The following is a 72,089-nucleotide window of genomic DNA, read 5'->3' as shown; positions in this document are numbered from 1 at the left end:
GTTCCTGTGCTGTTACTACCTTTGCATAGCTCAGTGCTCTTGCACGTTAATGTCTGTAGTAGGGCTGTCAAAATATTACTGATGGCCTTTCAGAGCACTTTAGAACAGCTTCAGGATTTGAAGGCTTAGTTTTAGAACGCATAACCTCAGTTAGGATGGTAGCTGCATAGGCCGACTGACAGGCCAGACAGAAAGTGCTGGAGGAACACAGCAGGTCTGGCAGCATCCATTTCCCATGATACTTGGCAAGCAAGGCAGCAAGCAGAAATTATATGACCCAGTCATGAAAAATCAAGAGAAAAAATAGAGTGACAATAAATTAGCCTGGCATATGAAAGCAAATTGTAAGAACCTTTATAAGAATATAAATTGCAGAAGAGTATTTAAAGTAAGTATTGATACCTTAGAGTTAACAATGTAAGGAATTATTGCAGGACAACGAGGAAATGGTAGAGAAGTTGAATGCATATTTTCTGTTTGTTTCCACAATAGAAGGTACAAATTTAATGCCAGAAAGAAAGGGAAATCAAGGAGATAATAAGAGTGAGGGACCTCAGATAGTTAATAATAGATTTGAAGAAGTATCAGCAAAATTAAAAGTTCTAAAAGCTGATAAACCCCACCGGACCTGATAACGTTAGTCCACGGATTCTTAAAATGGTAATTGCAGAAATAATGGAAACATTGGTTATGGTAGTCCAAAATATTTTAGTTTCAAGAAAGGGCCAAACAGATTGAAAGTTAGCAAATTTAATGCTGAATACAAAAGAATTTTGGAAATCGCATGGGTCAGGCAGCATCTGTGGAGAGAGAGAAAGCTAATGTTTCAAGCCTAACTGATTCTTCTTCAGAGTCCCTGTAGGCCCATCATATTAGCCTTAATCTCCCAACCCCAAACATCCCGCTTCTACCTCCTTCCCAAAATCCACAAACCAGACTGTCCCAGTAGGCCCATTATATCAGCTGCTCTGAAGAAGAATCATCTAGACTTGAAATGTTATCTTGTTGTCTCCCGCAGCTGCTACCTGACCCATTTTGTTTTCCAGTGTTTGTTGTTTTCCATGCAGATTCCAGCATCTGCAGTAATTTGCTCCTCACAGATTTAACATCGCTGTTCAAGAAAGAAAGGAAAGAAGAAACAAGGAAATAGAGGCCAGTTAACATTAATCATCTAGAAAATATGTAAATGTATTATCAAAAGAAATTTTAAGAGTGCCCTTGGAACACAGTATAATCAGACCAAACCAGTATGGTTTTACATTAAAAAAATTTTGACAAATTTTTAGAACTATTTTGAAGATGTAATTAATAGTGTAGTGAAGGACATTTGGTGAATATAGTATACTTGGATTTCCAAAAGGCATTAGATAAGGTGGCACACAAAATATTAATAGGCAAGAGAAGAACACATCAAGTTGAGGGAGTAAATTAACATGGACAGAGTATTGATTTATGGGCAAGAAGCAACTTAATGATAAACTTGGCATTTTCATGTTGGACGGGCTCTCACTAGTGCAGTGCAGCAAGGATCAGTGCTGGGTAACTTAGCTATATATCCTCTATATGAATGAATTCGGTAAAAAAGACTGAGAGTAATGAGTCTATGACAATACAGTGTGGAGCTGGAAGAGCACAGCAGGCCAGGCAGCAACAGGGAGCAGGAAAGTTGACATTTCAGGTTGGCACCCTTCTTCAGAAATTGCGGTGGGGGAAGGGAACTGGGAAATAAATGGAGAAAGGAGAGGTGGGGCTAGGGAATGTAGGTGGGATGGTGATAGATGAGTGCGGGCAGGCAATGGTGGGGATTGAGCAGTGGGATGGGTGGGATGGACAGGTGGGAGAGAAAATGGACAGGTTGTGTCCGATCAAGGAGGCAGGGATGAGAGGGAGGGTTGGACGTGGGATGAGGCCGGGGGTGGAGAGATTTTAAAACTGGTGAATTCCATGTTTAGGCCATTATGCTGGAGGCTCCCAAGACGGAATATGAGGTTTTGCTTTTCCAGATTGCGAGTGGTGCCACTGTGACACTGGAGAAGGCCCAGATGAATATGTCGCCCAGTGAGTGGCAGGGGAAGTTAAAATGGTTGGCGACTGGAAGGTGTTGTCATTTGTCATGTCCAGAGCGCAGATGCTCTACAAAATGGCCTCTGAGTCTATGCTTGGTCTCACCAATGTAGAGGAGGCCACATCGGGAGCAGCACAGGTGAACCCCTGCCTGATATGAAAGGTTTGTCTTCTGCCTTGAATAGAAGTGAGGGGGGAGTTGTCAGGGAAGGTCAAGCACTTCCTGCGGTTGCAGAGAAAGGTACTGGGTTTGGTGGTGCTAGAGGGGAGTGTGGAGCAGACGAGGGAGTAAAGGAGAGCGGACCCTACAGAAGACAGTTAGAGGTAGGGAGGGAAATATCTCTTTGGTTCTGGGTCGGATTGTAGGTGGCGGAAGTGGTGGAGAATGATACGTTGGAGGCGGAAGTTGGTGGGGTGGTATGTGAGGACAGGGGGGATTCTGTCTTTGTTTTTTTTCAGGGAGAGGGTGTGAGGGCAGAGGTGCAGGAAATGCAAGCGATGGGGTTGAGGGCATTTTTGATCACTGGAGGGAGGATGTCACGGTCCTTGAAGTAGGAGGACATCTGGGATGATTGGGAGTGGAATGCCCCATTTTGGGAGCAGATGCGGTGGAGGCAGAGGACTTGGGAATAGGGGATCGCATTCTTGCAGGAAGGTGGGTAAGAGGAGGTGTAGTCCAGGTAGCTGTGGGAATCAGTGGACTTGAAATAGATGTCAATTTCAAGGCAGTCACCAGAGATGGAGACAGAGAGATCCAGGAAGGAGATGGAGGTATCAGTGATGGTCCAGGTGAATTTGAAGTTGGAGTGAAAAGTGTTAGTAGAGTTGATGAACTGTTCAAGCTTTTTGTGAGAGCACGAGGCAGCGCTGATACAGTCATCAATGTAGTGAAGGAAGAGGTCAGGGATAGTCCCTGTGTTACAGCGGAAAAGGTACTGTTCCACGTATCCTACAAAGAGGCAGGCGTAGCTTGGGCCCATAAAGATGCCCATGGCCACCCCATTAGTCTGTAGGAAGTGGGAGGAGTAGAAGGAGAAGTTGTTAAGGGTAAGGATGAGTTTGATTAGGCAGATGAGGATGTTGGTGGAGGGGGACTGGTTGGGCCTGTGGGGGAGGAAGAAGTGGAGGCTTTTAGGCCATCTGCATGGGGAATGCAACATCTAATACATTCATAGTGAGGATGAGGTGTTGGGGTCCAGGGAATTGAAAGTATTGGAGGAGGTGGAGAGTGTGGATGGTGTCCTGGATGTAGGTGGGGAGTTTCTCGACGGGCTTGGTGGGGGGGAATACAGAGTCAAAGTAAGCGGAGATAGGCTCAGTGGGGCAGGAGCAGGCAGAGACAATGGGTCGGCTGGGGCAATCAGGTTTGTGGATTTTGGGAAGGAGATAGAAACAGGTGGTGCGGGGTTGGGGAGCAATGAGGATGGAGGCTGTGGGTGGGCAGTCACCTGAGGTACTGAAGGTATGAATGATCTGAGAGATGATATTTTTGTGGTCAGGGGTAGGGTTGTGATCGAGGGGGCAGTAGAAGGAAATGTCAGAGAGTTGGCACCTGGCTTCGGCGATATAAAGGTCAGTGTGTCATATCACTACAGCGCTCCCTTTATCTTTAGGTTTGATAGTGAGGTTAAGGTTGGAGTGGAGGGAGGGGAGGGCTGCACGTTCTGTGGGGGAGAGGTTGGAGTGAGTGAACGGGATGGAGAGATTGAGGCAATCGATATCTTGACAGCAGTTGGAGATGAAGAGGTCAAGGGAGGGTAGGAGGCCATGAAGTGAAGCCCAGGAGGATGAGGTTTGTTGGGGGCGGGAGAAGAAGTCTCTTGAGGATGGCTTAGACTCACAGCTAAAGAAATAGGCGGTCACTGAGGAAAAAATGTTCGACATCCAAACATGAATGAAGTTTGTTGATGTGTGGGCTCAGGGAAAAGAAAGTGAGTCCTTTGCTGAGGACCGACTCCCCCCTGCCTCCCAGTCTAACTGTTCTTGCTGCTGTAACATTGGGCCTGCCCATAGTGCTCCAGGTGACTGAGCATCCCCAACAGCCCTACAATCCTCACCCATCTCGCTCCCTTACCCCTTCCTGCCTGTCTGAGCCACCCCTGGGCTGATAGGGCACACCATGCCTCTGGCATGGGACAAAGCTTGGTGAAGTTGGCAGGTTTGTTCTTGGCAGCGACCATGCTCTCCCCTACTGAGCCTTTCCAGACAAGCCACCTTACAGGCTGCCTGCATACCTTTCAGCCTTTCCACCTGCGCATTGACTTGATCCCCCCAGATGTTTGTTTTCCTGCTTCAGCACCTGTTCATTGGTTTTGGCCTCTGTGACCTGACACTGCAAGGAATCTATCTGATTCTGGTATCTTTTCTCCACCGGCCATCTCTCCTGCCTCCCCCCCTGCAGGTCCTCATGCAGCATCTCACTCATCTTGATCCTTAAAGGTACAGCCCTCTGAGATGTTATTGGGATAACATCCCATTGATTTCTATATTCTCTATATTTTAATGCTCTTAATCTGCTTACACAGAGGTATGCAGACATTGCCTTAAAACTTACTGCTCAACTAGAATTAGGTGTATACTTTGTAAATCTTTATCTTCCTGCACAGGGATATGTGGAAGCTATTTCAAATAAGATTTGGTGGGAAGTGTTTGTAAAGGTGTGTGACTTCTGAAATCCTGTAAAGTATGTAACTTCTGTTTCTGCTAAAGGGGCCAGGGCACTAACTTTTGTTCAAGCCAAACACTTCGGTGGTTTGAAATTACATTCTGTTACTTCAGCAACTTGAAATCGCCTCCTGTCATTAGCAGTCACTTCGCAAATGATCAATACTGTATCTTGCTCTCTTTATGTTTTTGATTGTTTTTGTATCATGTCATTGTCCGATGTCGTGATTGTTTCATGTATCATGCCATTGTGAGATGTAACATTGCTTTATGTATTATGCACTTGATAAGGTATAAAAGGCGGGGACTGTCCACTGCTCAGGGAGAATCACTTACGAGACTCTGCACTCGATGCCAGTCTGAGTACAGTGATCCTCCACGGCTTGTACTTGCTTTGTAATAAAGATTTGTGTTTTTCTAAACAGGTCAGTGTCTTGTTATTGCATCAGGTCAGTGAGGGTCACCGAAAATGAAACTAACACCTCCTCTGCCTCACTCTTCACTGCCTTTAACTCCTCAACCCTCCTGTCTAGCACTTGGGCCTGGGTGTGTAGGCATAGGAGCCATAGGAGCCAAAAGGCATTTTCTATGGACCGCTAATGCTCCTTGCTCTCTGTACACTGGGCTGCTGCCTCTGCTGGACAGTCTGCCCTCAAAAACTCCAGTACCTACTTTGAAAGATTCATTTTCTTAGATACATCAGAGGAAATCCTCTTTTCCATCAGGTCCTTGACCTCTGTTAAACCCTCCAAAGCAGCATATTCACTCTGCCAGCATCCCTTCATGATCGTCCTGTTTACTGTGCAAACTTAGTTGGGGATGTAAGTTGTGAAAACGACACAAAGAGATTTGGACCTGTGAAATGAGACAAGCAGATGAAAAAGTTTGTGGTGAGGGAAGGATAGGAAAGGATAGAGTCTACAAAATAATGAGGGGTATAGAAAGGGTGGATAGCAAAAAGCTTTTTCCCAGAGTGGGGGACTCAATTACTAGGGGTCATGAGTTCAAAGTGAGAGGAGGAAAGTTTAAGGGAGGTATGCATGGAAAGTTCTTTACACAGAGGGTGATGGGCGCCTGGAACACGTTGCCAGCGGAGGTGGTAGATGCAGACACGTTAGCGTCTTTTAAGATATATTTGGACAGGTACATGGATGGGCAGGGAGCAAATGGACACAGACCGTTAGAAAATAGATGACAGGTTAGACAGAGGATCTTGATCGGCGCAGGCTTGGAGGGCCGAAGGGCCTGTTCCTGTGCTGTAGGTTTCTTTATTTCTTTGTTCTTTGAAATAAATGTGATATGGTGACACAAGCTGTAGTTTGTACTTTAGAAGAGATTGTGAGGTAAAGGCAGCATGGTCTGTGAAAAGTTGGTTTAGCTAAGAATCTACCGTGAACCTCTGGTTTCAGCCTTATTGCTGCCATGGACCCATTGATGGTCACTCCAATGGTTTTCATAATGGTCTCATCCACAGTTGGGAAGACAAGGGTATGTTTGTGTTCTGCTACTTTGTTATTACTGTTACTTTCTGTTACTTCCTGAAAGACAGAGAAAAGTGTAGCAGTGAATGTAATGTAATAAATTTTGCTGATGCAGCTGCCGTAGCTGAATAGCTGACATGGCCTGCAAGCAAAAAGATTTAAGAATGAGGCCTGCAACAGCACAAGGCTTGTGAGGGTTGTGTAAGAAAATGAACATGACCAGTAAGTGAATAAAGAGTGTTTGAAAAGAACAGTATGAGAGACTCCTTGTGCTGTTGATAGCACATAATAGGCAAGATTATTTCACTTATCATTGAAATTCACAGAGGCCAGTACCCTGTCACCAGGTCACCCTTTATTTACACATACATAGTACTTGACTCCGGTCTGGCTTCCTCAGAGCCAGCTCTCAGAGTGAACAGAACCTTTGGCACTCCTGTTTATATCTAGCAGCCAGGAATCCCTGATTAGGCCATGTTAACAGCCCAAATCAGGGAACTCATATTCTATGGATCCACCTGACTGACCTCATTACAATCACTGCATCCCGCCCCCTCTACCTCCAGGGATGTAAGTCTGATCTTTTTGTTGTATGCTGTCCAGGGGCATTTTCACAGTGGGTCTGGTACCTCTGACTCAGGCTCAGATACGGGTGATGTGTACTGGGCTATAGCCCACCTCTTTTGCCCAGAGCGCCTCAGAAGAAATTCATTCTCTTCTTTGTGCAGTTAAGGTGTTGGGGCTGTGACGTCCGCCTTCTGCATCTGAGACTCCAAGGTTTCTTTGTTGTTAGATTGAGTGAGTGGGTCCACAGATTCTGACAGACTTTCAGGCTGTTCTGAGAGGCTGGGTATGTTTTGGTCCTTTCCTGTTTTATGTGAGTTTGAAATTTTCTTGTAGTCCATTTGCTTGTTCAGGACTGCCTCATCTACCCAAATGTTATACATCACTCGACCTGATCTCGTATCGACTATGCCTCCTACCCCTGCAGGGTTATTTCTGTGGTTTTGGCACAAAACTTTGTCCCGTGAAGTAAACAGTCTCTCTTGCTTACCAAAAGCATTGTGCCTAGCATTGCCAGCCCTGATGCTATTTCAGTCTCCCCACTCCCAGGTCCAGGAAAATCATATTTAACTTGGTATGGAGTCTTCTCCCCATTAGACTCCCTGCTGGAGTATCCTGATGATTGCATGAGGGGTAGTCCAATAATCAAATAAGAACCAGGATAGTTTGGCATTGAGAGAAACTGTAGGCTCTCTCTTTCAGCCTATCTTCAAAATTTGGATTACTGTTTCCAAACCATTGGACAATTAATGGTATGGAGCTGACCTTAAATGCTGAACTCCATTTGACTTTTGGAAACACTAAGAATTCCTTGTTGGTAAATGATGGCCCATTGTCTGTGACCAACAGTTCTGGGAATCTGCATATTGCAAAAGATGCTCACAGCTTTTCAAACATCCATGTGTTTGCCAAATGGCCTCTATGCACATCCAACTACTTTGAATGGGCATCCATAATGACTAAGAACATACAGCCCATGAAAGGTCTGACATAGTCAACATGTAACTGGGTCTAGTGTTTATCCGGCCATTCTGACCAATATGGGAAAGCTGATGACAATAAATTTTGTCCTTGTTGGCACACTGGGCACTGCCTCAACAACGTGGCTATGTCTGCATCCAGTCCTGGCCACCAGATATAACTCCCTACCAACATATTCATTTTCAACACCCCCGGATAACCCTGGTGGAGTTCAACCAGTATCTGGCAACAATCTTTGCTTGGAACATTTGCACTTGCTCCCCATAATAAAATGCCATCCTCTACGGTGATCTGCTCTCACCAGGACCTGAAAGGTTTCAATCCTGGTTGTCATTGCCCTTTTGATGTTTGGGCAGGACCACATCTTTTCATGTCCACAGTCTGATATTGTCAGCAGTAAGTGGAATGTTGTCCAGAAAGTTCAAAATCACAAATGACTCATCGGTGGTGGCACCACTGGTGGTGTAAATGCCAATGTGGGAGGTGGCTCAAGGCATCCGCATTTGCTACTTAGCCTTCCCCACAATGCTCCAACTTGTACTTATACATGCTCAGGAGGAGAATTCAAATTGAAGGTTTGGGTGGCACAGCCTTGTCCTCTTTGAGTAGCCCTAGCAGGGGGTTTGGTCTGTTTCCACTATAAATTTATGCCCTTAAAGTCGTTGGTGGAACTTACTCTCAGTGAAGATGACCACAAAAAAATTCCTTCTTGATCTGGGCCCACTTGTGCTCCGGATAAGCCTAAGTCTGGGAAGCAGATGCTATTGGGTGTTCCTCTCCATTGGGCCATCTGTGAGCTAACACTATCCCAATACCGTATAGGGAGGCATCGCATGTCAGCATCAGATCTCACATGGGATCATTGTGTGCAAACATCTTAGATGAAATTGGATGAGAAAGGTTCACCTTCATTGACTCAACATTTTTCAATAGGAAATGTCTGCCTGAGTGAAGTTCTAATTAAATACCCATATGTTTTTCAGAAAGGTCTAGGGACTATCAAAGGAGCCAAGGTCACCCTGCATGTTGACCAGGAAGCAATTCCATGATCCAGCAAAGCCTGCCCAGTGCCACCTTCTTCACTTCCTTAAAGGTGACATCTCGGCTAAGAGACCTTTTCCAAGGGTAACCCTTTTTCAATAGCAAATGGAAGGGAGCTAGCATGGAGGTTAGGTTACGTATGAATTTTCTATGATAATTCACCAATCCATGAAAAAACCTAAGCTCCAATATACTCATGGGGGACCCAGGATATCTTCAATCATCCTCACGCTATCTTCCAACAGATGGAACCCAGTCTTGTCATCCCTGTAGTTCAAGTAGATTACTTGGGATTCCTGGAACACATGTTTTTCCTTTCTCAGGCATACGTCACCTTCTCTAAGGGCACTTTATTGCTTTTCCATCTTATTAGCACATCATCCAGATAAACGGTAACCTGGGGTAGACCGTGTAAAATGTTCTCCATCGTCTGCTGAAAAATGGCACAGGCTGATGATACTCCAGTTGGCAGTCTCATATATTGGTAAAAACCCTAATGCACATTAATTGTAACACACATCTGGGAATTCTCATCTAACTGCAATTACAAGTGTGCAGGCTCATGCCCAGCTTTGTGAAGGATGGTTCCCCCACCAGCTTTGCGTACAAATCCTCTATGTGAGGGATTGGATGTTTACCCAATTGTGAAAAGCAGTTTACCATTTGTTTAAAATCCCTACAAAGGTAAACCTACTCATTGGGCTTCATAATTGGTACGACCAATGTTGCCCAATCTGCAAACTGGACTAATTTATTGACCCTTGCCCTTTCCAGCCTCCTGATTTCTGCCTCTACTTTTTCCCATAAGGCAAAAGGCACTGGGTGGGCCTTCAGAATCATGGAATTGCTTCCTGGTCAACATGCACGGTGGCCCTTGACTCCTTTGATAGTCTTCAGGCCCAAATGTTTTACTACTATCAGTGACCATCGAACCGGTTGCTTCTCACAAGAGTTTGGAACTGAAGTTTGTACTGTCAATTGGTCGAGGTTTCCTGTTGTAGGTTCTTAGTGTAGATGAGGTCTTACACAAACTTAAGGGTTGGAGTCCAGAGCGAATTTTGTTAAAGATTTTGCAATCACTGATACAGCCATGCCTGCATCAATCTCCAATAGAACCAGGTGACCATTTAACCAAACATTTGTTTTGATAGTTTTTGATTTGGATGCTGTTAAACAATTTAACTGTTCCAAGCCAGATATAGATGGGCTTTCCAAAGTGTGCACACATTTGAATACCACTCTATTAGTTCTCAATTTAGAGATAGTGGGACTCTTGCTGTCTCAAGTCCGCATACTGGCAGCAACTGCCTGGGCTTGCCAGCCAGATCCTGAAGAAAATTTTAACTATTTGTCTAAGGTTTGGCTTTGTTGTGGGTTTTTGCTGTTGTCTGACCGAGAGTCCCTCTCTTCAGCTTATGGCCTGAGTGAGGATATGCAATTGCCTTCACTGAAGTGGTGTCCCTCAAGCTCAGTCAGACTGGCAAGGGTGCCCACTTCCAATATCATACCCTGCAACTCATATCTTTCACTTGGTGCATTTTCTAATGGCAAAGCCAGTTGTAGTGCCTGTTTGAAGTCCAGTTGGGTTTCAGCTAGTATGTGCTTTTGCATGGTTACAGCATTAATCCCACATACTAAATGGTCTCTCAGTGTCTCATTAAGGGTTGAAAAAAGACACATGCCTCTGCCAGTGGTCTTAACTGCATCAGAAATCTCCATACAAATTCCTTGGTTCTTGAATTACCATAGTATTCCTTATATAAATCCTTCAACTCTTGAAATGTTTTAGTATCTGGTGCCTCAGGAAGTGTTCAGGCTTAAAATAACCAGAAAAGCTGTGAGCCCACAAGCTGTTATGAGAAGTACTCTTCGCTTTTCACCTGCCCCAAAATCATTTTGCCTGGAAAAATTACACACTCTTTATAAATGGAATGGATCAACCTTCCCAAATAACGGTTTGATACCAGAAATGATTACCCCAACTCAAAGACGATTGTTGTGAGCAAATTTCTTCAGGACATTTTCTTTCTCTTTCATCATCACTAAAATAACTCCACAAAGACTGATATCCTATCACCAAGTCACACTTTATTTACACTTGCATAGTACTTGACACTGATCTGGCTCCCTCAGAGCCATTTCCTCGAGTGAACAGGACCTCTAACGCTCCTATTCATATCTATTAGCCAGGACTCTCCAGTTGGGTCTGTTAACCTAGTCCAACCAGTGAACTCATATTCTATGAGATCCACCTGGTTAACTGTTGAAATCACTACAATCATTACCTCTAGTATGATGTTACTAAAGTTCTGTGGCACTAAAACAGGTCCTGAGGGCCATCCTTCAATCACAATAGACCTTTCTCCTCCTGCATACCTCCTGCATCAGGGCATGCTGTCTTGGCCATTTGACACTCCTCTCCCTAATCTCCAGTTGCCTTCATACTACTTCCATTGCCTGCCGAATCCAGAATGCATTTCCCCACTTACAAATGTCAAGTTAGTTTTAACTAATGCTGGCTCCATGTCATCGACAGATGTTAAATTTTATATAGTTTTAGGTTGAATTATTTTCTGCACTTTATATTCCATATTTCCAATACCATAGTTACGCAATTGGAATAAATCTCCAATGAAACAATTCGAGAGACAAATGGATTAAGCTAAAAGTGGAAACGATAAATATGAAAAGGAAGATTCACAGAGGACAAAATTAATGCATTCAGTGTAAATGATGTTAAGCAGATGAGGTGGATGCCATAGAATGTTCTTTTATGTCCATTAAAATGTATTCATCAGATCCATAAGTGAACAATAGTATTGACATTCCTGAGAAGTTATTTTGATCACTGCACAGCTTACCAATATGACATTTAACCAATGATAATGGAAACTGCAGATGCTGGAGAATCCAAGATAACAAAGTGTGGAGCTGGATGAACACAACAGGCCAGCCAGCATCTTGGGAGCACAAAAGCTGACGTTTCAGGTCTACACCCTTCATCAGAAAAGGGGTTTCTGAAAAGCCCTTTTCTGATGAAGAGTCTAGGCCGGAAACATCAGCTTTTGTGCTTCTAGGATGCTGCTTGTCCTGCTGTGTTCATCCAGCTCCACACTTTGTTATCTCTGACACTTAACCAATGATTTTCTTTCATACTTGGTATGCTTTCCAGAATACAAAACACATAATTCATTTAAAATCAACTGCTTAAACATAGATTTAACTGCTTCACTTATCCCATAAAACTATCAGATTTTACTGATTCATGAAGATGAAATTTGAATTTGATGTCCATTTTTGGAATAGGATAATAAAAACCATAATATAAATGTGTGGGAATGGGGGAAAGTGCAGGAGATCTATTGCTGTTCAAACCTCAAGGGTTTAGCGGCCATTCCACTTTTCACACAAAACTGTCCTTCCAATAAATATCAAGAGAATTTTCATCACTAATCACACAAATGTAATTGCACAGATTCTATTAGGTTCTTTTTGAAATGTCACAGGCATTTTGAAGATTAAAATAGTAATGTATTAATTGCTTTCACTCTTGGATTATTATATGATTTGCAGTACAGATGTAATATTTATTGTACTTGTATCAAACCAACTGTGATTGTAAAGACATCTTGAAGAACTGTTCTACTATTACACTGTGGCAAGGTATTTGCAGTCTGTAATGTGTCATTTCTTTCTGCCATTGATTACTTCTCACCAGTTTTCTGAGCTTTCAGAGATAAAATGCATGCTTATGCTCAAAGGAATAGGGATCATAAAGCGAGGATTATTCTGGTCAGTTAAAAGCATATAAGGTTCATATAAGGAGCAGAGGTAAATTTCATCCAACAATCAGGACAAATTACCCTGGCACAGTGTTTTCCTACATTCAGATTTAATTTAGTAAAATCACAATAAACTTTTTTTTTGTAAATTGAAACACATTCTCATATATTAAAAATAGAATACAGTATCTAATATTTCTGGTGCATACATAGAATCACTTTCAACATCACAGATGTAACACACATCATACTCATTTGTGTTTAACACTTTCCAGCCCATGTGTTGTTTGACAGTTCAGGTTTTAATGTGCCTTTAATGTGAACACATTGCCTTCTTGACACTTCATTGTTATCAATGCATTTATTTGCTGCGGTCACAACCAGGCTTTCCAGTGCTTTGGTCACTATGAACAAGGTTGCTTTTCAGCTGTTGGGGCTGAAAAACATTAAGCTGAGGATATAACTCAGACGACACAACTCAAGAAGCATTGCTGCAGATGATTGCCACTGTTTTACGTAAACTTCTCACAAATTGAATTGCAGCAGAATTTAATAACAAATACCACCAGCCAGACGATTAAATAATGAAAAAAGATTACTGTACATGTCATAAACCTTTTAAACTTTCTAAAGATTGATAGTCAATGTATTAAGTAATTTGAATTCATACAATGGGCATAATGCTGGGAATCTCACATGAATATTTGACACTGCCTCAAGAAAGTTCAGAATGTAAGTGGATTAAAAGGCAAAGCAAAAACCTTACTGCCACTGACATTTGAAGAGGATAATCAACAATCTTTTTGTTCTTCTTTCCAGTGGAATTTTACTGTACACCCACATGTTGAAGATCGAGAGGCACTAATCTCTTGAAACTTTGCACTTCCAAGAGGTTGTCAATACTTTATTACATATGATAGCTACGTTATAGGAGGGAACCACTGCAAAAATTTTCTAAAATTGGGAAAAATGCCGCACCAAATATGAGTGAGATTCACAACACTACATGTGTTGATGATCATTGAAAAAGCAGCCAATAAGAAAGTTACAAGTAAACTTTATTACGATGCTCAGGAGAGCTATTAATTACTGCTCTATTGCAGCCTAGTGCAGGTTTACTGAATTGCATGTTGCAGTAGCAAACTATTATTCTTTATACAATGTGTAGTGAGGTTAGGAGGAGCTGCTGAGGTATTAAAGCTAAAGAATTAGGCTAAGAGGTAAAATAAATACATTGTGGTGGATAAGGCTACAATAGTTTCTGGATGTTAACTATAATGTAACATATACAAAATAATATTCACAGACATGGAAAAAAAGTATATTTAAAATTCAAATTAAATTCCATAGCGAACATTTTAATCTATATCTGTTTCCCAATGTTCAGCTCAAGTGGTCCAGTCCAGTCACCCACTGATTCTTAAGGAATGTTCAACTCTCTTCAATTATTGTAAACAATTACATGCCTTGTGCTATTCAGAGAAATGCATTAATTTCAATGTCTACTGTGATTGTAACTAAAATTAGGAATAATTGAATAACACTACAATTAAACAAAAGTAATGACTTTTGTAAAAGAGATGTTTCTATGCCTAAAATGTACAGAATTTAAATAGGCTCACTTAATTGATTGGTGCTGTTCCAATCTGATAAAATGTATACTCAAATGAAACCTACACATTGAGAAATACTATCACTATGTTTTGTTCATTCACAAGACGTGGGCATTTATTGTTCACCCTGAATTGCTGTTGAGAAAGTGGTTGTGAGCCACTTTCTTGAACCTCTGTTATGAAGGGAATGCCAGGATTTTGACTCAGTGATAGTGAAGGATGTATCTTTTGAATTTCTTTTTCAGAATAGACTTCAAACACAGGATAATTGGTGATGTTTCTATCAAATGAGTATGTTTCTTGATAGCAAGCTAGGAATTTTCAGTGAGTGTTAGACTACCATGAGAAAAGATGTGATCTGGTTCTACTTTACCTTAAAGCAACCCTCAGAAAGGTAGACTGTTAGCTGAAAAATGGAATGATTTGTCAGCTTGCGGATAGACATAACAATGGCATTGCGGTGATGTCACTGCCACTATTAATCCAGAGGCCCAGGCCAATTCCCTGGAGACGTTCCCTTGAAATGCAAGTTGGTGACATCTAATTTCATTTTACAAATCTGAAGTTTAAAATAAAACTAGCATCTATAACAATAATCACAATACTACTGGTTCCCCAGTGCCTAAAAGGAAAGGAAATTTGCAATTCTTACCCGGTCTGATCATTATGCGTATTCAGACCGTATCAACATGGTTGACTGTTAACTGCCCTTTGCTGTAACCTAGCAATCGATTCCATCCACAGAAAATCAAATAATAATAAGACCACTGTTGACCTGGGCATCAAAAAGCAAAAGCATGCCCTATCCTGTCAATCCTAATAATATGGACAAGGTCTGAAATCACACAAAATCAGGTTACAGTCCAACAGGTTTATTTGAAAAGACAAGCTTTCAGGGCCTCACTCCTTCTTCAGGTGTTAGTGAGAGAAGTAGTATCGGATACAGTATTTATAAGTAAAAGATGAAAGGTTCAAACCACTGATGAGGGTGTTTTAAACAAACCTAAGATGTTGTTAAATCTTTAATAAATTCAAACATTTTAATTGAAATATGTATATGTAAATCCCTGAACTCCTTTTAAGTCACAATCCTGAGAGAACTAAAGGCTTTATCAGTGTAAAGAAGAGTGACATTTTAGATCAGTCAATGCATGTTAGGTGTGAGGCCTTTTTTTAGATTTTCTTTGCGTTTTAGTTTGGAGTCAGACTGGTTTTAATTCTAAATTAGGAATTTATAAAATGCCACATTGACTGGCTGTCTATAAAATGTGTGTTTTTGAACCAAATAGAATGTATCTGCAAATACAAATTGACGTGTGTGTATGTGTGTGTGTCCCCACAAGTGTGTGTGCGCATGTGTGTGAGGGACAGAGTGTGTGTGCATATGTGTGTGAGGGAGAGAGTGTGTGTGCGTATGTGTTAGGGAAACTATGTGCAAGGGAGAGAGAGTGAGTGTGTGTGTGTGAGAGAGAGAGAGAGACAGAGAGACAGTGTGTATATGAGAGACAATCTGTGTGTGTGCACGTGTCTGTGTTTGTGCCTGTGTTTTTGTGTGTGTGTGTGTGTGTGTGTGTGTGTGTGTGTGTGTGTGTGTGTGTATACGTGTGCACAGAGAGAGAAGAGTACATGATTGCGTGAGTGTGTGTGCATGTGTGAGTGTGTTTGAGATTGTATAGTGTAGTGGGGTCACCTGTAGCATGACATGAACCCATGATCCTGTTTTAAGCCGTCCTCATGGAAAAGAAACTTCACAATCAGCGTCTGCTGGGTGACTCTGTGTTTTTGTGTATCCCGAAGTCCGCCTTGGAGGACGTTTACCCAAAGATCTGAAGCCGAACGTCCTTGACCGCTGAAGTGTTCTGCCACTGGGAGGGAGCATTCCTGTCTGGTGATTGTTACATAGTGTCCATTCATCTGTTGTTACGGCATCTCCATGGTTTTGCCAACGTATCATGCCTTGGGGCATCCTTGCCTGCAGCGTATGAGACAGCCAACGTTGGCCAAATCCAATGAGTATCTGCCGTGTGTATGTTGGGTGGTGTTCCCACATGTGACAGTAGTATCCATGTCAAAAATCTGACATGTCTTGCAGAGGTTGCCATGACAGGGTTGTGTGGTGTTGTGATCAATGTCATCCTGAAGGCTGGGTAGTCTGCTGTGAACAATGGTCTGTTTAAGGTTTTCGTTTTCTTTGAAGGTGAGAAGTGGAGGCATGGGGAAGACCTTGGCAAGATGCACATCATCATTGGTAATGTGTTGAAGGCTGCAAAGAATATGGAGTAGTTTCTCCACTCCCAGGAAGTGCTGGACAACAAAGGGTATCCCCTTCAAACATATCCCGTGTCTGTCTTCTGAGGAGGTCATTATGGATTTTTACTGTGGTACGTCAGAACTGGTGACTGGTGAGTTGAGCATTGTATCCTGTTCCTTCTAACTAGTTAAAGATTTAACAACATCTTAGGTTTGTTCAATACCTCATGCTCAGTGGTGTGAACCTTTGATCTTTTACTTATAAACTCTGTGTCTGATACTACCTCTCTCACTAACACCTGAAGAAGGAGTGAGGCTCCAAAGCTCGTGTTTTCAATAAACCTGTCGCACTCTAACCTGGTGTTGTGTGATTTATGACCTTATCCACTTCAGTCTAACACTGGCACCTCCACATCATAATAATATGGAGACATGCATCAAACCTGGATGAGCTGTCGTACAGAATAATCAAGAATAAACCTGACATAGTTATACTCACCAAATTATACTTTACATCTAATGCCCCAGATATCATCATTATTGACCATAGGTATGTCATACCCTATCAACAAGACAGACAAATCAGTGTTGGTGACATAATGGTATCCAGTAACACTGGGAATTGTCAACATTGTCATCACAGGAGCCAACCTTTAGCCAATTTACTTCGCTCCAAGTGGCTATCAAGAAATGGCAGAAAAACCTGAATAAAGCAAAGACAACATCTCAGCTGAAGTACTGCAAGATATTGTGCTCTAGAACTATCTGGACACTAAGCCAAGTTTACCCTGTGTTACTGCAATGCTGATATTTACCTGGCAATGTAGAAAATTGGTGAGGTATATCTTCTCTATAAAATGTAGAAAAATACATTCACCAGGCAGTTACTGTCCTATTGGTCTACCCTCAGTCATCAGCAAATGATGAAAGGGGTGGTTGACAATGCCATGAAAAAATGTTTATTTTGCAATAACTTTGTAGCTGAAGCTCGGTTTGGATTCTGCTAGTGACTCTCAGCGCCTGGCCTCATTGTAACCTTGCATCAAATGCCAAAGAGATAAAATATGTTAGGTGAAAGCGATTGTCCGTGATATTAAGACAACATTTAATTGAATGTGGTAGCAAGGAACCAACAAAAGTGAAATCAACAGCTATCAAGAGGAAATCTCCCCAAAGGTTGAAGCCATTTCAAAGAAACAAAGTTAGCTGATGATGCTGGAGGTCGATCACCTGAACTCCAGAACATGTCTGCAAGAATCCTCAGGAACTTTCGTAGGCCAATCCTATTTCAGTTGCTTCTTCAATGATCTTCTCTCCATTTTAAGGTCAAAATTAGTACTGTTTGCTAAAGATTGCAAAGCATTAATACAATTCATAACTCCTCACATAGTGAGCATTCTGTGCCTGTTTTCAGCAAGATATGATTAAAATTAAGACATGCTTAAAAGTGACAATTAACATGTATATTATCCAACTGCCAGATAATGATCATTAATCATCTAATGATGAGAATAATCATCTAAGCATTTCCCTATGACATTCAGCACCTTTACCATTGCTGAATCCCACACCACTAAGGTCTTATCATGGATTAGAACCTGAGCTGAATGAGCCATATAACTACTGCGGCTACAAGGCTAAATCAAAGGCTAAGAATTGCCTGGCTGTCTGAAGCCTGTCTACTATCTACAGAGTAGAAGTCAGGAGTATGAAGTAATACTTTCCACTTACCAGCATAAGGTCAAATGCAACAACACTCAAGAAGCTCGACACCAAACAGGATGAAGCTGTCCATTTGATCAACACCCCTATCCTTAAACATTTACCCATTCAGCACTGGTACATCATGGCAGCAGTATGTTTACAAGCTGTATCTCAGAATTACAGCAAGTTTTCTTCAAAAGCACCTTCCAAATCTGCAAACTCCACCATCTCAAAGAACAAGGGCATACTCATGGGACACTACCACAAGAAAAGTCCCCTCAAGACACAGATCATCTTGAAGGTTTTGGAGTAAATCTGAAGCTCAGGTTGTGGGTGTTGAGGCTGTTTGCCTCGCCAAGCTGGTTTGCTGTTCTGCAGACGTTTCGTTACCATGCTGGGTAACATCCTCAGTGTAGCCTCTAATGAAGCGTCGGTGTGTTTTCCCGCCTGGTTTTTAAACTCTGGGGTCTGTTGCGATGGATAGTCTCACTTCCGGGTTTCCTCCATAGTGGAATGTATATGGGGTTGAGTTCAATGTGTTTATTAATAGCCTGCTTCGTGGAGTGTCATGCTTCCAGGAATTCTCGTGCTTGTCTCTGCTTAGCCTGTCCCAGGATCTTGGTGTTGTCCCAGTTTGAAGATGTGATTCTCCTGATCAATGTGGATTGAGATGAGTGAGTATTGGTGGTGTCTTTTTGTAGCCACCTGGTGCTCATGTACTCTTGTTGTTAGTTTCCTTCCTGTTTGTCCGATGTAGTGTTTCTTACAGTCTCATCTACAAGATCCCCTGCAGAGACTGTGTGAAATACTACATCGGACAAACAGGAAGGAAACTAACAACAAGAGTACATGAGCACCAACTGGCTACAGAAAGACACGACCAATACTCTCTCACCTCAATCCACATGGACAAGGAGAATCACGACTTCGACTGGGACAACACCAAGATCCTGGGACAGGCTAAGCAGAGACAAGCACGAGAATTCCTGGAAGCATGGCACTCCACGAAGCAGGCTATTAATAAACACATTGAACTCGACCCCATTTACATTCCACTACGGAGGAAACCCGGAAGTGAGGCAATCCATCGCAACAGACCCCAGAGTTTAAAAACCAGGCAGGAAAACACACCAACACTTCATCAGAAGCTGCACTGAGGATGTTACCAAGCACGGTAATGAAACATCTGCGGAACAACAAACCAGCTCAGTGAGCCAACCAACCTCAACAGATCATCTTGACATTGAAATTTACTACTGTTCCTCCTTGTCATGAGTCAAAATCCTGGAATTAACACACTGCCCCAATTCCGTTGAAAAAAAAGCATTGCACTGTATAAATTGTAGCAGTTCAAGAAAGCTTCAGTCTGAAATGGCCATGGAAGCCATTCAGTTGAAGAGCAAATGGGATGGATAAGAAATTTTGGCCTTGTTAGCAGTGCATTTTAAAAATTATTTCATGAGGTGTATGCACCACTGACAATGAATCAAGTTGGTGCCAATTATAGTTTTTCACTTTATTTTATGCTGATCACCAATTTTATTGGATGTCTCCCCAGTCAGGCAGTTGGCTGGACTGATTTCATTGACTTTGGCTGAATGTTCATGAGGGACAATCCGAAGTATTGTCTAAAAAGATTTGCCACAGTTTACCTGCAATTGCCCTTTTTTGAGATTCTGCTTTAATTCTTAGACTAGCATAAGTTTTACAGAAACTGAAATAAAGTATATTTGCTTTAATTTAGTGATATTGTTCTTTGACCAGTGAATTAAGACCTTAAAGTGCAATGCAGCTCTTTTACTTTGATTGTAACATGGTTCTCAAACCATTTCTTAATTCTTTTTGCAGCAATTTTAACATTTTTAGTTGCTTTCTCATTGGAGATGTTGACAGCACATTTTTATGGTTGCTGTATCAGTTTATATTTTAGTCCACGTATAAAAGATTAGATCGAGGATATGGCAATATATTTTAAACAAATTGTGTATTTAAAACAGTTAATAGTTTAAAACAGCTATTCCAAATGTAGTTAGCAAAGTTTTCATAACAGAGACTACTTTCAGAGAGATGTGGTTTGTATGTTTACACTGCTAAATCCAATCTATGCTCCTTAATGTTGTTTGTAATTTTAACAGGAACTTAATGTTAAAGAAATGAAATAAATAACAAGATTTCTAAAGGTACTTCTTCTTGAAACTTGTGTAGGAATTTCAACATGGCAGGGCTCCCACTCAAATTGGTTGCTTTTAGCAGACATCCTTCACAATATCAGATTCCTCAACCAGGCACAAACCCTAATGGGGTTTGCTAGTTAACCTTCAAGAGTCATGGGTTAGCGGTGCTACTTCTTGTTAATATCCATGTCATCACTACATATTTGTAATCAGCCTGATCAGAATTGTTATTACACACAAACAAGTGGGACTCTGGACCGCCTGGATCAGTGGTAGCGGCATTCCCAATGTGCCACAAGAGCCTCTGACCCACCATTAACTTCTCGTGGGTAACTGGCGAACGATGGCTCATTAATTAGCCTAATTGACATCTCGCCACCAGGAGGTAAATTTTTTCAGTGGGCTCTTCACACCTCCAATTTATTCAGGGTCTAGTTTCCTAGATACTGAAAATTCAATGCTTTTACTGCTTCCTGATTATCCATGTCTCCCCCAGTCATTACCATTCCAACAGATTCCATTAAATGCTGCTCTGGCATGCTGCAGTGGGACTAAGAAGAGTTTGGGATGGGATAGCTTCTTTATTTTTTACCTGTATAATCAAAGCACATATTTATAATGCAGCATTAAATACTGGAAGAACAGAATGTGGCTTATAATGTTGTTAGGTTATAATGCTTGACAAGTAATATGTAATAAATGATACCCTTTCATTTATGCTGGAAAGTGGACACTTGCAGTAGTTACCAAAAATAATGACTTACAGAAACTTGGATTCAGTGCCACATGGGTATTGAATCAGTTTGAGCAGTTTGACCAATAGTAACTGATTAATTTATTCTCTCCCACCATCAAGATAGAGCTAATATCAAACCTGTTAATAAGCAGTGCAGTACTTAAGTGTAATTATTCAGATTGCGCTAACCTCAGGCTGATGATTGAATTTCACCTTTTTTAGTAGCATAAAATGCTTTATGTTCACTTCACGTTAAAGACATTAAAAATATTGAGGTATCACAAGATGGATAACAATTCATCATTTGGGAATTTCTACCGGTGTAGGAAATGTTAAAAAAAATCCAAATTGAATCTCTAAGCTCATGTGTAAAATGTTTGCCTTTTTACAGCGAGATGATCTTATTTGTCTATCCAGCTAAGTGGCTGAAAATACTTCTGTTTTAATGTTTGCAAACCAAATACCCAAAAATAAAACAATTTCCAAAAATAACAATTCTGTGAAATTGTCTTTGAGATTATAAATTCTTAAACACATCCAACAATTGCAGAAGTCAAAGGACATTCATTTAGCATCCACCTTGTGTAATACCATGCTAATCCCACTTCTGTGGTAACATATTAGAACTTTGATTGTATAAAAGCTAAAATGACATTCTATTCACGCTGCTATAAACTCTTGTTTGCACTGAAGAAGATTACATACTGGTCGCAATGCATTTACCTTTTCTTGCATGAGACGATACTCAAGTATATAACTATTATTTGGTTTAGGTATTTAAAAAAAAAACTGGACAGTTTTAGGCAAGAACTTTCAGAAATTGATTGGGGGCAGATGTTCGCAGGTAAAGGGGCAGCTGGAAATTAGGAAGCTTTCAAAAATGAGATAACAAGAACCCAGAGCCGTATGCTCCTGTTAGAGCGAAGGGCAAGACTGGCAGCGCAGGGAAGTATAGGTGACTAGAGAAATTGAAGTTTTGGTCAAGAATAAGAAGGAGCATATGTCAGGTATTGACAGCAAGGATTGAGTGAATCCTAAGAAGAGGATAAAGGCAGTAGGTGTATAATTAAGGAGGATATCAGGAGGGCAAAAAAGGGACATGGAAAACTTTGGCAAGTAGGATTAAGGAGAATCCAAAGGGATTCCACAAATGCATTAAGGAGAGAATAGGGACTCTTAAAGATCAGCAAGGCCACCTATCTGTGGAACGGCAGGAGGTACTGAATGAATATTTTGCATCAGTGTTCACTGTGGAGAAAGATATGGAAGATAGGGAACATGGGGAAATAAATAGCAACAAGTTGAAAAATATCCATATTACAGAGGAGGAGATGCTGGACATCTAAAAATGCATAAAGGTGGATAAATCCATGGGACCCCATCAGGTGTACCATAGAGCTCTGTGGGAAGCTAGGGAAGTGTTTGTTGGGCCCTTTGTTGAGACATTTGTATCATCAACAGCTACAGGTGAGTTTCTGGAAGACTGGAGGTTGGGGAACATGGTGCCACAATTTAAGAAAGGTGGTTAAGAAAAAAAACAGGGAACTATAGGCCAGTGAGCCTGACATCAGTGACGGGCCAGTTGTTGGAGTGAATCCTGAGGGACAGGATTTACATGTATTTGGAAAGGCAAGGACTGATTAGGGATAGTCAGCATGGCTTTGTATGTGCAAAATCATGTCTCACTAACTTGTTTGAGTTTTTTGAGGAATTAACAAAGAGGATTTATGAAAGTAAATTGGTGGATGTGATTTATATGGACTTCAGTAAGGCACTTGACAAGGTTCCTCATGGTAGACTGGTTAGTAAGGTTAGATCACATGGAATACAGGGAAAACTCACCATTTGGATACAGAACTGGCTCTAAAGTAGAAGACAAAGGGTGGTGGTGGAGGATTGCTTTTCACACTGGAAGCCAGTCACCAGTGCTGTGCCACAAGGATTGGATGTTGTGCCACTGCTTTTCATCACTTATATGAATGATTTGGATGTGAGCATAGGAGGTGTGGTTCGTAGGTTTGCTGGTGAGACCAAAGTTGAAGGTGTAGTGGACAACGAAGAAGGTTACCTAGAGTACAATAGGATGTTCATCAGATGGGCAATGGGCAGAGGATTTGCAGATAGAGTTTAATTTAGATAAATTTGAGGTACTGCATTTTGGAAAGGCAAATCAGGGCAGGACTTATACAATTAATGGTAAGGTGCTGGGGAGTATTACTGAAGTGTAGGTTGATAATTCCTTGAAAGTGGAGTTACAGGTTGACAGGATACTGAACAAGGCTCTGAGGAAGGGTCACTGGACCCAAAATGTTAACTCTGATTTTTTCTTCACAGATGCTGCCAGATCTGCTGAGCTTTTCTAGCAACTTCTGTTTTTGTAGTGAAGAAGGCGTTTGGTATGCTTGCCTTTATTGGTCAATGCATTGAGTGCAGGAGTTGGGAAATAATGTTGTGGCTGTACAGGAGATTGGTTAGGCCACTTTTGGAATACTGCATGCAATTCTGGTCTCCCTGCTACTGGAAGGATGTTGTGAATCTTGAAAGAATTCAGAAAAGATTATTCAAAAAAGAAAAGAAGTTGGAGGCATTGAGCTATAGGGAGAGACAGAATAGTCTGGGGCTATTTTCCCTGTTGTGTCAAAGGCTGAGGGATGTCCTTATCGATGTTTATTAAATCATGTGGGGCATAGATAGGGTGAATAGGCAAGGTCTTTACCCCAGGTTGGGGGTGTCAAAAACAAGAGACTGTGGGTTTAAAGTGAGAGAGGAAAGATTTAAAAGGGACCTTAGGGCCAACTTCTTCACGCAGAGGGTAGTGTGTGTATGGAATGAGTTTCCAGAAGAAGTGGACGAGGTTGGTATAATTACAACATTTAAAAGACATCTGGATGGGTATATGAAGAAGAAGGGTTTAAAGAGATATTGGCCAAAAGGTGGCAAATGGGACTAGATTTATTCAGGATCTCTGGTCAGCACGGATGAGTCAGACAAAAGGGTCTGTTTCAATGCTGTACAACTCAATGGTTGAATGATTTATTAGGCCCTTGTTTTTACTTCTGTTCCCTTGTTTGTAAAGTAAATTCTATCCTCCTAGAATCAACACAATTTTCAAACTCTTGTTTGAAATTGCAAGAAGATGTACATGTAAATGTGCTAGTTATACCTATTATAAATGAAATTCAAACACTCCAGTTAACCTCAACTAAATTTGAACATAGGTGGTTAAATTGAAAGGGAAGCCAATCAATTAACAGATGGTTTACCAGAAAATTTATTTCCAAAGTAACTGCCAGTCAAGTCAAAAATTTAATTATATCCTTACTCACATAAATGATATTGAAGATTAACATTCTGAATATTCAAGGCTTCTTTGCTTTCCTACTTCCTGTCTACTTGAGGAAAAGCAGGCATTTACAGAAATGTCTTTTACATATTTCAATGTTAGTCAAGTTACAAAGAATGACTCTAACTTATTTAGCAATATCCTTTCGAGGCTAATTTCAGTCAGATATCTGAAATTATTCAACAGTTCATATAAAAAATGTCATTATTAATAAATAGAGGTTTATAACAAAGGTAATATGGATGCTAAGAAAGACAAAAACTTAAGCATTTATCTCTGCATTTATTTTGAATGTATTATGCGACCATTAGTAGCAAGTCTGGAATTATACTAGGTTAAATTGTTTCAGTGACCAAATAGAGTAAGTGACCATTTTTATTATTTGGACCTGCAAACTCATTGGTTTGGATTTTAAATGTCAGCCTGTTTTAGTGGTTAGGCCTTGTTTAAACTCTCCAGGTGATTCTGGGCAACGTGTTAGAAAACAATAACTCAGAAATCACTCGCCAACAGTTGGTACAGAGTGGCAGAATCTGTCACCAGTCCATGTCTCAGGAGTCCTGTGATTGCAGATAGGGACAGAGGGTGAAGGTACAGTAGAAAGATTTCAGCAGTTCCAATATGGGTGTGGGTGAAAATCACCCACATACTCAGGAATCTAGGGCCTTTGGTTTTGTTTGCCTTTGAGCTGTTGTTATACTTTCAGATTTGCTTGTTCTTTTTGTACAAAGAGTTCATCATGAACCCCACAATTATCAATGTAGGCAACAACAGATTATGCAACACTTTAGTTTACTTTTTGATATTCTGAAAAATCTGTTCAAATTGTTTTTATTAATAGAAAGACTGAAAAGACATTTACACTGGAAGGATAAAGTCAATAATATACACTTTACATGAGATTTAAACATTGACTTGCTTTCAATGATTTCTTACATTAATTGTGGATTGTTTCAAGTGCGGCGTTTATGAGCCTTAGCATAACAATTAATTTCACTTTGGAGCTTGAACTCTTCAAGAAAGGTAACAGAACAAATGTTTTTCACAAGAAAATCATGGTGTAGTCAAAAGCTTATCCATCATTGTGAATGATGGATTGCCTGATTTAAGTTGTTCATTTCCACTTTTACATCTCACAGTGGACTGGCTGGAAAGCTGCTAATATCCATCACACTGCTTAGTTTGAAAATTCATGATTACGGTATGTATAACTCTTTTTGAACGACTTTGTAATCTATAACAGAATGTCACCATTGCTTAACAACACCAGATTGATTGACTGACATGCCATTCAGACAGGAATTGTAATGGACACATTTCTGTGAACATTCAGATACAACAGGAGCAGCAGTTAAATTGAAAGGTAAGCCAATCAGTTAGCAGATGGTTCACCAGAAAATTTATTTCTGAAGTGACTTGCACTCAAGTCAAAACTTTAATTATAGGCTTATCCATATAATTGATATTGAATATTAATGTTTTCTATATTAAAAGCTTCTTTAATTCCTTCTTTCTGTTTCGTTAAGGAAAATTAGACATTTACAGAAATGTCCTTTACATATTTCAGTATTAGTCAAGGTACAAAGAATGGCACTAATTCATATTAGCCTTTCGAGACTAACTCCAATGTGATACCTGAAAATATTCAACATGTCCTCTGAGAGAAAACAACGTTAAAACAAAAAGATAATATGGATGCTAAGAAAGATAAAAAACTTGAGATGATGATGTGAATAAAGGCTAGTATTCATTCCTGAAATAATGAGATTGAAGGAAATTATTCCTGATATAATTTTCTCAAATATTGGAAAAACAATATACCGCTGATGCTGGACATCTAAAATAAAAATGGAAAATGCTGGAAATATTCAGTAGGCCTGGCAGCATCTGCAGAGAAAGATCATCAACTTGAAACATTTACTCTTTCTATCTCCACAAATGCTGGCAAGCCTGCATTTCTAGCATTTTCTGTTTTTTTTTATTTCTCTAATAATAGTTCTCCATGTCATTTGCATTTGATGACTCATATGGTTACAGCTTTGAATTAAATAAAAGAAGCACAATCAGTGATTGTTATTGATATCAGAATTAGTTGAGGTTGAATTTTAAATAACACCTCTCATTTGGTTGACAATTAATACTTTTTGTCTAATTAACATGTTTTAGTTAGTGTTATTTTTAGTTCTGGTAATCCTACACCTTCCCATAGAAGTTACAGGGTGACTTTACTGGTGAGTCTACAGGACCTCACTGAAAGTACACACTACTCATCCAGGTCCACCTGAGAAAAGAGCCAAATATCAATCTTAATTACAAAAGTGAGCTGTGAGAATTTTTGTTTCAATATTAACCAAAATAATTGTCTAAAATGTTAGAAGGCAGAATAAAGTCAAAAGTTCCATAGGGCACATATTCCAATAAAAATCCCAATGCACAAATCTGTCAAACTATTTTGTTTGCAAAGTTTATTTCACTCAGTTGTTTGTACAAAATTGTTGTTTGGTGTTTCACCTGTTAGTGCCGAGGAGTTTAAGGAGCTTCGCTTAAGCAGTCTATTAATAATGTCCATCCATGTCTTCTTGTACTGATGACGCAACAGAGAGTATACAAAGGGGTCTGAAACAGCCTTGCCATAAGCCAAACATTTGGAAAGAATTCCCCAGTATGGATTGATTGGTGCTGACACAGCCAACTCCACCAGCCTGCCAAAACACAAAATATTAACAGGAAGCTTCTAATGCATTTGTAAAGAGGTTACATTTTAAGAATTTGTCTACCTTCCCCTTTGTCACTCAAGGCCCTTTCATTAAGCACCATAAACAAATTTATTTCACCGTAGCCTTCAAAGTTAATTCCATCCAATTAGAAGTATATGGTTTGTAACAAGAGACATATGTATATTAGCTTTGCTTCTCATTGAAACAAATGATAACATTAATCCCAAATTCAGATATTTAGTAATCAGCCAACATTATGATCACCAGTCATAATTCAGGCAATTCAACAATTCAATGCTATTTAATGCTTGAGGGAGTTTGCCAATGAGTTTCATGACCTCCCATTATAATCAAAGATCAATGCAATTCCTAAAGGAGCTGGTTATTCTACTCAGTTCTCTTGGATTTCAGATTTTCCCACATGCATGAAAGGAGATCAGAAGAATTGCATATTGTTATGTTAAATTAGTTTCATTTAGGTGAGTTCAAGTTACAATTACAAGTTGAATCAACTTTTCTTATAATTTAATTAATATCTGCAAGAAAACATTTGAATTTAATTGGTTTCCCATTCTGTACCCTCCAATAACAACTTTTTACCTACACCTGCTAGTCATCTCCTATTGCATACCCTTCCCTTGCTTACCTGTGTCAGTGTCCACAAATTAAAAGATCCTCATTTGCATACATCCATACAGTCTCCATGGCCTCACACTATCCAAACCGTGTAACTGCCTTCAGCCCTTTCTCTATGCCTTTCATTTGCCCCACTACCACTCCCATCAAAATCACACTCTGGAATGTCCATTCTGCAGACTCCGAGCTCTTGTTCATCCATTCTTCCTTCTCCTTCTCATTAGCAACTATCTTTTTAGAAATGTAGAACCAATTCTTGAAATTTCCTCTTAAACCCATCTACATCTATTTCTTCTGGACAGTTGTTAAAATGCTTCATTTCGACCCAGATTCCATTCTTTGTTGTCTCTCTGTCTTTAATTCAGTGTATATCATCTGTACATGTCTCTAAAGTACCTTGGTTTAAATTTTAAATCATATGAAGGTAAATTGTTAGTGTGCTTCTTATAGGATACTTGTCACTATCTTTGTACAAGACATTAGAACTTTCTTTGCACAAGTGCACATGTAGTTGTTTGCTGAGCTTATATTATGTCTCCACATAGCAAGCTATTATACAATGCATTTTTCAACCAACAAGTTAGTTCCTTCATCAAAATCATTGAGATAAATTGTAAACAGTTGAAGCACCAGCGCTGATCCTACTTCCTGTCAGCTAAGCATTCCCTTTTGTCTCCCCCCTCACACATTGGTCTACTTTACATAATAACCTTTGATGTGGCATCTTGGCAAATAGCTTTGGGAATCTAAGCTCAACACATCCACAGGTTCCCTTTATCTTTGTTGCTTGTTACTTTTGCAAAAAAACTGTAATAAGTTACTCATGTATGATTTCCCTTTCACAAACGCATGTTGATTCTACCTCATTGCATTGAGATTTTCTAAGTGACTGCTGTAACATTCATGATGTGAAAGTTCCGGTCATGGACTAGGGTGGACAAGGTCAAAAATCACATGATACCAGTTAAGAAGGAACAAGAATCCAAAAGCTTGTGTCTTCAAATAAATCCACTGGACTATAATCTGGTGTCATGTAACTTGTAACATTCTCAAGAATAGATTTCAGAGATCTTCTGATGGCAGATGTTAAGCATACTTTTCCGCTTTCTGTTTCTCTTCTTTCTTGAAGAGACGTATCCAGTATTTTTCAAACATGGTAACTTTCCAGAATACACAAAACATGAGAAATTCAAGGCCAGTGTCTGGACTACCCTTATTCATTGCCCTGGCTATAAACATCTCTCTGTTATCTCAGCATATGCAAATCCTTATTCTCTAAAGTACACATGATCTCTGTACGGAAGCCAGGGTCTGCAAGTGTGAGATTGGCGTTCCTTCCTCATCATTAATTTTCTGCTCTTCCACCTCTTTCTACTCCACCATTGACTGACCAGGTGTCCCCACACCTCCTCCCTCACCCCCATCCCTGGCCCCAAGATGACATTCCACATTAAGCAGAGGTTCACCTGCACATCTGCCAATGTGGTATACTGCATCCACTGTACCCGGTGCGGCTTCCTCTACATTGGGGAACCCAAGCGGAGGCTTGGGGACCGCTTTGCAGAACACCTCCGCTCAGTTCGCAACAAACAACTGCACCTCCCAGTCGCAAACCATTTCCACTCCCCCTCCCATTCTCTTGATGACATGTCCATCATGGGCCTCCTGCACTGCCACAATGATGCCACCCGAAGGTTGCAGGAACAGCAACTCATATTCCGCCTGGGAACCCTGCAGCCATACGGTATCAATGTGGACTTCACCAGTTTCAAAATCTCCCCTTCCCCTACTGCATCCCTAAACCAGCCCAGTTCATCCCCTCCCCCCACTGCACCACACAACCAGCCCAGCTCTTCCCTCCCACCCACTGCATCTCAAAACCAGTCCAACCTGTCTCTGCCTCCCTAACCAGTTCTTCCTCTCACCCATCCCTTCCTCCCACCCCAAGCCGCACCCCCAGCTACCTACTAACCTCATCCCACCTCCTTGACCTGTCCGTCTTCCCTGGACTGACCTATCCCCTCCCTACCTCCCCACCTACACCCTCTCCACCTATCTTCTTTACTCTCCATCTTCGGTCCGCCTCCCCCTCTCTCCCTATTTATTCCAGTTCCCTTCCCCCATCCCCCTCTCTGATGAAGGGTCTAGGCCCGAAACGTCAGCTTTTGTGCTCCTGAGATGCTGCTTGGCCTGCTGTGTTCATCCAGCCTCACATTTTATTATCTTGGAATCTCCAGCATCTGCAGTTCCCATTATCTCTGATAAGTTTTTTTTACTATGCACAAAGGAAGGCGTACAATGAAGAGTCATGATTGGAGTAGGGTAGCTGGAGAAACCAAGAGGTGTTTACGTATTCCAGTTAATTTGTTAATCATATAAGAGATTAAGGGCTGAGGGGGAAGATTAGACATGATGATTCCATCAACTTAGATGGATTGTGCTCCACTACTGACTATGGTCTAAGCCAAGAGCACTCTAATGATGATGGCCAACATCTCCTCTATCAAGAACTGAGTGTGTCAGGCCTCTTCCACTTAAGTCCTGGCTACTATCACTTCATCCCAAAAGAGAGTGGGAAATTTGTCAGTGAGGGGAACGCAGACTGTTTTGATTATTTGGTTGTTATTGTCCACTAGCTAGCAATGTGTGCAAATTGTGAGGCATGCAGCAATGATATATATGTGAGGGTAAAGTCAACAACAATATCAACAAGTACTCATATAATGCCTATAACACGATCAATCATCCCATGGCACTTCACAAATGTAATACATTCAAAGTCTGATGGAAATCATACAACAGGTTATATTTATATTGTACCTTTAGCATATAAAATGTTTAAAGGGCTTTGCCAGAACATTGTACAGCAAAACTCGACATCTTCTGCGTAAGGAAATATTAGGTCTGCAGACCGAGGAGTTGGGATTCTTCTTGTGATCAGAAATGATCGACAGGATTTGAGATAATGAATAAATTCAATTAGGAATCTGCAAACTCTGCCGCATGCTCAGGAGGTCAGCTAAATGGGTTGTTTTGAGGTTTGCATGCTCAATCTATCAGAAAAAAAGAAGCATTTTGAGGCTGCAGTAACATCATAACTTGATCTGTGGTTCAAAAGTGAAGAATTTATTAATATCACAGACTCAAGGCTTTATTTGGTAAAGTTATGGAACTTCAGGCTGAAAAAGGTGGAAAAGCATTCACTTTTTTCTTAAGAAGGCAGGAAAGCCCACTTTGGCTGCAGACATTCAGAAACCTTCATTTTGATGCCAGTAATGCTGGAAAAATTTCAGTAAGTACGACAGTTATACTACAGCTCAACAAATTGGCAGAATTAAAATCTTTAAAAGAATGAAAAGAGTGCAGCATTGTGAAACCACAGAGTTTGAAAGTTTCGCCAACAGGAAAATAAAATCATATTGATATTTACACAAGTAACTATCTTCAAGCAAGGTATATTACAACCAATTTGAGACACTGCAGCATTTAAAGGCATTAAAGTATGGATAAATAATTACACCAGCAAAATGTGGCAGGTGAAATATACCTGTCAAATTTAATAGCAGGTCAGATCAAATAGATCAAATAGAACACCAATATGAACATCTTGAAGAAAACAGTCCTTAAGGTACAGAATTTTAGCAAAATTAAATACTAAGCCACATAAAAACAAGTAAATATATTATTGTTTTCAATAGGCTGCTAACATTGCAAATTTCCAAATGCTTTTTAGAACCGAACCCCTACAGTGTGGAAACAGGCCCTTTGGCCCAACAAGTCTACACTGACCCTCAGAGCATCCCACCAAGCTACACATCCATGAACACTACAGGCAATTTAGCATGACCAATCCACCTAACTTGCACATCTTTGGACTGTGGGAGGAAACCCTGCACAGACACAGGGGGAACATGCAAACTCCACACGGACAGTTGCCCGAGGGTAGAATCGAACACAGGTCCCTGGTGTTATGAGGCATCAGTGCTAACCACTGAGCCACTGTACTTCTTGAAGAAGTTTTATGTAATTTTGACAATTTATTTAATCTGAGAATAAATAACACTCTTGAAATAGAAACATTTAACAAAAGTGTTCAACATCTAGGGGAAGCCATTAATAATTTTAATAATGATTTCTACAGCTTAGTGAAAGCCTGTGGCTATGAAGATTTGAAAGCGGAATTCATAAGCGATAACTGTTGTTGGAATTATTAATTGGCCTGTTAGATTTATTACACTCTAAAGAAAATTTAACTTTGGAGAAGTCAGTTCATATTCTTCTGAATATAGAAACCAGGAAGAATCACACACAAATCCTAAGAGGGGAAGGACAACGTTATCAAGGACAGCCATAAGACTTCTGTCAAGCTCTCAAAAGAAACATGCGACTAGACTAGTCAAAGCAAGAAATTGGCCAAATAACAGAAACTAAGTGTCAGTGTCCGTGCTATGGAACAAAACACCTCAGAATCACAGGTAGTACTCCACTGTAACAAAGGAATATTACATCTGTAAAATGGTAGGTACCTTCATGGATGGGGAGAAGTAGGAAAACCATTTCATGGCAACAAAAAGTCAAATGATTGCTTATACAAAGATGCTACAAGCACTACTACAATACAAAAGAAAAATGCATTTGAGAGTTGAGAATGTATATGCGATTTACAACCAACACTTTTCACTTCTGTTTGGTGTCTCTTGCAATACCTAGAACATCTTCGGCTCTATCAAGGATGTTTAAATCTAAATATGTGCATAGACGCAAAGGTGAAAAATGTTGATTGTAAATTGCATATACATTCTCAACTCTCTAACACGTTTTTCTTTTGTATTGTAGAAGTGCTTGTAGCATCTTCGTATAAGCAATCATTTGACTTTTTGTTGCCAAAAAATGGTTTTCCTACTTCTCCCCATCCATGAAGGTACCTACCATTTTACAGATGTAATATTCCTTTGTTACAGTGGAGTACTGCTTGTGATTCTGAGGTGTTTTGTTCCATAGCACGGACACTGACATTTTCTGTTATTTGGCCAATTTCTTGACTTGACCAGTCCAGTCGCATGTTTCTTTTGAGAGTTTGTTTCTGTCTTATGGCTGTCCTTGATAACGTTGTCCTTCCCCCCTTAGGATTTAGAACATAGAACGTAGAACATAGAAAAGTACAGCACAGTACAGGCCCTTCGGCCCACGATATTGTGCCGTGGAATAATCCTAATCCAAAAAAAACCTAACCTACATTCCCCTCAATTCACTTCTGTCCAAGTGCATGTCCAGCAGTCGCTTAAATGTCACTAATGACTCCGCTTCCACGACTACCACTGGTAAACTATTCCATGCGCTCACAACTCTCTGGGTGAAGAACCTCCATCTGATGTCTCCTCTATACCTTCCTCCTAACACCTTAAAACTATGACCCCTCATGGCAGTCAATCCTGACCTGGGGAGATGTCTCTGGCTATGTTTGTGTGTGATTCTTCCTGGTTTCTACATTCAAAAGAATATGAACTGCCTTCTCCAAAGTTAAATTTTCTTTAGAGTGTAATAAATCTAACAGGCCAATTAATAATTCCAACAACAGTTATCGCTTATGAATTCTGCTTTCAAACCTTCATAGCCACAGGCTTCCACTAAGCTGGAGAAATCATTACGATTAGATTCACTACAGTGTGGAAACAGGCCCTTCGGCCCAACAAGCCCACACCACACCTTGAAGCATCCCACCCAGGCCCATCCCCCTATAACCCACACACCCCTGAACACTATGGGCAATGTAGCATGGCCAATCCACCTAGCCTGCACATCTTTGGACCATGGGAGGAAACCAGAACACCTGGAGGAAACCCACGCAGACACCGGGAGAATGTGCAAACTCCGCACAGACAATTGCCCGAGGCTGGAATTGAACCCAGGTCCCTAGTGCTGTGAGGCTGCAGTGCTAACAACTGAGCCACCATTAAGTTATTACAAGCTTATTCAAAGAGAAGCTATTCACAGAACAATTGACACAGGAACAACTTGTCATCATTCAAGTTGTCAAGGGCCAAGTAATAGATAATTTCTTTGGGTTTCTCAGACTCATGGTGGCTTGCAAAAATAATAAAAAGAAGGGACTACTTTGGCATAAGAATATTGTTGCATACTGTCAACAGGAAGGAATTTTGTGAGACCATAACTTGCAAACTAGCAAAATTACACTGAAATAGTCAAACCTGCCCATAATGAAAGAATGAATGAGTTTCAGCAGCAGGTAAAGTGGTAGGGTCAATGTCAGACAATCTTACAGAGGTTAGACTAGGCAGTTGTAGAAAGCTCAGTTTGTGGTCAAAATGAATTCAAGATTGTAAACAAACTGTTTAGTGTCAGACTGTTTTTATGGAGATTATTTGAGCCAGCACCTAGAGAGTAGACTTTTAAGCAGGGCCCAGGTACAACTGCTTCAGTCTTCACAATATTTATGGGGAGGGAAATTTCTCCTCCACCAATGAAAGGGAATCTGCGAATGTTAGGAATAGTGATTGATAGCCATTGTTGTTGGTAAGTGAGTGATGGCGTTGTGGTATATTTTGCTACACTTGAGGTCATGATGCAAACAGTGGAGTATGGCAACATTCACTGACATTGACCAGCCACGTGAGGTCCTTGATCCCATTCTGGCATTTGTGATAAAGTCCATTTGCATGCCTGTGTGCTGTTAGAGATGCTGTGGATATCGCAAGATACAAGGCACAGAATGTTCCAATGATTGCTAGATTTGATTTTACACAGGAACAGGGGCCAGATTCTCTTGGAGTGCTTCAACAGCAGTCCGAATGGTACAAGGGTCCAGTCACTGAACAAAAATTCAACATTCAGCTCGATAGTGAGAGAGAAAGAGAGCCAGAGAAGATGATTCCACATTGATCGACTGCTGCCGTTCGCTGGCTTCATGCAGTTGGGACAAAGGGCAGCCTGTGGGCAGGAGGGTTCTGCTCAGATCAAATAGAGAGCTGGATGTGTGCTAGTTATTCATTGCTAGACTGCAGCCTTGACAAGCCTTGGATGTAGTCTTCAGAGAAAAAACTAAATAACTTGAAAGTGAACAGTTGGTTGACAGCAATGTCTGGGACATAAAATTGGGGATTTGCCTGGGATTGTAATACACTGCATCTAAGTCATCAGAGCTAACCACATTGGCTATCTGGTCCTACTTTATCTTCAAAATGTTTATCTGGGGGATTTCCTGCTCCCCCTAAGGATAGATGGCATCTGTCTTTTTTGCCACATCCTACCACAGCAAGCAGCACACTCTTTTTCCTGGTTGCATCACAATTAACCATTTCTCCCCAGGTAGACCTTTTCCAAGATGAGCTCATTGCCTCCTTCAGACAGAATGCATGACTGTTTTTAAGATGTTCAATCCAGCTTTACGTGCTGCTGCTCAAGCACCAAACTGGAGCTCTCTGTTGTGATGTGCAGCCGCTCAGCAATGTGTTCAGCACGGGCTGCATACAGCAACCTGGGCAAAATACAATGTTGGCACCGTGCCTACATTAGAAATCACAGGCATAGGTTAATGGTACGTCACAATTAAACTTTTCCTGCTGAACATCTAATTAAAATATACGCACCAAGTTGAATTTCTGTAATCTACTGAAAGCATACAAATATGACATTTTTAGCAGTTGCCTATTTTTTGTTAAAATGATGGAAAAATGAAGAATAAAGCTTTTTGTGTTTTTTAAAAAATAGACTATTGGATGAAGCAGTCTGTATAAAAGTACCTATTGAATGATAACAGTTTACATCTGATTAGCAGACTAAGTTTAAGTTAAATTCCTGATTGACAATTGCATGCAGACTTCACCAAGAGGATAAATGTTGTCAGTTCTATTAAAGTCATATGAAGGATTAATGAGAAAAAACCTTCCAGCAATGTTGCAATGCACATCTTGACAAGCTTGTCAAAGAGCTACTTTAAAGACATCTGCCACATACCCACACACCCAAACCCCAAGGTGAATGAAGAAGGATTTTAAAGAGAAAAAAAGGAAAAATACAAACAAAGGATAATTAACCTCAATGCTTGTTTTAGCAGTAAATGCAGGTTTATGCTTAGAATGCAGGTTTGTGCTTAGAATGCAGGTTTATGCTTAGAATGCAGGTTTGTGCTTTGTAAATTTAGAATGCAAAGGTCCGTTTGAATATTTAAGGCAACAACTATGTCAATGGATTGACAACCCAAGTAGTAGTGATTACAAAATGTATTTAAAAGAGCATTTCCATCATCAGTTGAAACGAGAATCATTTCTGAATTGAGACCAACATAGTTCAATGGCTTTCTGCAAGTCACTGTTATCCAGGAAACCATACTCAACCAGAGATGAACAACACCATGTAGGAGAGAGGGGAAACTGATTGGAGAATTGTTTGAAAAAGTACTGCTTTCATGAAAAATGAATGATTATATGATTAAACATTTTGATACAATCTATGACAATCTACAGTTTGTATAAGGCAAAAATAAATTTGGCACTTGCGTCAAAGATCATTTTTATTTAACAAGGCACTTGTGCTAAAATAACGATTGTGAATTTGGATCTTTTTTTAATATCATGGAATAGTATAACATTTCTAGACGAATATTTGATAATGATTAGAATATTGTCTTGCTTAAAAGGTAAAACTATCTACAAAATACACATGCCAATGAATCTAAACTCTAATTGTAGTGAATGATCTGTAGATCCTATGACAGGAGAACAGTAAATGTGAATCAGTAACATATATTAACATCAATGTAACATTGTCAAATTGAGAGATCATTCTGGAAACAGACGAGCTCCTATTGTAACCTATTATTTTCCAGAAGGTACTAAAGATGGATTGTTAAGTAAGTAGGAGCTGTCAATGGAGAAACTTTTGATTTTGTGGTAGCATCCCCACCTCAGTATCAAAAGATACATGGTTCCAATCCAAGGGGTAATAGCTAGAGACAACACAATGTGGAGCCTGAGGAATACAGCAGGCCAGACAGCATCAGAGGAGCAGGAACATTGACATTTCAGGTGGGGACCCTTCTTCAGAAAATACCCAAGCCATGATAGCTGGAGAAATTGGTTCTGTCGTGACATCAAGCAGGATCGCTGGGTGGACACCTTCTTCTCCCTGTGTCTGTATGTATTGTACTTGTCAATAAATCCCTCCAGTTTTATTGAATTAACTTTTGCACCCATTGATGGAAAGTTGGCAATGGAAGGCGAGTTTGCATCACAGCCTGTTAAACTGAGAAACTTTCCACTACTTCAAGCTTTCTCCAAGCATGAAAACATGCCACTATTTGTTCCTTGGGTAGCATTCACTTTTTCTCTGAATTTTCTTTTTGTTTCAATGCTTTCTTTTTATCACTTTGCTTTCCTTTTCTTTGCTATTTACAAAATTAAATTCTCTGCTTGGGGTTAAGTAAAATCTAGTGTCCAGCTGAAATCTGAACCAAACTGAACATAAATGAATGAATGACATTGTGGGTCTTTTTGAGTAACCATGATGTAGTGAATAGGCATTGATTCATTTCTAAGGTATTGCTTTTTAAACCAACATTACCAGAAAAGCATATCTATCAATTGGTGCATTTCGAAAAATATTTAGAATAAAATGTTCATTATAATCAAAATATCGTAATGGCTGTAGTTGCACTTTAACAGGAAAGATTTGCATAATTTCTGCTTTAAAGTTTGAGAAGCTTCTCATGATAATCAAATTTTGTTATAACTGAGACTTTTCTTTAATGCTTATTTGCCAATATCTTTGTTATATTGACTAAAGCTTTTGATCACATTTTTGAATGAAAGATATATCTCAAAAATGTGATATGCTAAGCTTATCAATCTTAGTACACCTCACAAAAAAATTCTTCTCCAGGTACAATCTTTAGTTACTGAGGGATGCTGAGCCATGAATTTTGCAGAGATTTTGTGAATAGGGAAGGGAGAGGGGCCAGGGCCCAAATTTACCTCAACTTGAACAAGTTCAAAATTTTAAATTGTTGCAACTCTTAACCACACACAAGCCACCTACACAACTAAACTAGATGGTTCCCCCAAGTAAATTCCATGTAAAACAATTGGATAGTTTATTCTAAACATGAGAGGTAATTGCTATCCCAACCAAAATGGAGTTGGATAGTTGTTTGAACATGATGTTTCATGCATGTTGATCAGCGGGCAAGCTTCAACAAGCATAACATGCTGCCCTTTCTTTACCCATGAATGTATGGATACTTTCAATGTAATGGTGCAAAGAATAAAGAAAATATCAGCTCTTAAAACACCATTGCTTTATGTGTTTGCTGTTGTTTTGTTAACAGGAACAGAAGTTGTCAAAGGAAAGTGATCAGAGCTACCACCTTTGATAATAATATATAATGTGGTCACTAGCAGGAGGCAAATGATGATGCTTTGAAGAGAGGAAACTTTTCCTATGCACATCAATAACTAGCATGCATCACAATAGCAGGTGTTTTAAAACAAGGATTGCCGACAACTTAATAATAGAAATTAAGTCTGCACCCACAACGTTCATGACGTGGGTTCTATTCTCCTAACATGACACAACATTTGTTCTAGAGCAGGAGAAGCATTGATGTAACTCATCACATCTTGCCCATGTTTAAACTTGGTCTTCATGACCGCAAGAACATTTGTCATTTGAAACCATTTGTACATTGTGCAGTCAGGTGTCACTACAAGGTAAAATCTAAGGTTGTGCTTTGAAGGAATATCCCAAGTGTGTATATTATCTGTTATTACATGGAAAGGTAACATACAATCAGAAAGGAAGAAAATGGGCTTGCAGGAGGCCTTTCAACTTCCATCATTTTGAACCATTGTGTGGAGGCAGACCTCAAATTGATGGAGGTGTCATAAGCTAATGCAATGACTAGGTAGAAACCCAACAAACTCATTCAGTAACAACTGTCCATCAGCAGAATGACCTTCAATAACAACACTTTTGCTGTGTACAGAATTATATCAAGTGTCAATCACGCCAAGTTAGGCTTCTCTTTTTGCATTGGGTATGCCACCAAAGATGAACATAAGAGAAGCTGACAAAATATCCTACCATGCATGAATACCATCAAGTGCATTGGAAAGTGGATGGTCCAAAGAGTGTCTAAAAAAATAGAGCTCAACTGAGAACTAATTTCAATCAGTACATAAGCAATAGCAAAGTTGTTAAAAGGCCTGGGCTGATTTTCATCTGCACGACACCTTACTTCAGCACTACTGCCCACAAAGTCTATCAAAGTCAGAATCTTTGTATTCTTTAGGGCATTCTTTCAACCTCACTTTTTATCTGATAGAGAAAAACAAAGATTTGTGATTTCTGTTTATGACCACTTTCAGACAGCAAATATAATCTGAAAACCTCTTGCAAACCCATATGATTGAGAGAGCCACCTTCTCAATCACTGCATGTCATGTTTCTGTATCAGATAATGTGCAAATAACAAAATGGACTGATCTGTGACACCCATTAGCCTGGAATAGTACTGCTCCAAAACATGCACTGAAGCACCAGCTGCTATTATTGATTGAAATAAGGAATTATAATAAGCTAAGACATCTGCAAACATCAACATTTTCTAAAACTTCTGTAAAGTGTTGTTTAGATGGGAATTCCAAAACTAACTTGTGTCTTTTTGAAGAATTGGTTCAGGGGTTGCCAGGAAGGCAAAGGTTTTGCAAATTGATTCACTACATCCAAGATTCCCTGAAGACCCTGGACTGACTTTGAAGTGGCAAACTCTGTAATGGCTTCAGTCCTTTGAGGATCAACCGTTCACTTCTGATGAAGTGTTTCAAAAAGTGTTGGATTATTCTGAGAATTTACACTCATCATTAAGTGTGAGGCCTTCTTCAAGTAGATGCTTTGACACTGAAAGCACTTTTTGATCTTGATCTTCAACAAATGCCCCATGTATATCATCCAATTAGCATATGAATCCATGAAAACCTTTAAAATGGTTTGCATAGTTTTTTTGGAAATTCTCTGGGGCAAATGCAATTCCAAACAGTTATCCATTAAAACAATGCCTTACAAAGTGAGTTATGCATGTAGTCAATAATCTTAATTGCTCATCAATAGCACTGTTTGAATCCAAGATTTGCATTAAAGTTCATGAATACTCTGCTTTTGGATAATTTTGCTAGTCAACAGTAGACGAAAAGTGAATTTGGTTGTAGACATACTCGTTAAACTGATGTGTTTGGTTGCAAGCTCTTCGTCACTCTACTAGGTAACATGTCAGTGCACCTCCAGTGAAGTGCCGATGTTCTCTCCTACATGTTATCAATATACCTCAGTTTGCTAGAGTGGTTCACTTCTAGTTCTGTTTCTCAGTGGTTTGTATATTGGATCCAGTTCAATGTGTTTGCTGATGGAGTTCTGGTTGGAATACCTGGCCTTCAGGAATTCCCTGGCATATCTCTGTTTGGCTTGTGTTATTACGGATATGTTGTCCCAATCAAACACGTGCCCTTCTTTGTCAATGTGTATTGAAACCAGTGAGAATTGGTAGTGTCTCTTGGTGGCTAGTTGGCGTTCATGTATCCTTATTATCTGTTTTTTTGCAATTTGGCCTATGTAATGTTTCTCACAGTCCTTGCATGGTATTTTGTATATTGCATTAGTTATCTTGGTTTTGGGTTCAAGATCCCTTACATTCATCAGTAGCTGCTGCAGGGTGGTTGTCGGTTTATGGGCTATCCTTATTCCTAGGGGCCTGAGCAGTCTTGTGGCCATCTCTGAAATGTCTCTGATGTACGGTAGGGTAATCAGTGTATCTGGCTATATTATATCTTCGTGTTGTGGTCTGTCACGGAAGTAATGGCAGATTATGCTTTTTGGGTATCTATTCCTTTTAAGAACTCTGTATAAATGCTCCTGTTCTGCTTTGCACAGTTCCAGATTGCTGCAGTGTGTTGTGGCCCCTTTTGAATAATGTCCTATTGCAGCTCCATTTATGGGTGTTTGGGTGGTTGCTGGAGTAATCTGGTTCATGTGTGTGGTCTTTTTTGTGTACGCTAGTCTGGAGTTCCCTGTTGTTCTTATTCTACAAAATGTCTAGGAAGGGAGTTGGTTATTGTTCTCTTCTTCTTTGTGAATATTATTTTGGTGAGGATGTTGATTGTATGTCTGTGGGTTTCTTCCATTGCACTTGATAATCATGAAGTTTCAACTAAAGAGTGGATGAGAGTTTGGGTTGTCCTTTCTAACCTTTGCATTTCTGCTTCTGTAATCAGTCCTGATATTGGGGATCCCATTGGTAATCGATTGATTCGTTTGAAAACACTGTTGTTGAAGGTGAAGTGGGTTGTGAGGCACAGATCCAAGAGTTTCAGGGTGCTGTCCTTATTGGTGCTGTTGGTGTTGAGGGGTGCCTGCCTTCCTGATTCTTCCAGCAGTGTGGCAATTGTGTCTTTGGCTGGGTCAAAGTCTATGGATGCAAATAGTGCTGTTACATCAAAGAATATCATTATCTTATCCTCCTCTATTTTGGTGTCCTTGATGATGTTGAGGAATTCTTGGAAGGAGTGGATGGAGTGGGTAGTGTTGTCAACTAAGTATTTCAGTTTGTTTTGTGGTTATTTGGCTAGTCTATATGTCGGTGTGCCTAATAGTGAGACAATAGGTCTGAGGGGAAACCAGACTTGTGTACCTTGGGGAGTCCATCGAAGCAGGGTGTTTTGGATCCTTCTGCCTTCATTTTTTTGGTCATCTCTCTTGCTGATATCTCCTGAGTTGGGTAATTTCTTCAGTGCTGTTTTGATCTGGTTCCCAACTGTGGTGTCTGGTCTATCACCATCTGTTGGTAGGTGTCAGTATCTGCTAGGGTGCATTAGCTTTCTCGACGTAATGGGCTCCATATTTCTGTCTGTCTTGAGCTTTTCCAGGGCTTTCTTCTCTTCTGTGTTGAATGTGTTCCACTTACCCCTTCTGTTCAGTGATGGAACTGTGGTCTGTCTGATGGTCTGTTGTATTTCCTCCGTGAGTCTGTTGTACTTTAATTTTGATTCCAGCGCAGCCAGGAAGTTGGTTTTTTTGGTGTCTCTGTAGCTATAAATCAGTTTGCATACTAGGACAGTCATCTTAGTATCTGTAAGTAGTCATTCTAAGATGTTCTTGATCCATGTTTTTGTGTTGTCCATGTCATTGCTGTGGTTGTGTTTGGATCTTTTTTCTTGTTGGGATTTTCCTTTTGTTGTTTTATGGTGACGACTTTACCAAGTGTCCATTCTTCATCGGTTGTGTTGGAGTATGAAGTTTCTGGTGCGTAATTCCCTGTTTGTATTTGTGGATGCAGCTGTGGGCATTGTTGATCTTAACCCTTATCATTCTGCAGCCATTTTGTGCAGCTGTTCTCTGTGCATGTGAATTTTTGGTCGGTGGTTTATATTTTAAGCTTTGAGGTAATACCTGTTTTCTGGGCATTCATGCGAGAAGTATAGTTGTTCATGGATCATAAACATTGCATAGGCCAAACTGGAAGAAAACTGACAATAAGGATACATGAACACCAACTAGGCATCAAGAGACATAACCAATTCTCACTGGTGTCAATACACATGGACAAAGAAGGACACAAATTTGACTGGGACAATACATCCATAATAGCATAAGCCAAACAGAGGCATGCCAGGGAACTCTGGAGGTCTGGCATTCCAACCAGAATGCCATCCACAAACACATTGAACTAGACCCAATATACAAACCAATGAAAAACAGAACCAGGAAGTAATGCCAACCACCCCAGCAAACCGACGCATATAAATAACAAGCGGGACAGAACACCAACACTTCACCGGAGGTGCAATGACAATGTTACCTAGCAGGGTGACAAAACGTCTGCAACTAAACACACTGGCTCGGCAGATAATAAAATGTGAGGCTGGATGAACACAGCAGGCCAAGCAGCATCTCAGGAGCACAAAAGCTGATGTTTCGGCGAAACGTCAGCTTTTGTGCTCCTGAGATGCTGCTTGGCCTGCTGTGTTCATCCAGCCTCACATTTTATTATCTTGGAATCTCCAGCATCTGCAGTTCCCATTATCTCTGACACTGGCTTGGCAAGCAGGTCTACAATCTCAATCACAACCAGAGCTACAAATCATCTTGAAAACTATAGAAGGTGAATTTCCCTTGCTGCTGCTTTGTTGAATCATGTAAGTTCAACAGAAATTGGAAAAGCACCATTAGTCTTGGGTACAGTAACAATGCTCAAATACTACTCTGTTGATTTTGTGACTGAGGAAATATCGTTCATTCTTGTAACTTTCACAAGTTGGTTCTTAACTTGTTTCATTAAGGGGTGCAGTAACCTCCAGGATATGTACAGACACAAAGCATGTCTGTCTTCAACATAATGCTGTATTTGACTCCGCACTTTCTGAAACCTTTGAACAAAGAAAAGGGAATTGAGTCAAAATGCTCAATCAGGTGGCAAAGTCACAATAGACTAAACAGGCATGTAACAGCTGAGTGATACTAAGCACTATGGGGTTACTGCTAATGAAACAGTTGTCACTAATGTTACGGTGTTAAAAGGCATCTGCTTTGCAACAGAAAGTAAAGCATAAAAGTAAATATTGAATAAAATTAAAACATCACAAATAATAATTCTCACTTTAAAAATCAAGGCTAAAGTGAGATATTTCAGTCACATGAATTTTAAACAGACAATCAGAGGCAAGAGAGTGAAACACTGAAATATATTACCGAGTTTGGAGCAGGATAATTTTACATGAAGACCACTGCATTTAAGAGATTTAATGACATTTTTACATGCAATATGTGAGCTCTCTAAATGACTCAATGTAAACAGTCAGTCTGGTGTTCAGTGAATTAGATGTTCAAACTTACTTATCTGAGAAATTGAAGTGTTCTTATGAAATCTGCTTCAGAGAAATAATCCTCATACATATGAAAAATATGAATTAATAACATATAAATGTGAACTATTGCAGTTGTGGGAGCTAACAAATTTTACACTCCAATATGACAGATCCTGAATTAAGTATTTCCTAAAAAAAACTAACGTATTGTTCATCAACAGCTAACTCAGTTGCTCATGTTTTTTGAAGTTTACACAACATTCATGGTAATCGCTGGTATTGCTGTTTAAAAGAACACAAGGAAAACACAATCTAAGTGTGCAAGAGGAGCTTGCCATTGGAGTGACAAGATCAGTGATGAGAGCCAGCAAGCCAGGACCTGTTAAGAATGCTCAAATCATTGACAACAAACTAAAGCAGGTTCACAATTCATATTTGGCCTTGTCTCAACAAAGCATCAATCAGTTGACCTCTGAGGAGATCACCAAGTGATGTGGTTACTTCATCATTTGAAAGAATATTAGAGCATCCAACTCATTAAACACAGGGATTTTTTTGTTACAGCCCCAAGCTACAATACTATAGGGCTCAAAAATCAGCTGAAACATCTGTTTGTAACAGATTGAGGCATCTATGTGTGGGGAAAACAGTCATGCTGAACCCAAAAGAATTTGTATAGCAAGATTAGCATTTGTAAGATACAGACAGGGCTGTACTGTAAACCGCTCCCTATCAGGCAAGACAGGTGCAGGGTTGTTAAGATCCCAATATTTGATAATAATTCTGTCTGTTGCATAAGTTTATTGAATTTGTGTTTTGATTCTTGTATGGTTGGTTTAATCACTGTAAATCATTGCTGTAGCAGATAATCCTAATTTCGCAATTCTCTTAAAATAATGATAGTATGGATAATTGCCTTAAAATGAAGGTAAAGGAATTAGAAATTCGACTGCATTATTCTGATTATGATCATGTAAAATTGAACATTGAGAATAGAATTCTGATATGTGTCATATTGAGCATGAGGACCTGAATTACTATCTAGTTAAGACAGCAAACCTTCTGGATTATTTTTAAGATCAACTGACATGCAGAATTTAGCTCCCCTTTTTCAATTTGATGCAAGTCAGGATGAAAGTGATCAAATTACTGCCTCTGCTCAATAAGGCATTTTATAATCTACTTAACATTTCTATAGCTAGCAAGCTATCTGATAGTGATGAATTATTACCGCTCTCCTGGAAGGAACCAATATTAAAAAAGCGCTGGCCTGCCTTTGGCAGCCATTTGTATAGTTGTTTGATGGTGCCTAAGACATTAATGAGCATGATGGCACTGTGCTGCCATATTAATCCTCATATTCTTTGGTATAGGTTTGCGAACAGGTATGTTGTTTACCAGCAGAATCTGATGTTCTACTATCTGGCACCACCGGTGGCCAAATCTAATCCTGCTGATGCTCTCCTTCCAATAGTGTTAACAGTACTTAAAAACCAGTACTTAACGGGTGCTAAAATGTGTAATTTGCAGCCAAATATGCCATAGTTCAACTATTGAAACCAGCAAATCAAAAATACCTTCTGTATATAAGAGCTAGTAGTTTACTGCTGAGACAATAAATCAGTGTTGAAGTACTTCCCACACAATTCTTTCTTTATGTTACCAATAATAATCTAATCAACATTGTCAGTGCAGCAGTCCCGGTAATTCACTTATTCTGAATAGATATTTGGTAACACATGAAAATGTGTAGGAGCCTTATATTACTGAGATTACTTCCCTGTAACCCCCAAGTAGTTGAGCTATTATCTTAAACACTGAGGCCTGTTAACAGGCTTATATCTCTTGACAATATTACTTGCAGTGTCATTGTCCTTTAAAAGCATCCTGCATAATATCTCAAGGCTTAGTTCAAATTCTGATATTTCAAACCAATGCATTATGACAAATCCAAGTTTATTCCTCATCTAGTTTAAGCTAATCTACAAAAACAACAATTTAAAAAGTGTGAATAAATAACAAAATAATATATCTGAAAAATGTTGCATTCAACTTATCCAGCTTCACAAATATTGTTTTCTGTCAAGTATGCAAATCTGTCAGTTGATCATTTTGCTGCAGAATTTGTCATGGCGTAAGACTACATTACTATACACACCTTGTAATGACATAAGGCGCAAAGCACAGTATAAAGGTGCCGATGAAAGTACTGATCTTCTTTGTTGCCCGTTGTCTTCGCCGTTTCTGTTCTTCCAGGCAACGTTGTCTTACACTGCAAAGAAATATAGAGAAGCAACTATATATAATATTCCATAAAACCAGAAACATTTGCTACTAAGAATCACAAAGGAATCACCCCGAACTTGTCCATCTTCTACAAGGCTCAAATCAGGAGTGTGATGGAGTGCTCACCTATTACCTGAATGAGTGCAGCTCCAGCAACAATCAATAACCTGATACCATCCGGGACAAAGCAGTTCGCTTGATTGGCACCCTATCTGCTACCTTCAACATCCATTCCCTTCACAACTGAGCCATAGTGCAGCCATGTGTAGCATCGACAAGATACACTGCAATAACTCAACGATTTTTGTCTTTTAGCACCTACCAAACGCTTCTACAGCCTAGAAGGACAGGTTGTCAGATACATGGGGGCGCCACCACCTGCAAGTTCTCTGACAAGTCACACACAATCCTGCTTTGTAAGTCTCTCTTCAAGGTTGAAATATCCTGAAACTCCTGAAAAACAGCACTATGAGTGTTCTTACGCCACAAGGACTGCAACAGTTTAAGAAGGCAGCTCACCACCTTCTTCTCCATGACATTTAGGGATGGCCAATAGATGCTATTCTAACCAGTGACATCCACATCCCATAAAAGAATGAAAAAAAGGTGTTTTGCTGCTTTGACCCTTAGTTATCAGTAGTTGATGCTAAAACAATTGTTATATTTTGTTATGTAAAATCAATAAGGAAGATCTTGTAGTTGGGAAGATATACAATTTATAAAATATTCGGTTGTTATCAATATTTAAAGTTGCCAACTTCCAATTTAAAATAAGCAAAGTTTCCCCAAATTTACTTTGTTGTATATCACCACAGTTATTAAATTCATTAATTTTACAAAAACATTAAGGGGAATAATTAAAGATTAATTTACTTGACAATTATTTGATATTCAGCACAAATATATATTTAACTAAAAGTAAAACAATGTGACACCCTCCTAAGCAATGTATTATATGTAAACAATATGAAGCATTATTCACAGATTTTTACAAATTTATGACAAATATAACCATATGAATGTATGTATGAGCAAACATTAAAAATAATCTGCCCTAAATTCAGTGCTTCACTATTGTATATTTAACAGATGCAAAAAGATGGGAATAGCAATATTATTTAATGTGGTGCCAGGAAAATCATTTGTTCTTATATTATTGAACTTAAAACAGTTTGAAAAATGATAAACGTGATTCCAACTATATATAACCTAGATCACTAGTTGCACCCAAATTAAGTCTGACTATGACCAAGAGAAAAACAAATTGTGCTCTATCACATGCTTGCGTCATTTCCAAGTTTTCACTAGACAGGCTATTTGTGGAATCGCTTGCTTGAAGATTTTTTTTTCTTATGCTATCCTTGCACAACATGTCTTTACTATTGAATCATGTCCTGGACTAATCGTGACTTGACTTTACACATTACTTCCACGCTGCCTATTTTATTACATCACGAGAATCTAACTTGATGCAAGCTGTGCTGTGTTCAGCCCTTTATATGTCCCAAAACAGACCAATCTACGTTGCTCAAGGACATTAGAAACAATTAGCTTATTGAATTCTTTACAAATATTTGCATGGCATTATATTGCTTTGATGCCTAAAAACACAACTTTAGGTTTCAAATTGAGGGTGAAAATACCCAGCTGTATCTTACCATCTCTCAGTTCCCTCCCCTCCATCTGATTTGACACATTGCTTCCGTGACATTCAAAATTGGACAAATATAAATTACCTCCAAGTACACATTGGCAAGATCTAAATCATTGACTTCAATCCCCACCACAATCTCCATACCCCAGTCACCAAACCCAGCCCTCTTCATGGTCAATGTCTGAGCATGCGATAACATATAACAAAGAGCTGCAGAGGCTGGATATCTGAAACAAAAACAGAAAGTGCTGGCAAAATTGTGCAGGTCTGTTAGTGTCTGGAGGAAAATAAACAGAAGAGCCGGTTCTGAAGAAGGGTCACTAGACTGGAAATGTTAAATCTGTTATTTTTCTCCAAAGATATTATGAGATGAGCTGAGTTTCTCTACAATTTTTATTTCTGTTTTAGGTAGTTTGCAGACTCAATTCTTTTTGATCCTGCGTTAAGTTTCAGACACTACATCCTCTCAATCACCAAATATGCCTCCTTTCGCCTCTGAAACATTGTTGAACTCTGAACCCTGCCTTAGCTTATCTGTTGCTATATCCCCCATTTACCTCAAATTTGACTATTCCATAGCTCTCCCAGCTGACATCCCACCTTATACTCTGTAACTTTGAGCTCATTTCAAAATCAGCTCCCTACATTCTAATGTAGGGTTCCAATATTGAGTTCTCATAAACCTACATTGGCTCCTAGTTCTGTGATGCCTTGATTTTAAAAATACTCACTTTTGTTTTCAAATTGCTCCATAATTACATCTCTTCATTTCTGTGACTTTGTCACAGCCTACGAACCTCCAGTTCTAGCTTCTTTCCTATAAAAGATTTTATTCAATCCACAAATAGTTCTCATGCCTTCAGGTGGTTAAGGACAAAGAACAATATAGTACAAGAACTAGCCCTTGGTTCTCTAAGCCTGCACCAACACATTTTGCTCTTCCATTCTAAAACTGTCTTCACTAACAGGGTTATTTATCCCTCTATTCCCTTCCTGCTCATGTATTCACCCAAGCGCATCTTGAATGCTGCTATTTTGTCTGCTCCCACTATCTCCTCTGGCAATGGGTTCCAGGCACTCACCACCCTTTGTGTGAAAAACTTGCCTTTTAAACTTTACCCTACCCTTGCACCTTGAACCTCCTCTGTCCTCTAGCAATTGACCCCTCCACCCTGAGTCAAAGCGTCATACTTTTCATTCTATCCATGCCATTCATAATTTTATAAACTTCTATTAGGTCACTCCCTCAACCCCTCCTGCATTCCAGTGAAAACAAACCCAGTCGATCCAACGATTGTTCATAGGTATATAAGCATACCAGGCAACATTCTGGTAAACCTTTCCTGGACCCTCTCCAAAGCATCCAGTAGTGTGGTGGCCAGAACTGTACACAATATTCTGAGTCTCACCTAACTAAAGCTATATAAAGCTGCAGCATCACTTGCCTATCCTTATACACAATGCCCCTTCCACTGAAGGCAAGAATGCCATAGGCCTTTTTTTTATTACCTCATCTACCTATGCTGTCTTCTTCGTGGACTTGCACACCCAGATCTCTCTGCACATCAATAGCCCTAAGGGTTGTACCATTCACTGTATAATTTCTACCTATACTTGACCTTCCAAATGCATCACTTCACATTTGTCCTGGTTAACTTACAGGAACTTCTGTAAACTTTTCTGCATCTCAAATTATCTCACCTCTTTTAAGACATTCCTTAAAATCTAACACTGTGACCAAAATTTTGTTTACCTATTCTAATGCTGCCTTATGTGGTCTGTCATAATTTGTGCTTTTTTAACACTGCAGTGAAGCACAGTGAGGTATTTTACAAAGATAAATGCACTATATGATTCTCGTTGTTGTTCATATCGTTTTCTTCAATTATTAAAAACGTGTAGAGAAACCCACAGGTACAGGAGATATGTCTTTATTCAAACTACATAATATAGTTCAAAGGCTACGTGATGAAATTGGGCTGATGCTTAAAAAGATACTCCAATTGCTAAAGAGATTTCATTTAGGGATTGGACATGGAATAGTTCAATGAATATATTTCTTTTCCTTCAGGTTTTTGGTCAACACATTTTACTAAAAGTATATTTACAGAAGTGACCAACAATGGATTTTATTTTAGTTAGTATAGCAGGCATTTCTTATAAATGTCAATCACATCATAACTTGAAATGGTAACAACACAGCCAATTGGCCTGTTATACCCATGCCGACTTTCTGCAAGAGGAATTCACTAACACCAGGTTTTCTTGCAGCCCTGAAAATTATTTCTCTTCAGGCAATTATTCAGACTTCTTCTGAATGCCTCACTGAAACTGCTTGCACCATTGTTTCAGGCAGTACATTCCAAGTCCTAAAATGTTTTCTTCATACCTTTGTTGCTTTTTTTGCCAATCACGTTAAGCCAGTGATCTCTGCTTCCAATCCTCCGACTTACTGAAACAGTTTTTGCACATTATTTTTTGTCTAGATTGCTTATGACTTTGAAGCTCTGTATCAAATCTCTTCTTACTGTTCTCTCATTCTAAGAAATGATCTCCAGCTTCTCCAATTCACACATAACTTCCCATCATGCAGACCTTTCTTCTGAATCTTTTTTGGTACTCTGATGTACTCACAGCCTTCCCTACCTAAGAAAAGATAGGCTTGTCATAAAGGGATTGCTGCAGAAGTACAGCAGACTGATACAGAAATGGCAGGACTGTCCAATGAGAAAAGACTTGTTTGATTGGGCTCGCATTCACCATAGTTTAGAAGGATGACAGGGAAATCCAATTGAGACGTATAAAATTCCAATTGGGCTGGACAGACTAGATACAGAGAGGATGTTTTCCCTGACTGGGGAGTCTAGAAGCAGGAGACACAGTCTCAGGATATGGGACCGGCAAGTTAGTATTGAGATGACGAAAAATGTCTTTGCTGAAAGGGTAGTTAGCCTATAGAATTCCCTACAACAAAAGGCTGTGGAAGCCAAGTCATTGAATGTATTCAAGAAAAGCATAGATACATTTTCAGATTTTAAACCTATCAAGGGTTATGGGGAGAAACAAGGAATGTGGCATTGAGATAGAGTCTGAGTTACGATCAAACTGAATGGTAACGCAGGTTCAAAGGACCAAATAGCCCTCTCTTGCTCTTTCCTAAAGTATAGTGCACAGAGCTGCCTACAATTCTCCAGTTGAGGCTGAAACAGCACTTTATATTGATTTATCAAAGATAACTTGCTCTCATGCTTTTTGCATATCTTTATAAAACTCATGATTCAGTTGGCCTTATTATTTGCTTACTCAAATGTCCATGCTACCTTCAGTGATTTGTGCATATATGTCCATAAGTTCCTCTTTTCTTGCACCCTCCTATAATGATACCCATTCTTTTACGTCACATTTCTTCAATCTTCATGCCAAAATTAGTAGTTTCAAATTTACATGCGTTATTTTTAGTCTGTTACCTGCCCACCTATTTGAACAAACTTCTGAATTTTTAGACTGTCTCCTCACCATGCACAACTCTTCCATGTTTTATGTTATCCACAATTTTTTACAATAAATGTTCCTCCAGTCCAAACAATAACCATTCACCATTATTACCAATTATTAAGCTCTGCATCTATGTTGCTACTGCCTCTTGCATTTCATGAATGCTAATTTGTCAAAAAAAAATTATGACATACATCATTAATTGCCAATTGGAATTCCATGAACACCATATCAATTACATTGCCTTCAACCACCCTTTCTATCACTTCATCAAAAATGAATGCAATGCAGGTTAAATAGACAGCATTTGCCTTTAACAAATCAGTGTTGGCTTTCGTTAACTAATGTTCATTTTCCCGACCGACAGTGAATTTTGTTCTGAATTATCTTTTTAAAAAATTTTCCCACTGTCACATTTAAAATGCTTGGCTTGTAGCTCAGTTTGTCATTACAGTAATTTTTGAACAATGGTATAGCATTTGCCATTCTAGTCCTCTAGCACCAACCCTCTATTTAAGACTGATCAGAAAATTATGGCCAGTGCTTTTGCAAAATCCATCAGAATCCTTGAATGCATCTCATTTTATCCTGGAAATTTATCAACTTAAGCATAGTCAGTGCATTTAAGAGCTATTTTTTGATATTGTTGTTAAAATGCTTCAACTACCCTTATCTCACTGTGACTTGTTCTGCATATTCTTCCTTAGTAAAGACAAATGCAAAATATTTGTTTAGTAACTCATTTTTGCCCATTGTGTCCACATGGAAATCCCTTTTTAGATCCAAAATGATCACACTCCTTTTGATGAAGGGTCCAGGCCCGAAATGTCAGCTTTTGTGCCCCTGAGACGCTGCTGGGCCTGCTGTGTTCATCCAGCCTCACATTTTATTATCTTGGATTCTCCAGCATCTGCAGTTCCCACTATCACTCACACTCCTTTTCCCACTCTTTTGTTACTGAAATGCCTACTGAAGGTTTTTAGATTCTCATTCACATTAACTAACTATCTCTTTCCATACACTCCTTTTGCTTTCAGGTTTTGACTTTGTCTATAACCCTGCCATATTGAGAACTAGTTCTCAATTTTTTAATCATCTGACATCTAACACTTTCTTTCTGCTTCATATTCCTTGACTGGGCCAGAATTAACTCTTTGTTAAAGGCAGCCTATTGTTCAAATACAGTCAATTGTGCCAATCTTTGATTGCAATTTATCATGGACAGATCTATTTGCACCTCATTTGCAGTTGGTTTTCTCCTATTTATTTCTTCTTACTCTAGATTTTTCCTTGTACTTTCTAATTGTCTACTTAAAGTTTATAACATAAGCATCATTATTCCTATATGTCACCCTACTGACACTGGGTTCACTTGGCCTACCTCATTCCCAAGAATGGGGGCCTAACAATGCCTCCATTAGAAATACACTTTGGCAGAAAATTCTACTGAATTCACTTTAGGAATTCTTCGTCCCTGCACTCCCAGTATTTCAATGTACATTTGGTTAATTGAAGTCCCCCATTACAGATACTTTATAAATACTGCACCACTCAATCTTATTCTCACCAAATCAGTGTTGTCCTTCAACAATGTAGGGTATGCTCTTCAGTACTCCACTCCTTAATCAACACTATCGCCTCTCCTCCATTCTCCCTCTTCCTAACTTTTCTGAATGTGATAGAGGTTGAAAGATTTAGCACTCAGTCCTGTCCTTTTTTGAGCCAACTTTCCATTATCACACTTTTTAAAATAGAGTTCTTCAAAGTTTGACTTATTCCAGAAATTGTGTTTAAATAAACCAGAGTCCATTGTCCACTTTTGATCTGGGGTTTAAGATGAAAACTATATTCCTTCAGAGACAACTTCAGAAACAAATTTCAAAGCCACGTGTTTTTCTGTTTCAATATTAATATGAAGCTGTAACACATGATGATGTACTACCAGTTCATTGCATTTCATCTCAAGCTGAAACTTAAATGTCAATTATGATTACTGTTTTCTTTTAATTTGAGCATTTTCTGTAACATGAAGACCAATTTTGGTGCATTTGACAAAGGTAAAGGCTTTTTAAAAAATAAGCAGCAAGAAACAGGAGAAGCTTTAAAGTCAAATAAACCCGACTCAAACACGTAAGGATTTGCTGGAAAAGGGTCCTATCACAATCATAACGGTAACAGTGTGTGTGGGTGACAATATTATTACTCGTCTGTTTGGAGGCCGAAAAGATCCAATGAAATTAAGACAAAAAATGGTGGTAAATCATATCAGAGGGATTTCAAACCAAAAATTCTCAGATTCATCGAATACTTGGGATAATATCAAAAAAGAGAATTTGTCAGCGCACCCTTTTCATCAGAATTGTGGTAATCTGATATTCCCCGCGTGGTATTTTGTCGTTGGGTTATTTTAGAAAGTGTGATCAACTGAGGTCGCATGGGGGAATATGAATTTGCAGAACAACATCCCGCAATCCACTCTGCTGAAATCACCGATCTGAGCTCTTGAAAATGACATGTCGTGGGGATTCCTCCCAGTCCAGCAATTTCATAATAACAAATGTTTTGAAACTTGACCATTACAAATGTTACCCTTAATTTGAGACGTTGGGGTATAAATTCAGGAGCACCACTTGTATCAAGGCACTTCATTCTGTGGCATGTGTATCTACATAATTGATACACTCCGTTTATACTGGGATTTTAAAAAGGAAGACTGTTAGAAATCGTTCTTTTTGTTATGCTTTGTAGGTTTATTGCAGAGTGCATAATGTTAGCATGTTTTTTTTTATTTTTATCTTCTGATATTGTTGCGAGCGTGGGCTGCTTGGATACGTCAGCCGACGCAGAAATCTGCAGAACTAGCACAGCGCACACAGGACGACGACTTCATTTTCATTAACTTTCTCGAATATGTCCGTCATTTGCAGATGAATAGCCTGGGCAACAGCAACTGTACGGGAGGTATGTATCCTCAAAAATACAAACGTGCAGGAAGAGAGGGAGTGTCCTGTGGGAATCAAAAGTAACCCAGGGATGCAAATAATGTCTTAGAATATAGTAAAATACAAACATGACTATAAATTACAACAACACCTTAGTCATAACCTGTACACACACATCAGGACATCCTCATTTGCTATTTGGTAAAAATGTGTGTGTGTGTGTTTGTCAATGCCTACAAGGAGGATCACTGCAAAAATGATATAAACTCTAAACTACATTCATGCACATTTATTTCTTTATTCGAAAACAGAGCAGTAAATGCTGTCGGACCAGACCCACGGTGTGGGCTGCCTACCTTGGATGAATGTCCACCAGTAACACTAGCGTTTGCATGGTGATTACATCTATCCTCTTGCAGTGAAATCGCGCCACTTTCAGCACTTTCAGATAGGTGAAACATAGCACTATTAACGAAAGGAGAAAACTGAGGGCGTGAAAAACTACCGTAAAAACCACAAATTGGGTCTGATCGTCAGTTCGGGTCTGGCAGAGAGTACAGGAGGCGTATAGGCGGCTGTAACCGACCCAGGATAGACAGATTGCCACAATAGGAAAGGACAGAGAGTGAAACCACGTGTAACCCAGCATGATGGCAGCGTCCTTGTAACGCATCTTAGAATTGTAACTTAATGGAAAAACCACCGCAATCCATCTGTCAGTACTTAGAGCAGCCATGCTCAGCATGGAATTGGTTATCAGAAAAGTCTCCAGGAAGCCTACGAGTCGGCAGACGGAGTCGGCTGCTGGCTGCTCCTTGTTGATGATCCCCACTAAAGTTAATGGCATGTTCAGCACAGTCGTCAACAAGTTACTGAGTGTCAAATTAATGATGAACATCCCAGGGACCTGTTTCCGGATTTCAGCGCTGTACAGAAAACAGATCAGCACCAAGACATTGGACAGCAACGACACAATCATCAAAATTCCCAGGAAGAGCGATAGGATCACCTCCGCTGTGCTCATGGTTTTCGCCGCTCAGTGTCCCTTGTAGCCGGTTCTGTCATTCCCAAATCCCAGACAATACATTTTCCTGCAGCTCCGTGTTCGCTCCCCACCTCCCAGTAAGTCCGGCGTTGTTTTGCAGGCGAGTTGCAATTCTGTGAGGTTCCACGTCACTGGCTCGGTGTAATTTACCGGGCACCGGGGAAGTCCATTTCACTGAGGCTCTGGAATGCTCCCCGACTGCCTGCTTTGCCCTTGCAGAGAGAGTTCGTGGGCTCTTCCGTGAGCCCAGACACAAGTAATACTGGTTATTGAAGAAGAGCCGTTTTGACAGTTCAGTTCATTATTGGCACACTCACTTCAATCTCTGCGCTGCTTTGAATTGGGGGGGTGGAGGGGGGTAAGATTTATTGAGTCTACCTATCACATGCACGTCTGAGTCATTGAACAATTGTGGTCAAAAGTGTCCACCAAGTGCTCTCGAACTAAAGCTGTTTCTAATATAGAGCAAGGTATCAGACACGGTGTCGACAGGCGCAGTAAGTAGATGTTTGTATCTGATCACTGGTAAATACTGACCTATAAGATTAAACGAATTACTATATGGTAATCATTATAACCCGAATTTCAGGGACTAAGTCATTACGATGGTGGATTTAATCAATTAATAGGATTGCTCATCAGTTAATTGAACAATAAGTCATCCCATTCAAAAAAAACTTTATGAGAAACCTCAAGGATATTAGTAGGAAACCCCTTCATTCTGAGAGATGTTCTTCTATCAGGCTGGCAGCCACTGAGTCATATAGCTTAACCCGGGCGATATTTTACACCACACGTACAAGTTGGCGCGAGTTTGTATAACACACTCACGCATCATGTGTTTTACAGTTATAGCCTTATGAATTGGCTCTCAGAGGATGGGAACGGTCACTATTTTGCACAGGAAAGACTCGTGATTTACACACCACTTATCACAATTCCTACCAAGTTACGGTGGGAGGAATAAAATTCATTTCCGTATCAAAATAGTAGCTTCTCCCGATATCAGTCTGGTTTCACAAGCCATCTTATCAACGACAGGCTCTTATGTGCATCAGCTGAGGCACTTAATAAAGGCAGTTTGTTACAGTAATCCCAAGAATGGCTTCATTTTCATAGCATTGCAAACTTATAAATAGGAATATGCATTTCAAGCGGGAAGGGGCAGAGAAATGCTGATGGGTTTGGGCAAGCAGACAGAGCCATGAAGACATTCAGTAAAATTTCGAGGATTTCCGATCAAATGTTATGCTCTGAGACCAACCCTAAAACCTTAGTTGCAAGCTGACAGTGGACAAGGCAACTGCCCTAGGTAAGTCTCTCAGCATTGATGTTAGTGTCTAAGATTGTTATTATCATTTCATTCAAACCATAAAGATCGGAAATCTTTACCATAGCGCAAAATGTTCTCAGTAACATCCGCAGGCGATTGCCAGGAGTCAGATGGACAAGTCATTATTCCCCACACCGCTGTCAGAAGCTGTGGAGATAATGATGCGGCTCGCAGTGTACAGCCGAGGGTACTTGAAAATGTAATCGTAACATTTGACGATCACACAGATTTGTGGATAGCTTACAGGTGGCTGTCCCAGACAACATTCCTCCATTTTTTTCCAGAACATGGCATGGTGCTATTTAATTCAATCACCTCCCAAATACAACGGTGTCATGTTGCTGCAAATAACTAATAGATGCAAGTTAATTTCCTCAGAAGTTATTGTTTGTCCATTCTACTGTATTTGTCCATTTAAGAGCATGGTATATTTTAATTACACATAAACAGACCCTCTGGCATTGAAAGCAAACTTTTGCAAGTAGGGTCCATTCAGATTTTAATTATTCTCTAGAATTCTCAGAAATAAAAGATAAATTTTCCATTCATTTTTTATTTTTGATCCTTTCATGATTGTCCTTCTACATTCAACTTTTGTTTCCATCTAGTCTACGTATGTGCTTGATATAGAGTTCAGCATTCAAATCGACATTTATTAATTTAGACAGTATGCTGCTCATTCACAACTCTTTAATTTGATTAATTGATTAAGGCCATGTAGAATTGTTGTTCTGTTCCCACAGATTGTAGGTGTCCTATTGATGATAATAAGTTTTTAGGCAATTGACTAACAGATTGTATTTCCAGTATAGAAATGATTTGGAAACTTATGGACAAGTATACAGCAGGAAATGGTTAATGCTATTTGTTCACTGCCCAGAGCACAATCCAGTGCTTTGTGAAAAAAATGTACAATTTAGCCATCATGGTTATAACCATATTTGGAAATGGGATTAAAAGTGTGAGGGCTTTGGGAGAACAAATAAAGGAAAATTGTTTCATTTGGGTCAATAACACAAGGTTACAGACGTATGGTAATTTACTTAAGTACTACAGGGGAAATTAAATACTGTTTATCAGGCAAGGGGTGTTAAGATCTGAACCAAACATCTTGAAAGGTGAATTGGGTTCCATATATTTGCTTAAAGAGAACTGGTTTGATGGGTTATGTTGGAAAAATCTGGTGTAAGGGACTAATTTGGAGAGTTCCTTCAAAGAGTCAACACAGACACGATGGCCTGAATAGCCCTTTCTTGTTGTATAATTCCAATGTACCTTAAATTGAAAAAATGAGTAGTTATGAAAAGTCAGTATGTGAATTTAAACCAGAACTGATGATAGATCACTCAGGTGCCCATAAGACCACATGAAATAGAAACTGCATTAGATCGTTTGATCCCTCAAGTCTGCTCCACCATTCAGTAGAATCATGGCTTATCTAACATTCCTCACCCATTTTGCTGTCCTTTCCCCATAACCTTTCACTCCCCTGCTGATCAAGAATCTATCCACCTCAATTGGAAATATACACAAGGACTCTACCCACACAGCTCCCTGTGACAAGGAGCTCCAAAGACCCACAAAACATCTGTGAGGAGAAATTCCTTCTCTTCTGACACTTGAATTGGCAAACATTTATTATGAGACTATGTCCTCTAATCTGAGACTGTCCACCAGCAGAAACATCCTCTCAAACTCACCCTGTCAAGCCCCATAAGAAGACTATATGTGCTTCAATGAGATCACCCTTCATTCTTCTAAATTCCAATCATTAGAGTACGAACGTGTTTAACTTTGCCTGATAACACAATTCCTCCCTACTGGCGATCATCTGAATGAACCTTCTCTGATTAGCCACCAATTACATAATATATTTTCTTGAATGAGGGAATCAAAATAGCTCATAGTCCCAGATGTGGCCTCAATAGCACCTTGTATAGTTGCAGTAAGATTCCCCTACACTTATGTTCCAACCTCTTAAAATGAAAGCCAACATTCCATTAGCCTTCCTGGTTACCTGCAGTACCTGTGTGCTAGGTTTCTGTGTTTCATGTACAAGTGTCCCCAATTATTTTGCATTGCAACTCTCTGCAGTTTTTCTCCATATAAATAATACTTCGTTCTCTGTTCTCCCTTCCAAAATGAACAATTTCACATTTTCCCACATGTTACTCCATTTGCCAATTTTTTGCCCACTTACCTAGCCTATCAGTATCTCCCTGTAAGCTGTTTGTAACCCTCATGCAATCTGCCTTTCCACCTATTTTTGTGTTGTCTAAAAATTTGGCAATAATATTATTGTTTCCTTCCTTCAAGTCATTAACATAACTTGTAAACTATTACAGTCCCATCACTGATCCCTGTCACTGGTCACTGGTCACAGGGTGCCAACTTGAAAAAGAACCCCTTATCTTCATACATTTTTCCTGCCCTTTAGCCAATTTAGTAACTGTGCTAATCCAATCCTCTGATACTTTTCCAGAGTGTAAGGATTTTTGCAAAATTATAATCAATGCAACCATTGTCTCTATAGCTACCTCTGTTATGATCCTGGAAGAAAGCCAACAAGGCCAGGGGACTTATTTGCCTTTAGTCCCATTAATTTGCCAGTTTCAATTCTCTAGTGATGTTGCTGGCACTTAATTGCTCCCCTCTATTCTTTAGTATTAATAGGAAGTTCAAGGTATGTTTCACCATAAAAGACTGACGCAAAGTATCTGTTTTAACTGTTCTGCAACTTTCTTGTTCCTCATCACCACATCCTCAAATTAATTTTTCTAAGGGACCTTTGTTCACTTTGACTTGGCTCTTCCTTTTTATTTATTTTAAGAAGTGCTTATTGTCAGTTGTTTTTAATTAATTTTGTTTGACCTTGTAGTTTACTTCTCTTGCTTTATTATCTTTTTAGTCTTTCTTTGCTGGAATCTGAATTTATCCCAGTGTTTGGGCCTATCATTGGCTTTTGCCTCCTATTATGCTTTTTCTTTCAACCTAACACTGTACTTAACTTCCTTGGTTAGCCATAGTCAGTTTATCTCTCTCCTACTGCTTTTTACGTTAGCTACTGGCAGCTCATATTCCGTCAGCAGAACCTCTTGCCTCATTGTACCTACATCACTGGTACCTATGTGGGCCATGACAACTGGATCTTTCCCCTCCACTCCAAGCTCTTCTACCGCCCACATGAGATATCCTGATCCACGCAGCCAACACAACTTTTAGGCTCTTGATTGCAGCCAAAGAGAACAATGTCTATTCCTCTGACTATACTATCCCCAATTACAAGAACACTTATCTTTTCTTTCTCATGGTGCTATGGTGAATTTGCTTATCGTCCTTATTGGCCCTGTTCCCCTCCACACAGGGAGAAAGGTTACCAGACCTGTTAGATGATTTAAAGAGCTGAGGCTCATTCAGCGCTACCTCCTGAACCCCCCTACCTCCCTTGCTTGTAGTCACAGTCTCCTATCCCTGACCACGGACTGAATTCATGGGTGTTAATCTAAGATTGTAGAACTCTGAAGAGGAGTCATATCAGACTCAAAACATTTAACTTTCTTTCTCTTCTATAAATCCTGCCAGAGCTGCTGTGAACTTTCAGAATATTAGGCTTTTGTTCAAGGAAGGAGTGGAGAGTTCTCAGAGAACCTTGATGGACGATGGAAATCTGATCAGCATCCATGGTGAAAGGAGATCACCACTGTCCGGAAACTCTTAAAGTGATGCAATCAGAGAAGGGATGGAAAGTGACTGGACAAGAGGAGAAGAAATAGATGCAACATATGAAGAATTCATTTCAGTGGAATAGGTACAGCCTGAAACAACGGACCTACTGGGGCACCCTGTTTGCAGACCCAGTAATAAGTTAGAGATAATGGGAACTGCAGATGCTGGAGACTCCAAGATAATAAAATGTGAGGCTGGATGAACACAGCAGGCCAAGCAGCATCCCAGGAGCACAAAAGCTGACGTTTCGGGCCTAGACCCTTCATCAGAGAGGGGGATGGGGGGAGGGAACTGGAATAAATAGGGAGAGAGGGGGAGGCGGACCGAAGATGGAGAGCAAAGAAGATAGGTGGAGAGGGTGTAGGTGGGGAGGTAGGGAGGGGATAGGTCAGTCCAGGGAAGACGGACAGGTCAAGGAGGTGGGATGAGGTTAGTAGGTAGCTGGGGGTGCGGCTGGGGGTGGGAGGAAGGGATGGGTGAGAGGAAGAACCGGTTAGGGAGGCAGAGACAGGTTGGACTGGTTTTGGGATGCAGTGGGTGGGGGGGAAGAGCTGGGCTGGTTGTGTGGTGCAGTGGGGGGAGGGGATGAACTGGGCTGGTTTAGGGATGCAGTGGGGGAAGGGGAGATTTTGAAACTGGTGAAGTCCACATTGATACCATATGGCTGCAGGGTTCCCAGGCGGAATATGAGTTGCTGTTCCTGCAACCTTCGGGTGGCATCATTGTGGCAGTGCAGGAGGCCCATGATGGACATGTCATCAAGAGAATGGGAGGGGGAGTGGAAATGGTTTGCGACTGGGAGGTGCAGTTGTTTGTTGCGGACTGAGCGGAGGTGTTCTGCAAAGCGGTCCCCAAGCCTCCGCTTGGTTTCCCCAATGTAGAGAAAGCCGCACCGGGTACAGTGGATGCAGTATACCACATTGGCAGATGTGCAGGTGAACCTCTGCTTAATGTGGAATGTCATCTTGGGGCCTGGGATGGGGGTGAGGGAGGAGGTGTGGGGACAAGTGTAGCATTTCCTGCGGTTGCAGGGGAAGGTGCCGGGTGTGGTGGGGTTGGAGGGCAGTGTGGAGCGAACAAGGGAGTCACGGAGAGAGTGGTCTCTCCGGAAAGCAGACAGGGGTGGGGATGGAAAAATGTCTTGGGTGGTGGGGTCGGATTGTAAATGGCGGAAGTGTCGGAGGATAATGCGTTGTATCCGGAGGTTGGTAGGGTGGTGTGTGAGAACGAGGGGGATCCTCTTGGGGCGGTTGTGGCGGGGGCGGGGTGTGAGGGATGTGTCGCGGGAAATGCGGGAGACGCGGTCAAGGGCGTTCTCAATCACCGTGGGGGGGAAGTTGCGGTCCTTAAAGAACTTGGACATCTGGGATGTGCGGGAGTGGAATGTCTTATCGTGGGAGCAGATGCGGCGGAGGCGGAGGAATTGGGAATAGGGGATGGAGTTTTTGCAGGAGGGTGGGTGGGAGGAGGTGTATTCTAGGTAGCTGTGGGAGTCGGTGGGCTTGAAATGGACATCAGTTACAAGCTGGTTGCCTGAGATGGAGACTGAGAGGTCCAGGAAGGTGAGGGATGTGCTGGAGATGGCCCAGGTGAACTGAAGGTTGGGGTGGAAGGTGTTGGTGAAGTAATAAGTTATGTGGGTTTGTCAAGGTTGGGAGACCATGAAACCATTCATTAAAGATCACCAGAGGAGATGAGCTCAGTGACAGTGTTGGAAATGACTTTGTTACCAATGTACAAGGTTCATTGATTACATTGTTACACACAAATTGCTACTTCCATATTAAATGTGTTTTATTTTATGAATGTGCTCAGTGTTAACTGTGGATTCACTCGTACACAAAAAGGACAAACATAAACTGTGATACTGGAGGTAGGAGGTGCATGTTCTGTAATGTGCATCTCTGTAAATAAAATTTTAAAAGATATGTAAAGGTTGGCTCGAGTTTTGCCTTTCAATAGCTGGCTCTTTGGAATTCACTAGTGATTGTGGTGGTTCAATAAACTGTCCTCCAAAATACAACCTGCGATTAGATAAGATTACTCCTGTTCAAAAATTCTTAAGTGGAAAACTTGTGGATTTGATTTGTTTCTCAGGCAGGAATATGTTTAAAAAAAACTGTAATGATGAATGAGGAAAAATGATATGGATCAATGCACAATTTTAAGAGATGTGCTAATGGACACTTGGGGGCTTTACATATAAAAATCCTTAAGAATGATAAAGCATGTCAAAAAGCCTGTCAAAAACAATGTCAGGATGCTCTGTTTTGTAAACAAAGGCATAGAGTACAAATTAAATCGTTATACTCAATCTTTATAATGACTTTTTAAGGCCTGGAATGTGGTATCCAAAGTTCAGCAACAGATTTTAAGCATAAGAAAGACTTGGGAAGTTTGTAGAAAAGATTTACAAGGATGAATAAATGCCTTAAGTTATTTGGCAAGGCTGAAGAGGCTGGGTTGCTCTCCTAAGATCAGAGAAGGTAAAAAGAAAGGTTTAACAGAGATGTTGCAGATTAGAAAGGTTTTTGATAGACTAAGGAAGAAACAATTGTTTGCACTGACAGTAAAATCTGAAAACAAAGAATACCATTTTAAGGGACAAAAACAAAGTTGCTGGAAAAGCTCAGCAGGTCTGGCAGCATCTGTGAAGGAAAGAAACAGATTTAACGTTTCAGGTCTGGTGACCCTTCCTCAGAACGTTAACTTTGTTTTTTCCTTCACAGATGCTGCCAGACTTGTCTGTTTCCTCTCCACCTATCTTCTCCTCTATCCATCTTCGATCCACCTCCCCCCTCCCCCAATTTATTTCAGAACGCCCTTCCCCTCTCCCATTTCTGATGAAGAGTCTACGCCCGAAACGTCAGCCTTCCTGCTTGGCCTGCTGCGTCCATCCAGCTCGACACCTTGTTATCTGGGCTTTTCCAGCAACTTTGTTTTTGTCCCTGACTTGCAGTATCTGCAGTTCTTTTGGTTTTTATTTACAATTTTAAAGGAACCTGATCTCCCTTCGAGTACTTTCTCAGAATCTTCTAATTGGTGATCTCACTGTTCTCCATGATCTGGTCAGTTGGACATGTTTCCTGGTTGGGAATCTTTGAGGAAAAAGTTTTCTCCACTTCTAGCATGACTGGAGGAGAATCATAAAGCTGATCAAGTTCATGGAAAAATGAAATATTTCTTTCAAAAAAAGGATCCAATCTTCTGTAGCTAAAATCTCATGTTCCTACAGACTGTGAGAAGATTCCTCACAAGCAAAATGGAATGTGATTATTATTTTGGGGAAATTTGTATCCAGGAAACACCTAGTCAACATTCTCATCTAAACGATTAATGTGACCTCCATTCAAACAAAAAAATCTCCTATCAGCTGAAGCCAGGAATATTGTAATAGATACAAGGTATGAAGTGTGGATCCAATGGTATGGGAGCCACAGGATTTCAAATACCGGCCATTTTTTGATCCATCACACTGATATTCTGCAAGAGATTTTCTTGTCCTTGAAGGATCATTAACTTATCAAATGTAAGCCATGTACTGATGGGTAGCATGCTGAGAAAGTTAATTCACCACCACACATTTAATAATCGATCTATGTAGCACTGTTAGCAAGCTTTCACTGATGTAGTTAAACATTTTTAACTTGGACAACTGCTTGCACTTCTTTCAGTACAAATTATTTTTGTTGCTTCTACCAAATGTCTGGAATTAATAATCAAAATTCACTCCATCTTGAATTCAAAATGTTTGATGCAATAACATTCATATTATTTAGAGATATGTAAAAATAGTCTAAAATCTTTGCCTTGCTTTTACGCACAGGTGATGCAGTAAAATCAAAAAGCTGAAATGAATTAATAATAAAGAATTCCCTGAAGACAATGAAGAATCCAATATTGTGATCAAAGTGTTTTTCTATTTTAAAGTCACTGCATTCCTCTTTTTTGTTGATAGAACTCTACTGTGGTCACACTGAATTTGAATTCCATTCTGATTGTTTTCTCATTGAAGTTAAAACTGTTTCACAATATTTTATTCAATGACAATCCTAATCAATCTGCATTAGGAATTTGCAGGTTCAGTGTTGATTCGGCCAGATTTTTCCCGTAACAGACATAAAACATCTGCAAAACAAAACACAATCGAAACAATTCCAATAACTGGTCATGCATGGTGCACTAACAGTAATGCTGTTCAATTATAGATGCTGAAGTTTTTGGTGCACATTAGTGAATTTCATCAAGTTGAGAAAGCCTCTATGGTACACAGTACAGCTCTAGCAATCCCTTCTGGATGTGACAAGTACTTAGAAGAGAAAAGCAATTATAGGTGCCTATTACTACAAAATACAAGAGATAAAGAAAGAACAGTTCATGTCAATAAATGTTTAAGGTAAAAATACAAACTTGACTCTGATGAATGAGGGGTTGTTGATTGAAATTATTATGCCTGGTTTTGAGTATATAATTTGAGATGAAGCAGCAGTGACTGGATCATTATGAAGCGCCATCATTCTATTTAAAGTTTACATCAATAAATGCTAAAGATTCAATAATATTCTTCAAAGAAAGACAGGACTTTTTCTGGATGTCCTATTTTTTCCTCAGAGGGCAAAACTTGGAAACTTCTCTAGTCCTATTTCCAAAAGAAACCATAAAATGGGTACAGTGATTTTATTTCTATACCTTCAACAGGTTATTTAGATCTCAGTTACATTTGTTTTTGCTGTGTGCCAATTAACTGTTGCTTTTGCCTATATAACAATAGTGACAATGGACAGAAACTAATCAGGAATGACGGCTTGAGAAAAAGAATAAATGCCCAAATCATTGGCATCAAGTCCAGCACCCAATGTGATCATGCTGAAATTCTAAATTTAAAATACTGCATGCCTGCAAGTCAAGTTTGTTAAAATTTTGCACCATATTATAGAAAGTAATTTGTCAGAAGCATTCCTTAAAGATGTGATAGATGCAATTTGAATCTAAATCTTCATTTTTGCTGATATTTGGATATTTGGTACAGATGTCAGTAAGAAACACTTACAATAACATCATAATTTTGTTCCTCAAGCTACTAAATACATAATAATTTTAAGTGATTAACACAGCTGTAGCATAAGTATAGCAGACATATCATTGTGTGGGTACTTTATCCAAATCAAAATTAATGTTGTAAATCTCCACTGTTTTCTGCCAAATAGAAATATCTTTGTTCATAGTTCACATTCAACTATTTTAGTCTGCTTCACATCTTGATAAAATTATGGCTGATTTGCTTGTATCCTTTTCTACCCCCGATAACTCTTGATTTTCTTGTCAATCAAAAATCTATCAAACTCAGATTCAAATTCCCCGATCTAACCTCCATTGAAACCTAGGGAAGAGAATTCCACAATCTAATGGCCTTCTGAGATGAACATTTTTTGCCCTCATTTTTGTCTTAAAATGGAGGCCTGTAATTTTAAACTGTGTCCCCTACCATTTGCGTCCTTAGTGTCCCACAAGAGGAAACATCCTTTCAGGATCCACTGCACATCCTGTCAATTCTCTTCAGGATCTTTTATGTCTCATTAAGATCACCACTCACTCTTTTAAATGGGGATAAGTTCAACCTGTTCAACCTTTCTCCATAAAATAAGCCCTTCATCCAAGGGTTGTGTTGAGTGAACCTTTTCTGACCTGTTTCTAATGCAGTTGACTCCTGCATTAAATAAAGTGATCAATCTGTATGCTGTATTCCAGATGTGTTCTCACCAGTAACCTGTGCAGTTGCCTTAAAACCTCCCTGAACAATAACATTAACATTCAATTTGCCATGCTAATCACTGACTGTACTCACAAACTATTTCTTTTTGTTATTCATGTCCCAGGATATCTTAATCCCTCTGTACCACAAAATTCAGTAAGCTCTACATTTAACCAGGTGCGGTTTTACTATTCTTCCAGTCAAGATGAACAAGTTCACATTAAATTCCATCTGCCATTTTTTTTTGCCCACTTACTTAAACGAGGTAAATCTGCCATAGGAAACAGAAGTATTAATAGGCCATTTAGTGCCTGCTCTGCTATTCAACAAAATTGTGATTGATCGTCAATTGCAACATCATTTTCCTAACTGTTTCCACATTCCAAGATACCTCAAATATTGAGAAGCCTATCAATCCCTGTTCTGAATATATTCAACAACTGGGCTTTCTTAGCCCTCTGGGATAGAGAATTCTAAAGTTTCACCACATTCTGAATGAATAAATTCAACCTAATCCACCTAATGATTAACTTCTCATTCTGGCACTCTGTCCTCTGATTCTAGAAATCATACCTACCCCTTCTTCACCCCACAACCAGGTAGCCTGGAAGGCTATGAGAATTTTCTATGTTCCAATTGGATGTTATCTCATTTTCCTAAACTCTAGAGAATACATGCAGATTACTTAATGAATCCTGATAGGACAATCCTGCCATGCCAGCGATCAGGGTGATGAATATTTGTTGCATTCCCTGAGTGACAAGTATATACACATTTAGTTGAGAAGACCAAAATCATGAATAATATCGCAGGTGGCAGTCTAACCAAGGCTTGTTACAATTGGACCAAGGCTTCTTTACTCTTGTACTCAAAAATACTTCTGTTGTAAACACCAACATCCCATTTTCCTCTCCAATTGCCTGTTACGTCTGCATCATGTTAGCTTTCAATAACTTATGAATAAAGACATGCATATCTATCTGCATCATTGATGTGACAGTTAGTTCGGTCAGCAGCAATGGCATGGTGCAATTCATCTTTGATCAATATTTAAGGCCTAATGTGTTCATTCTGCATGAATTACATATGAACGAGGAAATGTTTGCAAATGAAATATAGCTGGAGTCTGCAAACCCATGCTTCATGTATTTGTCCCTTCAATGTTCTCACATCTACCAGACATAGATCCCACACTTTTGCCAAAGTGATATTGACTGTGCCACACCAGGCATTATCTAAGCTCATTTTTAATTGCATTGTGCATCTGGGGAATGGCAAGTGAATGCAGATCACAGTGAATGCTGTCAGCACTGGCCTTTGCCTGATTACTAGACACCTCCATTGAGCTTCAACATTCTTTTTTATCTCACCTTACCATGACAGCCCATTCCCCCCATACACGGACTTCAAACATGCTGAACTTCATCTGTAACCATCTTCCCTGCCCCAGACATTACATATGAATGATGTTCACCCTGCTCCTCTAAACTCTACACAACAACAGCAAAAGCAAAGTTGCTGGAAAAGTTCAGCAGGTCTGGCAGCATTTGTGAAGGAAGAAAACAGAGTTAACGATACAAGTCTGGTGACCGTCTCTCTGAGGTAGGGTCACTGGACCCAAAACGTAACTCTGTTTTTCCTCCACAGATGCTGCCAGACCTGCTGAGCTTTTTCAGCAACTTTGTTTTTGCTCCTGTTTTACAGCATCCGCAGTTCTTTTGGTTTTTACTTAGTATTTTCCTCTAAACTCTACTTCTTGAAGCCACATTGTGGTCACTACGAATAACCACCACTCGCCCTATAGCCTATCCTGCCCTTTGACACTGTCCTATCTATCTCCTCATATGACCTAATCTTCCCTCCACAATCATCTTTGTTCCCAACTCTATAAATACCTCTGCAAACCCCAGCCTTGATTCCCTTTCCCCTTTTGACAGTGCTATAAAGGCACTGCCCCAGTGCAACTAACAAACAGTCTATGTGTGTGTGTGAAAGAGCACATCAATATACTTGTCTGATAGCCTTTTGTTCCAGCTGAAGGCACAACAAAGCAAAGAGTAGATGCTGCCAGACTGCAGGGGGCACTAAGTGAGCAAGGATAAGCAAGGAACCCTGAGATGTAGCCTCATCTAATCCATGAGCTGTGCGCCTGTCACTGTGTGCAAAGGTATTTGTGCAGTAGCCTCTCAATTCTAGTTACTGATGCACCTGCAATGCTTGCCTGTGCTTCTTGAGCAGCTGGGAAGAGTATCAGAGAAGTACCACGATGGTCATGCTGTCGACTGCCAATATCACCGGATGAAGGATACACATGGCTGGTGCCCATGCATTACATCCAAAATGCTGTCTGGTACTAAGCGATATGGACATCCTTTGGATCAAGTGCCAAGCTGAAGTCATAGAGTGATAGAGTTATATAGCGTGGAAACAGAGTCTTCGGTCCAAATCATCCATGCTGACCAGATATCCTAAATTAGTCTAGTCCCATTTGCTGGCATTTGGCCCATATTCCTCTAAATCCTTCCTATTCATATACTCATCCAAATGCCTTTTAAATGTTGTAATTGTACCAGCTTCCACCACTTCGTCTGGCAGCCCAATCCATATACATACAACACTCTGTGTGATAAAGTTGTCCTTTAGGTCCCTTTTAAATCTTTCCTCTCTCACCTTAAACTTATGCCGGCTAGCTTTGGACTCCCCCACACCGGGGAAAAGACCTTGGCTATTCACCCCATCCATGCCCCTTGTGATTTTATAATCCTCTATAATGTCACCCCTTAGCCTAATGAGCAATTTGCTTTGCCACTCAGATGCACAAGATGCTCTCATCATTGAGATAGACCTCACCAGGTCTCATCCACTTCCATTACAAATATCATCTTTGTCCAAGTTGCTCAATCACCTATAAGATTTCACCCAAAGCATCTTTTATTCACTGGGATAAATCTTTTGTGAGAGTGATTAAATATCTCCTTAAAAGCCAGCGTCTTCATCCACACAGTCTAACTGTTCATCTTAGTTTTCCAGGTCACTTTAACCAGATCTGCTTCCATACTCTTCTGATTGTATTATTTCAAGTTTAGATCTGCATTACACTCCTTTGAACTGAACATGAAATTCTAGCATGTTTTGATCATTTCAATCATAAAAAAAACATTATTTGAATTCGAATTAATCTTATTAATTGCTTAAGTTAAAGGTGTGTTATGGTAGTGTAAATTAATCAATATTGTACTTAAATTATTTGAACTATGAATGTAAAAATATCAGAGGAAAAAATGAAGCATATACAGAGAGCATACCTTATAGCAAATATATAATCCCAAAATTGTCAGTTGTGACTGTACTGAGTTCCAATTATTGGGTTACATTTGGACGTTTATCTCTATCTGTTAACTGATGGTTGTCCTGAAGAATATTTCCTCACCTTTTTGCCTGTTTTGTTTACGCCTCTCTGGAAGTCATTGGGACTTGTTATGGGGCTTTTCCACTGATGCTACAAGACCTCCTTCCAGGTTCACATTATTACAATGGGATTTATTACAAATTTGTTATTTCCTATTGTCATGAGCAAGTGCCAGTTTAACAAGTTTTTTAAATAAGACTCAGCCAGTCATGAGCTTGGGAGTTAATAATGTAACCTACATAAAAATCCAACGAGTACAGAGGGAGCGCTGCACTCTCAGAGATACTGTCCTTTTGAAATAGATATTAAAAAGATTTCAGCTAAACTGCTAAGGACATTCAAGGAGCTATTTGGGAGAAAGGATAAGAACAGAGATGCTGTGCTACTAAGATATGCCCATTTGGAAGTCTGGTTTCAGCATTCAATTTAGGTCAGAATTGCTGATCACTAAAATTTGAACTCGGCTGGTGGTTTAAATCAGACACCTATAATTTTGCACTCAAATAGTGTTTAGACAGATATTTCAAGGAGCATTAGAGTTGGGCTACACACATCACTTTCAACAAACATGTCTTCCATGACACATGACTTCTTGGATTATTGTATGCTCTTTGCTCATTCTTTTTTAAATATAGCAGAAGCCACTTCTTTGGATACCCCTCATGCTGTTAGTGAATGTCAAATATTTCATACTACTTTTGCCAGTTCATTATTCTTTACTTTCTTTTGTAAATTTTCCAGTCAACCTGCTCAGAGATATTATAAGTGATAATGGGAACTGCAGATGCTGGAGAATCCAAGATAATAAAATGTGAGGCTGGATGAACACAGCAGCATCTCAGGAGCACAAAAGCTGACGTTTCGGGCCTAGACTCATATTATAACACACCTTTGGAGCAGGTGTGACTCGAACTGAGGCCTTCTTATCCAGAGGTAGGAACACTACTGCCTCACCAGAGGAACCCTCCTTATTCTCTTTTGGTTTGTTTCTTTCTGTTTTTATTCTGTTTTGAACAAGGAAAACCAAGCAAAACCACTTGCTCAGATGCTGAACTAGCCAAGCTATCATGACGAACAAACTTCCAATCACTGGGCTGGAGGTCAATGAAGGAAAGCTTGCGTAACCAGGGTAACGCATTAAAATAACTTTTCATTTCTCACCTTCTTGTTATCACTAATAAGCCGCCCTATTTAAGTCTCTGCTGCAAGGAACTATCATGGCCTTACTGTGTACAAAGCTATTAGCTGCACACAATATTTTATTTGTGCTTCTTTTTCTTAGTGTAGTGGTATTTTAAGATGAAGTAACACTAAATGGAACTTACACTTGTGGTAAAGGATGATCATAAAACTTTTAGATCCATCATGTGCAGAAAGATGGAATTGTTTGAAAGGTGTATGCTGTTCTTAATGTATAAACCTGGGAACAGTTTGTAACAAAGAATAAATACCCTGTGTTTACAAATTACTAAAAGTTGAGAACCAATGTTTACTACTCTTCTTTTAGGTCTGGGGAAACAGCATCTTGCCATTAATCTTCTTGGAATGTTCCTGTAATGTATTTATTTAGGAGACTTTAAGAAAGTCAATATTAGATTCTTTCTTATTTATCCTTTGTTTTAATTTTCTCTGCCCTTTATTCCAATCATTATTTTCCTCTATTTCTTTCTTTTTTTGAACCTGATTTGACATAGCACTTATTGAGGTTTTCACTGCTTATTTGTCAATCTTTTATTCTAAATGATTAAAGAAACACATCCATGAAAAAATAATGTCGAAGGATATAGATGACCTTGCTCAGGAGATCAAAAGTAAAACTGTCCTAGGTTAGAAAACAAAACAGATGGCATGCAAAGCCCTTTAAGCATCACTGAAATGCTACACACAAATTTTAATTTCCCTTTATTCTTGTGTGAGATGTGAGCAATGCTGGCAAGGCCTTGAACTAATTGGACCTCTTGGTCATTTCAGAATGCAGTGAAGAGTTAACCAATTATGGCTGTAGTGCTGAATATAGAAATTAGGAGCAGGAGTAGGATATTCAGCCCTTCACATCCACACCACCATTCATAGTTGATCATCCAACTCAATAGCTCATTCCCTCACCTTGCCCCCAACCCCCACCACCAACTGCTAAATTCAACTCCTTCTTGAAATCATACAATGTTTTGGCCTGAACTGTTTTCAGTGGTAGTGAATTCCACAGGCTCACCAGTCTCTGGGTGAGCCTCTCCTCATCTCAGTTCCAAATGGTTTACCCTTTAGACTGCTAGGATGTGGCCCCAGGTTCTGGACTGCACTGCCATCGGGAGCATCCTTTTTGCATCTACCCTGTCTAGCCCTGTTAGAATTCTATAGGTTTCTATGAGATGCCCTCCTCATTCTTCTGAACTGTCAGATTATTAGCTTAACCATACTCATAGGGTCATAGAGGTCTACGGCACAGAAAAAGGCCCTTTGGCTCATTGTGTCCACGCTAGATAAAACAACCGCCTTACTATTTTAATACCATTTTCTGGTACTTGGCCCATAGTCATGTATGCCTTGGCATCACAATCGCACATCTAATTACTTCTTGATATTATGAGGGTTTCTGCTTCTACCAATCTAACAGGCAGGAGTTTCCAGAATCCTACTACCCTCTGGCTGAAAATGTTTTTCGCCATGTATCCTCCAAACTTTTCTGCCCCTTAAGTCTATACCTCCTGGTCATTGATCCTGCCATCAAGGAGAACAGTTTCTTTCTGTCTAACTAATTCAACATTCCCTCATACATCAGTCCTGCCATCCCAAGAATTAGTCTGATAGACCTTTTCTGCACTCCATCC

At 39.9% G+C, this 72,089-nt stretch overlaps 1 protein-coding gene across 1 annotated transcript; it reads right to left on the bottom strand.

Moving 5' to 3' along the window:
• Positions 1-25,268: 25,268 nt before the first annotated feature.
• Positions 25,269-55,546, bottom strand: gpr26 (G protein-coupled receptor 26). Its single transcript, XM_048550754.2, has 3 exons — positions 54,353-55,546; positions 45,778-45,891; positions 25,269-27,099 (listed from the first exon to the last, which is right to left on the bottom strand). Exons 1-3 carry the CDS (start codon positions 55,018-55,020, stop codon positions 26,868-26,870), a joined length of 1,014 nt encoding a protein of 337 aa, XP_048406711.1. The 5' UTR covers positions 55,021-55,546; the 3' UTR covers positions 25,269-26,867.
• Between the last annotated feature and the right edge of the window lie 16,543 nt (positions 55,547-72,089).

The sequence above is a fragment of the Stegostoma tigrinum genome, chromosome 20 (assembly GCF_030684315.1).
Source record: "Stegostoma tigrinum isolate sSteTig4 chromosome 20, sSteTig4.hap1, whole genome shotgun sequence".
Classification (NCBI taxonomy): domain Eukaryota; kingdom Metazoa; phylum Chordata; class Chondrichthyes; order Orectolobiformes; family Stegostomatidae; genus Stegostoma; species Stegostoma tigrinum.
Note: the sequence above shows the minus strand (reverse complement) of the source record. Positions and strands in the feature narration are given on the sequence as shown.

Coding starts and splice junctions, on each gene's coding strand:
- gpr26 (XM_048550754.2), bottom strand. CDS start 55,020: ATGAGCACAGCGGAGGTGATCCTATCGCTCTTCCTGGGAATTTTGATG. Junction 45,892..54,352: donor CTGGTGGACATTCATCCAAG/GTAGGCAGCCCA, acceptor ATTTCTTTGCAG/TGTAAGACAACGTTGCCTGG. Junction 27,100..45,777: donor GCGCCTTATGTCATTACAAG/GTGTGTATAGTA, acceptor GTGTTTTGGCAG/GCTGGTGGAGTTGGCTGTGT.